The 72,089-nt window shown below is 43.3% G+C and overlaps 1 protein-coding gene across 4 annotated transcripts; it reads right to left on the reverse strand.

The window, feature by feature from the left end:
• Positions 1-27,059: 27,059 nt before the first annotated feature.
• Positions 27,060-56,892, reverse strand: INO80C (INO80 complex subunit C). 4 transcript variants are annotated; one of them, XM_003830233.5, is made up of 7 exons: positions 56,432-56,892; positions 48,066-48,119; positions 46,118-46,171; positions 39,184-39,294; positions 38,034-38,145; positions 37,011-37,078; positions 27,060-27,470 (listed from the first exon to the last, which is right to left on the reverse strand). In XM_003830233.5, the coding sequence occupies exons 1-7, from the start codon at positions 56,585-56,587 to the stop codon at positions 27,339-27,341; spliced, it is 687 nt and encodes a 228-aa protein (XP_003830281.1). In that variant the 5' UTR covers positions 56,588-56,892; the 3' UTR covers positions 27,060-27,338. The 4 variants fall into 4 exon arrangements, with proteins under 4 accessions (XP_003830281.1, XP_034799431.1, XP_034799432.1 ...); XM_034943540.3 differs by lacking the exon at positions 48,066-48,119; XM_034943541.3 differs by lacking the exon at positions 46,118-46,171.
• Between the last annotated feature and the right edge of the window lie 15,197 nt (positions 56,893-72,089).

The raw sequence follows: 72,089 nt of genomic DNA on the forward strand, positions 1-72,089 counted from the left end.
GATTGTTTCTAGTTTGGGGCCATTATAGATAAAGCTGCTATGAAAATTCATGTGTATGCTTTAATCTGAATACAAGTTTCCATTAATCTGGGATAAATGCCTAAGACAACAATTGCTGGATCACCTATTAGTTGCATAGTTACTTAAAAAAAATTTGTTTTTTAGAGACAGGGTCTCACTGTCACCCAGGCTGGAGTGCAGTGATGCCATCATAGCTCACTGGAGACCCAAACTCCTGAGCTCAAGTGATCCTTCCAACTGAGCCTCCTAAGTAGCTGGGACTACAGGCACATGCCACTGTACCTGGCTAATTTTAAAATTTTTTATGGAGACTGAGTCTTGCTTTATTGCCCAGGTTGTTTGAACTCCTGGCTTCAAACAATCCTCCTGCCTCAGACTCTCAAAGCACTGGGATTACAGGTGTGAGCCACTGCACCCAGCCCTACGTATTTACTTTTTAAGGAAGCTGTGGCTATTTTATTTTGAACTGTACTCTCCTCAGCCCCTAGCCCCTTCCCCAAACATCTGATACCTTTCACCTGCTTGCTTTTTAGAAGCACTGATGCAGACACCAGATATGAAGTCAGACGTCTGACCAGTGTTCGTATATCGGGGAAAGCTTGCTGGAATCACCAGCACACACAAAAGCCAGCATGCCCACAAACTGCGTAATGTGGTGATGATGACAAGACAGAACCTGTGCAAGAATTCCCCAGATGAAGCACTTTGCTAGATTTACAAGAAAATCACATTGAGTTCAAAAGTCAAGTTAGTGCTATCTTTCGTGAAAACTTATCACCTCAGGAAAGTTCTAACTCCAGAAACACTCCTGAGTTGTGGGATGACCAAGCAGAGCTGTGGTCCAAGCAGACCCTCACCTCACCAGCAGTTCCAGGCACCCACCAGTCCCAGGGGAGCAAGACTTTTTGCAAATGAGCAGAAACATTCTAGTTAGAAACATTCAGAGACCCCTAGAGGCGGGAGAATCAAAACAGAACTGTATTTCATGCTGAAAAGTGAAGACCAAATCAACAAAGCTCCCTGTCACAGCAACTGGTCAGCTCAGCTGTATAAGTGAATGGCAAAAACATTCCTGGGCTCTGTGGAAGCCCCTGGAAGAAATCCAGAACCTTAGGTACTTAGCCTGACTGGGGGTGGTTGTTATTACCATAAATTTATTTATTTCTTAACATATCAGTTCCTTTCATTTCAAACATTTGCTTGACATTTGTAGTAATTAGGTGAATGCTGGAAGAAATGATTAAATGATATTGTAAAATAATGTTTTGGCCTGACTCAAAATAGAAATATTTATAGTGTTCCCACTAATGCCAGATGATGTTAGCCCGATTATTGTGCTGCTTTTTAAAAAACATGCTAGGCTGAAAAAAAATTCACAAACAATCTAAAGTGAGCCGAGGCGCTAAGAGGCTTTGTGTCTATAAGCCCTCTTCCTGTCTGCTATTTGGCCCCAGCAGTAAAGCCCATGTGCTTCGATCAGTGTGGTGGATGTCTGGAGCACGGTGGCTCTGGGTGTTGGGAACTCACATGTCTCATTATCTGAAGGCAAAACCAAAGACTGGAGAGATGGCTTGAGTATCACTGAGTGCAGAGGTCTGTGTCCCCTCCTAGCCTTGTGCTGTGGGATTTGGAGGTCACTGTGCTTTCACTCCTGCAACTCCTGTTCCCCACTTTTCTCCCCTGCCTTTTTCTCTCCCCCGTGTTATCCCTCCTTTTCTTTTCCCTTCTCCTCCCACGCTAAGCTGAATCCATTAAACTAACTGAACCAATGAGGTCTCAGCCCAGAAGCATCAGCCTCCTTTATAGTGGAGACAGAGGTACAGACTCAGTGCAGTATATCGCCATGCTCTGCAGAGAGCCGCGACTCATTCCTGGGCAACTGGAGGAAGGGGAGTGTGTCTGGGACCAGGGATTGGCCTATGCCAGGGTGCAGACCTCAGTGTTACTCTCCAACCCGAGCCCAAGCCTGCCCCTGCCCCAACCCACACGATACCAAGTGCCACCCGGACCTGTCCTGGCAGCCCTGGGCTTCCTTCCAGAGCATCATGGGAACTACAGGGAGCAATCACTGTGGTCTCTTTACAGTGTCTTAGGGCAGAAGGTGAGGGTCTGAGGAAGTTTCATTGCAGGCTTCAGTACAATCTCTGGGGAAGATTATCAATTTGTGGAAGAAAAGCAGAAGTCATTTCCAGGAAGTCTTCAAAGACTAAACTATAAATGCTTAGTGAGCAGTGCAGGACGTGGATGGGAGGAAACGCAGGTGCCTGCCCAGGCCTGCAGCCCTGGGTCAAGAACCACAGGGAAGACCATTGTCTTCAGAGTCCATCAGAGGCCCCAGAGCCTGGATTTATGGGCCAGGCCATACTGGGCCAGGCTCATAGCGGCTCCTATGTTAGTCTACTTGGGCTGCCTTACCAAAATACCATAGACTGGTAGGTTAATCAATAGAAATTTATTTTTTTCACATCTCTGAAGGCTGGAAAGTCCAAGATGAAGGTTCTGGCTGATTTGGTTTCTAGTGAAGGCTCTTTCTGGCTTACAGACAGCTGCCCTTCTCCTTATGCCCTTGCATGGCCTTTCCTCGGTGCCTGCACACATAAGCAAAGACAGAGAGTGACAGAGAGAGAGGGGATAGAGAGGGGATAGAGAGGGGAGAGAGAGGGGAGAGAGAGAGGGGAGAGAGAGGGGAGAGAGAGAGACAGAGAGAACAAGCTCTCTTATAATGACACAAATCCTATCAGCACCCCGTCTTCACTTAACCTTAATCACCTCCTTATAGGCCCTATCTCCAAATACAGTCACATTTGGGGTTAGGGCTTCAACATATGAATTTTGGGGTAACACAAGTCAGTCCACAGCAGCTCCCCAGGAAACGGTGTTCGACTTTCCTAAGTAAAGGCCAAGGATTCCTTGGGCATCAATTTGGTTAAGGTCTGCTCATGCACCACGTCAGTCACTGCTCTGGGTGGGGACTGGGCCATAAAGAAGTCAGGGTACTTTGAGTACCCCTGCCCTGGCAAAGACTCAGCTAAGAATGTGGGATGTTATGCTATGCAGATTCCTTCCAAATCAAGCTACAGCTCCCACCAAGGTTGATGTGCAGACACAGGAGCTGTGTGCTGGCCCTTAGGCTTGAGAGCTGGACAGAAGGAGAGGTGGGCCATCGGTGTATCGTGGATGGTATATGAAAAGACCAGGCATCCTCTGTTTCCTTCCCTCCCTGGTGCAATGGGGATGATACAGCAAATGCTATGCAGGGCTGCTGTGGCACCTGCATGAGATGCCGTACGTGGAGTCTGAGAAGAAGTGGAGGGAGAAGGGAAGGGAGGCAGAGGCATAAGGAGATTTGTCTCCTCGCTTTTTCATGGCACCATGGGAAGCCCGCCCCTGGGTTGGCAATCCCAGCTGCCATCTCTGTCTCTGGCACTGTGCCTCCCTGGTGTCTGTCTCTAAACCCAGACTCTGAAAGATCCACAACGTGTCTAGCAACCAAAATTAGAGGCCTGCTGCTCTTGCTGCTGCTGAATGGAGAGCAAGCCAGCATGTGGGTTGGAAGTGCAGGGCAGCTCGGCAAACTTAGAAGCTGTTGCAGACCAGAGGGAGAGCCACCTGCTTCAGGAAAGAGGCCATGGTGTGTGTGTGTGTGTGTGTGTGTGTGTGTGTGTGTGTGTGTGTGTGTGTGTGTGAGAGAGAGAGTTGTAGCCATGAGTTCTTCCAGCAATTGGGCATGACCTTGGGAGGCTGCAAACAGATCCTAAATTGACAGCGAGATTCAGCATCTTGGGTCTCACTGTGTCCAAAGTCCTCTGGTCCTGGCCTCTGGCAATGCCCCTAAGTATGGATGGGACAGGAGTTGCAGTGCCTGTCCTTTTACACTGGGGGAGCCCAGTGAGGGGGTGACACATATTGTGGCAGATGTCTGAGCAGTATGTCCCCAGAGGCTCTCTGTAGGGGTGTGTGTATTGTGGGGAGGAAGGGAGGTGGGGGGCAGTTGGCGGGAGTGGATGCTGTAACACTGAGCTCCTTGCTCTCCTGTCCCTCTGGGAGGGATAACCCAAGAAGAAGCTTAAACAGAAATGTGTGACCCCTGCCCTGACTCCTGTGGGGGTAGGGATGACAACCTAGATCCTCTGCAGCCCACTCACCCAGCCATGGAGGGGATGTCTGCTTCCACACCTAGCAGGAGGGAGCAAAGAAGACTCAAGCCTTTGGTCAAGTCACGATATTCTTAAAAAAATAAAAAATGATTTAGGTCAGGTGCGGTGGCTCACGCCTATAATCCCAGCACTCTGGGAGGCCGAGGCAGGTGGATCACTTGAGGTCAGGAGTTTGAAACCATCCTGGTCAACATGGCGAAATTCTGTTAGACACAAAAATTAGCTGGGTGTGGTGGTGCTTGCCTGTAGTCAGTCCCAGCTTCTTGGGAGGCTGATGCATGAGAATTGCTTGAACCTGGGGGGCAGAGGTTGCAGTGAGCTGAGATCATGCCACTGTACTCCAGCCTGGGCAACAGAGCAAGACTGTCTCAAAGAAAAAAAAAAAAAAAAGGAAAAGAATGATTTAGTTGGAGGCCACAAATAGGTATCAGGATTCTCCCACATAGCATTGGCAGCCCTAATTTAAGTCACGATAGTATATAAAGTATACTACCTCCTTAGTTACCTGAACTGGATATGGAATAAGCTGTTTTCAACAGGTTAATATTTGAAAATGTCCCTTTTGTCCATTCAGCAGGTTCTTAGGGAGCCCCAAACTGTGCCAGGCAGGTACAGCACTAGAGACCATCAGTGAGCAAACCAGAGGGTCCCCACCCTGTGAGTTTGCACTTTATTGGGAAGAGATAGACAATGAGCCACCAGCAGAGTAAAGAAAATTGCACTGCATGCTGGAAGAAGGGAGAGATGCCCTGGAAAAAGAAAAGGCAGAAAAGGAAAAAGAAGAGAAGAATGGGCAGTGGTGCCAGGCGCAGTGGCTCATGCCTGTAATCTCAGCACTTTAGGAGACTGAGTTGGGGGGATCACTTGAGGTCAGGAGTTCGAGACCAGCCTGGCCAACATGGTGAAATCCTGTCTCTACTAATAACACAAAAATTAGCTGGGTGTGGCGGTGCTCGCCTGTAATCCCAGCTACTGGGTCGGCTGAGGCAAGAGAATCACTTGAACCTGGGAGGCAGAGCTTTCAGTGAGTCAAGATTGCACCACTGCACTCCAGCATGGACAAAAGAGTGAAACTGTGTCCCCCAGTCCCCTCCTCAAAAAAAAAGAATGGGCAGTGGCAAGGTAGATGGGTCAGGTACAGCTGTGGTCAGGGAATCCTCGTGTGGGAGGTGACAATCCAGAAAAGAAGGAGGAGCTATTGTGAGCCAAGGGCGTGTGCAGTAAGAGGTTTACAACCAGAAAGAAGAGCTAGTGCAAAGGCCCCCAAGGCTTGTAAATGGGGGTCCATGGATAGTCTTCACTGGGCCAAGAAGGAAGAGGATGGATGCCCACCTGGGCCTGGATCAGACTCCTCCTCCATGTGATCTTCAAGTAGTCAGTCCCCTCACTTCCTGGTTCTCCAAGTCCAGGCACCTGGAGACAGAACAGGCTTTGTGACAATGGACCCAACCCACGGTCATGCTAAGGACCCCTCTTCTTCTCCCTAGGGCATTCCTCCCTTGTCTCTGCTTAATCTATCTCTTGCCTTGAGGGCCCTGGTTCACACTCTTTCTCACTCGGCTGGCTGTCTTCATCCCCAACCCGGTGCCATGCAGCCCCTGGAATTATTCATCTCAGAACCTAGAAGACAACTCCCACCCCCGGGGTTTTTCTGGACCCTCTGGTCCTCAAAGAGCATTAGATTCCATGATCCATTAGATCTTTTTGAGGATTTGTATCCTATGATTATGAGAGAAATCTCTAAAAAATGTAATGCATTCCTCGCTACCTTAGGATCCAGTGCAATGAATGTTTTATCCTTCTGCAAACTGCCAAGTCCTTATTACAATACTATAGAATCATAAGGTGGTCTTTGAGAACATTTACCACTCTGTTCTACAGATAAGCAAAGGAAATACAGGGTTATATGTACACTGGCCCCAGGACAAACCCTGAAGCATACCTGCTTGTAGAAGCCTATGATTTCAGCCTGGTGTTTTGTTTTTGTCATTTGACTTGTTCTGAAATAAAGTAAAATGGAGACTGTAGCTCTCTGACCCGCTGAACAGCAACATTTGATAAAACTTATTACTGATTAAGAGAGGCTATCTTCTTTCACCAAGTTTTTTTTCCCCATAGTAACTCTTCTTCACTGTTATCAGGGCCCTCTGAAGTGACTTAAATCCATACCACCTATTGCTCCCTGGGCTTCATGCATCCACAGATTCTCCCTCCAGTTAAACTACCCACTCCCTGAGAGAAGAAGCAGAACATCATAAATCTCTGTATTTATCCCCTATGGAACTGAGGAGCCACAACACACAAAGTCCCCAACCAACTTGCTGAGTTAATTTATGAAAGGAAAATAAACCTCAGGATCCCAAACTCACTAAGCCAAAGGGAAAAGTCAAGCTGGAAACTGTGTCATGCAAACCTATCTCCCTCATAATTTGCCCACTAGGAAATTTCTCATGGGCCCCAAGATCTTTACCCTAGAACAGTTCTGTTGAATTTCACCCTGACAAAGTGAATTGATAGCTTATCTTCATGGGTATGGGACGAAGGACAGAACTCAAAGTCATCTCTGCTCACCTGAGACAAATGCATACCTGATTCTTCCTCTGCCCTATGCTTATTTCATCTTATATAAAAATGCAGATTCACTGAGCTGGATGAATGCATAAGTGACTATTCCTCTACCCTTCTCACATGTGGACAGCTGATCAAAGACTCAAAAGAACAATCGTTTGACTCTTATCTACCTACAGCTTTTTAAAATTTCTTCCTCTTTCCCCAATATCTGCCCTTTCTCCTTTAAATATTGAAACTCTCAAAATCACCTTTGAAGAAAGGCACAGACCTGTCTCCTGGGCGTGCATCCTCAATCTTGCAAAATAAACTTCTAAACTGATTGAGACTTGTCTCGAGTACTTTTTGGTTTATAAATTCTCAACCATTTGTAAGATTCCTGCCAGAATAATCCAATACTTCATCACTTCTAGGGCCTGAAAAAAGGTTCAGGGCCCATTGAAAAAAAATTTTCAAGTCCCACAGCAAAGTTAGATAGATTTAAATTCTTTACATGGTATTTGATGGTATTTGTATTGACATGTAGCTATGCTATAAAAGCAAACATCTGCAAAATCTCGGTTGCTTAAAAAAAACAAAGCCTTATTTCCTTTTGTCTTTTCTTTTCTTTTCTTTTTTTGAGACAGAGTCTTGCACTGTTACCTAGGCTGGTGTGCAGTGGTGTGATCTTGGCTCATTGCAACCTCCCCCTCCCAGGTTCAAGTGATTCTCCTGCTTCAGCCTCCCGAGTAGCTGGGATCACAAGCAAGCACAACCTTGCCCAGCTAATTTTTGTATTTTTAGTAGAGACGTGTTTCACTATGTTGGCCAGGCTGGTCTTGAACTTCTGGCCTCAAGTGATCTGCCTGCCTTAGCCTTCCAAAGTGCTGGGATTACAGGCTTGAGTCACTGGGCCCAGACCTCCAAAGCCTCATTTTTTGCTCATACTCCATCCACCATGGTCAGGTGGGGGCTCTGCTTTGCTGAGTGTCACCTGCCTTCAGGAGTGCAGGTGACAGAGCCTTTCCCACCAGGAGCATTGCTGTTCTCATGACAGCATATATTTGTTTCCTATTGCTGCTGTAACAAATTAATATCAAATTTAAGTGGCTTAAAGCAACAGAAATGTATTATATATAGTTGTAGAGGTCAATGTCTGAATTGGGCCTCACTGAACTAAAATCGAGATGCTGGGGCTGTGCATGGTGGCTCATGTATATAATACCAGGACTCTGGGAAGCGGAGGCAGGTGGATCACTTGAGGTCAGGAGTTCGAGACCAGCCTAGCCAACATGGCAAAACCCCATCTCTACCAAAAATACCAAAATTAGCCAGGCATGGTGGCACATGCCTGTAATCCAGCTACTAGGGAGGCTGAGGCAGGAGAATCGCTTAAACCTGGGAGGCAGAGGTTGCAGTGAACAGAGATCATGCCACTGCACTCCAGCCTGGGAGACAGAGCAAGACTCTCTCTCAAACAAAAATAAAATAAAATAAAATAAAATAAAGAGATGTTGGCAGGGCTGTCTGGAGGCCCTAGGAGAGACTCCTTTTTATCGTCTTTTCTATCTTCTAGAGACCACCTGCATTCCTTGTTTCAGTACTCCACCCTCCATATTCAGAACTAGCAATGTAGCGTCTTCTCTTTCTCCAAATTCTCCTTCTCCAACTTCTGCTTCCAAGGTCATATCTTCTCTTATTCTGTTACTCTTATTCTCTTACTCTTCTACTTTCTCTTATAAGGACTCTTGTAATGATGTTGAACCCACTTGGATAATCAAGGATAATCTGCCTATCTCAAGATTCTTAATCACATTTGCAGCATACTTATCGCCATGTAAAGTAACATATTCACAGGTTCTAGGGACTAACACGTGGATTTCTCTGGGGGGCTGTTATTAGCTGATCACACAGAGAGAAGTGATGGTGCCCAATCACACACAAGGCTTAAATATTCTGCCCAGAAAGAGGATACTTCATGCCCTTCACATTTCATTGGTTAATTAAGTCACATGGCCACACCTCACTTTTATAAGGTAGAAAGTACAATCCCTCCATGTATACAGAATAAGGAGGATAAGAAAATGCCAGGAATTCTCCTTCAGAGTTAGGAGGAATAACGCAAAAGGTTTTCACCATCATGGTCACAAGATAAAACTAGAGGAAACAAAAATCATAATTTTCCATTTGGTGAGTAAGTGGCAGATGCAAAGAAGCCCTGATTAACTGACTTTCAGGTGGTGATGAGCCCGTCATGGTTGAGTCAAAAGGCCCAGTGGAGGTCAGCACCTAGTCTGCTGAAGAGCAGCCTGGCCACAGAGGAAGACTATGTGAATGAGAGGCAGCCAAGCTTTTCATGATAGTTCACAAAGACAAACATAAGCCCACAGACCCAAGAAGCTGAGCAAGTCACGGCAGAATAAATACAAGGAAAATCACATCCAGGCACTTTATAATCAAAATGCTGAAAAGCCTAAGTTAAATACAAAAATCTTTCAAGTAGCCAAAGGAAAAAAAGACACTTTATATACACAAAAAAAATTAGGGCTGACATCTCATCAGAAACAACGAATGCCAGAGGGCAATGGAACAAAATCTTTAAAGTGCTGAAAGAAAAACACTTGCAACCCACAATCTATAAACTACCAAAATATCTTTTAAAGATCAAGGCAAAAATAAAGGCATTTTGGATAAACAAAAGGAGTCATCCATAACAGATTTGCACTCCAAGAAATGATAAAGAAAATCCTTAATTAAGGCTGATAGAAAATGACATCAGACTGAGCAAGTTAACAAGATAGAAAATAAATTCCAAACATCAGGAACAAAAGGAGGTTTTTACTGGCAATGCTGCAGATGTGGAAACATTAAATAAAGGATTTTGAACAACTTTATCCTCAAGAATACTGACGACTTAGACAAGATAGGCAAATTCCTTGTGCTGTATTTTTTTTTTTTTTTTTTTTTTGGTAGAGACAGGGTCTTGCTCTATTGCCCAGAATGGTCTTGAACTTCTGACCACAAATGGTCTGCCTGCCTTGGCCTCTCAAAGTGCTGGGATTACAGGTGTAAGCCGCTGCACCTGATCTAATTTGGTTTTGAGGGCTGTCTCTGGAAAGTTGGCCATAAGCCAAGATATCCACTGTCTAGGAGAGCCTTGACTAGGGTAAAGTTAGGTTCAAGTGTGTGTGTCAGGTGAGGCACGATGAAGAAGTGTAACCAAAAATGCATGAGATAGAAGGAATTTATTACTTATAGTTCCCAGGGAAGTTAGGGGTGCTGATGGGAGGCTGATGGGAAGTGGAGAGGTAGTAGGGAGCTCAACCAGCAAGTGATGGGGAAGAGGGAGAGGGAAATGGGGAAGGATAAGAAGAGGGAAAAGGGTAGGAGGGAGGACCTATGAGGCTATGCCTATATTAAGGTCCATAGGTGTTACCCTTTAGGCTTTCTCACAGGGATTGTGGATTACCTAATTTAAAGAAAATATGTGAAAAGAGGGGAACTTACTTTCATGACTCTGGTGTTGATCATTAGGTTTTATCATGGTTAGCAGCTATGAGGTGTGTTGGATTTGGGGTCAGTGGGATGAAGAACAAGTGGGCTATATCAGAAATAACCATCACAGGAAGGGGAAGTTTTAACTAGGCTAAAGGAGGTGGGGAATGGCTGGGTTTCAAACAACTTATGTAAGGCCTAAAGATGGATGCCAAGCAAGTATATTAAACATATTTATAATACCTTTAAAAAACGACATAACAAAACTGACACAGGAAGAAATAGAAAATCTGAAAATCTCCAAGTTGATTTAAAAAATTGAATGTGCAATTACTTGCAAGGAAACTTCAGTCACAGATGGCTCTACTAAATTCTATCAAACTTGCAATGCAGAAATTATACCAATTGCACATAAACTGTTTCAGAAAATAGGGGAGGAGGAAATCATTTCCCAATTTTTAAATGTTTTGGCCAGCACAATCCTAATACCATAACCAGACAAAAAACATTACAAGAAAAGAAAACCACAGACCAATATTCCTCATGAATATAGACACAAAAATCCTTTAACAAAATATTAGCAAATTGAACCCAGCATTTTTTAAAAAGAATAAGACAACATGACCAAGTCAAGTTTTTCCGAAGAATGCAGTGTCATTTTATTACTTCAATATTAATAAATCCATATAATTCATCACATTATCAGAAAAAAGAGAAAACCCATACAGCCACCTCAATAGATACAGGAACAACATTTGACAAAATTCAATACCTTTTCATGATACAAACTCTCAGTACACTAGGAATAGAAGGGACCTTCCTCAACCTGAAAAAGACATTTCGAAAAAAGCCTGCAGTTGGGCCAGGTGCAGTGGCTCATGCCTGTAATCCCAGCACTTTGGGAGGCTGAGGCAGGAGGATGATTTGAGCCCAGGAGTTTCAGACCAGCCTGGTCAAGATAGTAAGACCCCGTGTCTACAAAAAATAAAAAATTAGCAGGGTATGGTGGCATGTGCCTGTGGTCTCAGCTATTTGGGAGGCTGAGGTGGGAGGACTGCTTGAGACTGGGAGGTCAAGGCTACAGTGGATCATGCCACTGTACTCCAGCCTGGGAGACAGAGCAAGACCCTGTCTCTAAATAAATAAATAAATAAAAACCTACAGCTTACATCATATGTAATAATGAAATCTTCAAAATTTCACCTTAACGTGGAGAACAAGGCAAGGATGTACAATTTTACCACTTTGATTCAATGCTGTACTGGACATCACTATCCACTGGGACAATAGGGCAAAAAAAGGAATAATAGGCTGGGTGCGGTGGCTCACGCCTGTAATCCCAGCATGTTGGGAGGCTGAGGCAGGTGGATCATGAGGTCAAGAGATCAAGACCATCCTGGCCAACATGGTGAAACCCCATCTCTACTAAAAATCTAAAAATTAGCTTGGCGTGGTGGCATGCATCTGTAGTCCCAGCTACTTGGGAGGCTGAGGCAGGAGAATCGCTTGAACCCATGAGGCAGAGGTTGCAGTGAGCCGAGATCATGCCACTGCACTCCAGCCTGGCAACAGAGCAAGACTGTCTCAAAAAAAGAAGTAATAGTCAGGCAAGGTGACTCATGCTTGTAATCCTAGCACTTTGGGAGGCCAAGGTGTATGAATTACTTGAGCTCAGGAGTTTGAGACCAGCCTGGGCAACAGAGCAAGACTCTGCTCCCTGCACCCTCCAAAAAAAAAGAAAAAAGAAAAAAGAAAAAAAAATTAGCTGGGTGTGGTGGCTCATGCTTGTAGTCCCAGCTACTTGGAAGGCTGAGGTGGGAGGATGACTTGAGCCCAGTAGGTGGAGGGTGCAGTGAGTTGGGATCAAGCCACTGCACTCCAGCCTGGGTGACAGAGCCAAACCCTGTTTAAAAAACAAAACAAAACAGAAATAATAGGCATAAAGATTGGAAAGAAAGAATTAAAACTGTCTAGAACTAATAAGTGAATTTACAGGGTCTCAGGATACAAGGCCAATATAAAAGTATCAGTCGTATTTCTATACACTAGCAACAAGCAATTGGAAAATTAAATTTTAAAAAGCGCCACTTTACAAAAGGTCAGACTGAGGGAATACTCTGGGATGTTGGAATCATGTTTATGGTGGTGGTTATGCATGATCTGAAAATGAAATTAGGAAAACTATTATACTAGCATCAGAAAGAATAGCATCCTTAGGGATAAATTTAACAAAGGAGGCAAAAGACTTGTACACTGAATACTGCAAAACATTGCTGAAAGAAATTAAAGAAAATCTAAATAAATGGAAAGACAGTCCATGTTTATGGCTCGCAAGACTTAATATTGTTAATATGATAGTACTACCCAAAGCTATCTACAGATTCAGTGCAATTCCTATCAAAATCCCAATGATATTTTTTACAAAAATAGAAAAACCCATCCGAAAATTCAAATGGAATCTTAAGGTAACCCATATAACCAAAATGATCTTGAAAAGAACAAAGTTGGAGGAGTCACACTTCCTGATTTCAAAACTTACTAAAAATCGACATTAATCAAACAGTGTGGTACTGGCATGGGAACAGACGTATAGACCAATGGAATAGAATTGGGAGCCCAGAAATAAACCCTCACATGTATGGACAATTGATTTCTGACAAGGATGCCAAATCATTTAATGGGGAAATGACAGTTCCTACAACAAATGGTGCCAGAAAAATGGAATATTTACATGCAAAGGAATGAAGTTAGACCCTTATCTTACACTACATACAAAAATTAACTCAAAATGGATCAAAGACCTAAACATATGAGCTAAAACTGTATAACTCTTACAAGAAAGCAGCAAAAATATATTTGTGACATTGGATTTGGCAATGACTTATTGGATATGACACCAAAAGCACAGGCAACACAATAAAAAATTGATAAACTGGACTTCGAAAAAATTTTTGAAGTTTGGTGCACCAAAAGACACTATCCAAAAAATGAAAAGACAACATTCAAAATGGGAAAAATATTTTCAAATCATATATTTAATAAGGATCTAGTATTCAGAATATCTAAAGAATTTTACAATTCAACAACAAAAAGACAACCCAATTTTAAAATGGCCAAAGAACTTGAACAGATATTTCTCCAACAAAGATATACAAATAGCCAATAAGCACATGAAAAATGCTCAACATCATTACTCATTAGAGAAATTAAGTCAAGCCACAATGAGATGCTACTTCACACCCACCAGAATGGCTATAATGAAAACAAAACCAAAATAAACAAGTGTTGGTGAGCGTCTGGAAAAATTGGAACCCTCATCCATTGCTAGTGGGAATGTCAATTGATGCAGCCTCTGTGGAAAACAGTTTGGTGGTTCCTGTAAAAGTTAAACACAGAATTATAATATGACTCAGCAATTTCACTCCTAGATATATACTCAAAAGAACTGAAAACAAATATTCAAACAAAAACTTGTACATGAGTGTTTATAGCAGCACTATTTATAATAGCCAAAAGGAGGGAGAAACTCAAGGGTCATTGATGGACAATGGATGAACAAAATATGGTTTACCCACACAATGGAATATTATTCAACCATAAAAAGGAATGAAATTCTGATATATGCTATAATGAAGATAAACTTTGAAAACATTATTCTAAGTGAAAGAAGCCAGACACAAAAGGTGACATATTATATCATTCTATTTATATGATTCTCCTTATACAAAATAAACAGAATAGCTAAGTCCATAGAGACAGAAAACAGATTAGTGGTTGGCAGGTGCTAGAGGGAGGGGGAAATGACTACTAATGGATTGGGGGCTTCTTTGAGGGGATTATAGAAATGTTCTAAAAATCAGATAGTCGTGACAGTTGCACAACCTTGTGAATATATTAAAAACCACTGGGTTGGACACTTTAAAAGGCTTTTTAATATATGTAATTTATATCCCAGTTTTTCAAAAAAAAAGAGAATCTATCATAGAAATATATATCACAAAAGTGAATACTACCGCTTGTAAATAAATTTTTTAAAGACCATTTATAATAGCAACCAAAAACCATAAAATATTTAGGAATAAATTTGATAAAATATGCGCAAGGCTTCTATACTGGAAACTATAAAACATTACTGAGAGAAATTTAAAAAGATCTAAATAAATGGAAGGATGAGTCAAGTTTATGTTTCAGAAAACTCAATATTAAGATACTCATTCTTTTCCAATTGATCTATAGGCTCAATGCAATTCCAATCAAAATTCTAGTAGGCCTTTTTAATATATATATTAACTTTTTTATAGAAACTAAATAGTCTGATTTTACCATATGTTGTGCTGTTTAAGTAGCCAACAGGAAGCCACTTCAGGCTCTGCGAAATCTTTGTTTTATGGAAATGAGCAGCATTAGAACCTTCAGCTAGGAGTGGATGAGTTGGATTTTGCTTAACTTGGGGATCCTTTGATTCACTAGTTACTACTCAAGGGAAAATGAGGAAACAGCCCAGAGAAATGAATCCTATCAGATCATTCTCTAAGTGTGGGCCATACTCAGAAATGAGTTTGGAGATGTTGAAGTCACTCAGTAGCTCTATGGCTTCTTTGATTGGCTGATTGTTTTGTGAGCCTTCTAATCCTTGTTTCCTCTTGAAATGCCAAATCCATTGCTAACTAAATGAGACAACCCGTAAGGAGGACTTGACAAAGTACTGGGCATACAGGACACTCAGTAAAAGCTGAGCTGCACCCTTCCTGGACCTGGCCTTTTCGGGTCAGGTTTTCTGTGTTGACTCATACACAGATGAAGGTCGTGCTCTGGACAAGGAAGAACATAAAACCAGAAAAATAGCTGGCAAAGAGTAGAACACAGGGGATGGGGACCAGGACCGAGATAGGAAGAAGCCCAAGAGACAGATGAGCTGCAGACATGACAGGGAAAACAAAACAATGAGATGCTAAGATTGCAGAGTTGGGCAGGTCTGCATGACAGGGTTCATGGAGTATATTTCAGTTTTTCAAAGACCGTTGCCAGGACTTTTTTTCCATTTATTTCTTTATGGCTGGGTGCAGCGGTGACTCATGCCTGTAGTCCCAGCACTTTGGGAGGCAGAGGCAGGCCGATCACTTGAGCCCAGGAGTTCGAGGCATGCCTGGGCAACATGGCAAAACCCTGTCTCTATGAAAAAATACAAACATTATCCAGGTGTGGTGGTGCGTGCCTGTAGTCCAGCTACAGGGAGGCTGAGGTGAGAGGATTGCTTGAGCCTGGAAGAGGGAGGTTGCAGTGAGCCAAGATGGCACCACTGCACTCCAGCCTGGGTGATGGAGTGAGACCCTGTCTCAAAAAAAAAAAAAATGTATTTTATAACTTGAATGGTATTATAATGTGTTATGTACCACAAATATGCAAATCAAGACACTAATGTTATATTTTGAGATATCTGTACTGAGAATAAGAGAAGCTTCTTCCCAAATTTCCCTTTGAGAGCATCTCTCCCCTTCTCAAGTCGTCCCTCTCCCCATAAAACAACGGCAGCCCAAGAAACATTTGATGGATGAAAATCAGACACATATTGATAACCTCACCAACTACTGCAGGAAAGAATGGGCTAGGCTTTGCATATGCACGATGAGGTATGGAATCTACTTGTTTAGTTTTATTGCACCTAGCTATCACCGGAAAGTACTGCTTCTTTATCACAATTCCTACAGGGTAGAATGTGGTGGAGTAACTGGGCATTCTGAGTCATTTCCAAAAACTCTTTAAAGGGGTGTTCTGCAAATAATACTATTTCTTAAGGTAGGAGCAACTTTCACAATCTGTTCAAGTCCTAACAAGTAATATATTACATTTTGAATCAGAATAAGTCAAACCAGAATTTTTAAAGTACATATTAATAATAGTTCTTGTGGATTGTGTAATAGTTAAAATAGCAGTTAAAAAAAAAAAAGAAAGAAAGAAAGTGGATTTCCCACTTAGTAACTAGTTGATACTTTATCGTAACTAAAGTTTGAAAGGCAGCATTTGGGATTCATGAGTAAGATTTTCTTCCATGACATCTGACCAAGCAATTGCTGCTCCATTCTTTCCTGCAGTAACCTTTATTATGATTTTAAAATAAACTTTCAAATTTAAAACAGTTTCAGATTTACAGAAAAGTTACAAAGATACTACACAGAGTTCTACAGCTCCAACGCCAAGTTTCCCCTATTATTCACATCATAACACTAGTGTGACACATTTGTTAGAATTAACGAACCAATAGTGATATGTTGTTATTAACTGAAGTCTATAGTTTATTCAGATTTCCTTATGTTTTGCTTCGTGTCCTTTTTCTGTTCCGTGGTCCCTTCTAGGACACCAGATTTCACTTAGTTGTCATGTCTGCTTAAGCTTCTCTTGGTCGTGACGGCTTTTCAGACTTTATTTTTGATGGCCTTGTCAGTTTTGAAGACTACTGGTCAGGTACTTTTTAGAATGTCCTTCATTTGGGATTTGTCTGATGTTTTTCTCATAATTCGGCTACTGGGTGTTGGGAAGAAGACCACAGAGGTGAAATGCCATTCTCATCACATCCTATCAAGGGTACACGGTGTCAACATGACATCACTGTGGGCATTAATAGGATGATTTTTTTTTTTTTTTTACCTTACCAGGGAAGCATGGAGCTCCCTGAAGGATGAGCCAGACCTCAGTTTCCAGGCATATGTGGGAGAGGCTGTGGGGAAAGGGGCTTGAACTTCAGATTCAGTCATGGAAAAGGGAGAGAAACCCAACCAGGCAAAGATCATATGCCTGCTGGGAAGCCACAGTGATTTACACTGCTGAGTGGAGAATTGCTGAGTAAATATTGCTTCCAAGGAGGGAGGATGTGCCCTGCTGCCTGCTCCCACCCAGTGCCTGGTAAGTGGATGCCCAAAAAAGCTTTTATCTATGCTGCAAGGAAGCCCAGGAATCCTGTGGGTGGTGGCAGTGGTGGTGGTTCAGGTGGGAGTAATTTATGAATGTAAGTATTTGCTTAGGAGGCAGAGGTTATGTTTAAAATGTGAGCCTGTTTAAGGGAGCAACCTAAGTAAATGAAGGCAAAAGCATTACATAGATATGGCCCAAACCAGGCTGGTAGGAGAAATGTGCCTGAGGCTTGACTCCATGGGTTAGGAGCCAAAGGGGATGGATGTACCCCAGGCTAGCCTGGAAAGGGATTAATTTATGGGCTGCAGGGCCCCAGAAGGCAGGAGCCAGGTGGGGTGGTAATAAAACTGTCTGTGCAGCCCAGTGGATGTTGGCCATGCCTCCTCCCCAAACCCACTGTGGATTGGTGACAGAGGGATGGCATTTCCAGTCTTTTCTCCTTGCTCACCCTCAAGGAGTCTGTGCAGTATGCAGGCCAGGATTCTCTCAGGCTGTGGGTTTCGACATGTGCTTCTGCATGGAAAGTCCCCTGGCTGCTGCAGGATGTCCTCTGCAGAGCCCCATCCTGTCCTCCTTATCGCAGCTGCAGGCAGCCTGAGCCACATTCCTCCTGCCTGAGTCACTGTTCCAGGCCACAGGCCGCCTTGCCTCCAGCTTGGCCTATGGACCAGGCCACTGTCCATTCCGTCATTTGCCAGACACTGTGGAGTGTCCCTGCCCTTAAGGTCTTACCCTGGTGACCATGCAAGGCAACAACTGTGGAGCTGGGGGACTGCCAGGGTTCCATGGAGGAAGGCAGAGGGCAGAGGAGGGGACGGGGGAGCCTCCTGGAGGAGGCGACTGCTGAGCTAAGTGCTGGGGAAAAGGGAGTGCTCCAGGTAAAAGGGGATAGGGGATGAGATTGCCACATTGTGGGAAATGAAATGTGTCGAATGAAACTCATTTAAGGAGACGCTAAGCCAGAAATGTTAATGGGAATTAAAAAGGACTCTTCTATACCTAGGATGGAGTTCTGAGGATGGTGAAGCTAGGATACAAAGTCTTGATCCCTTTGTTAGGCTCTTCTCTTCAAAAAGTGGTGGGGGGCCGGATATAGTGGCTCACGCCTGTAATCCCAACACTTTGGGAGGCCAAGGCGGGAGGATCACCTGAAGTCTGGAGTTTGAGACTAGCCTGGCCAACATGGTGAAACCTTGTCTCTAATAAAAAATACAAAAATTAGCCAGACATGGTGGCACACACCTGTAATCTCAGCTACTTGGGAGGCTGAAACAGGAGAATCACTTGAACCAAGGAGGCGGAGGTTGTAGTGAGCTGAGATCGCACCACTGTACTCCAGCCTAGGCAACAGAATGAGACTTGATCTCAAAAAAAAAAGAAAAATAAAAAAAGAAAAAGCAGTGGGGTTAGGTGGATGGGGATCCCAGGGAAGGAAAGCGAGAGCACATCCTCCTAGACACCTCTCCTCTTCCCAGCAGCTTCAAGACAAGCTTGGACTATGATCCTGTGCTGCTTGGGCTGATGGCCCAAAATTGCTGAGCCTCAGCTTCCCCCAGGGTTAAACTGGAAGCAATAGTGCCTGCCACAGAGGATACTGAGGAAGTCCTGAGGGAACAGTGCAGGGCCCAGCTTATGCAAATGACCAGTAAGTGGTGTTTGTGACTAATGACAAAATGGGATCAGGCCTCTCCCTAAGGAGGGACCTGCACAGCAAGAGGCTCAGGGCAGCTAGGGTAGGGGAAGAGGCCAACATTGCCTGTCCTAGAGCTCTCCCTCTGGTCTTCCCTGTCCCTGCTTACTCTGAGTAAAAAGACAGTCCAGGCATGGTGGCTCATGGCTGTAAGCCTAGCATTTTGAGAGGTCAAGGCAGGAGGATTGCTTGAGGCCAGGGTTCCAGGTTGCAGTGAGCTATGTTTGCGTCACTGCATTCCAGCCTGGACAACAAAGCAAGACCCTGTCCCTACAAAACAATAATAATAACTTTAAAATTAGCCAAGTGTATCTATCTATACCTCCTTGGGAGGCTGAGACAGGAGGATCCCTTGAGTCTAGGAGTTCCAGGTTGCAGTGAGTTACGATTGCACCACTGCAGTCCAGCCTGGGTGAGAGAGCAAGACTCTGTCTACAAAAAAAAAAAAAAAGAAAAAACAAAAAAGAAGAAAGAAAACAAAGAAAAAGACAAAACACAAACTAGAATTTCTGGAATAATGTGGGTCACAGAATCTTTAGAAATGGGGGACACCTCACCACCCATTGCTCCCAGCCCTCTCTACCCCCCTCACAATTTCAAGACAATTTCAGTTCCTTCCCATTCAATGACTCATAAGAGAACAAAACAATAGTTTAAATAAATACTACATCTGGCAAAGCCATTCAGCATTTTAGCCTTATTGTTGGTTTCCACTCAAATATTTATGAAGCATATAAGATGTGCAATGCTCACTGCTAGGTGTGGTAATGCCAGTGAAAGGTAGTTTAAATTAAATGTGTACACTAACCCTTCTGCTTTAAACAAAGTGTCTTGGCCAGGCTTCTTCAGGAAAACAGAGCCAATAGGCTGTGTGTATATATATAGAGAGAGGTTTACTTTAAAGAATTGGCTCATAAGATTGTCGGGGCTGGCAAGTCTGAAAACTGCAGGGCAGATGGGCAGGCTGGAGACCCAGGGAAGATGTGAGTCTGAGGAGGGCCTAGAGGCTTCTTTCCTCTCTTTGGGGACCTCAGTTTTTTTTCCTCAAAGGCCTTCAGCTAGCTGGATAAAGCTCACACATATTATAAAGGGTAATCTGCTTTACTCCAAGTCTATTGGTTTCAATGTTAATCTTATCTAAAAAATACCCTCACAGAAAAATCCAGACAACATATGACCACGTATCAGAGTACTGTGGCCTAGCCCAGTTCACACATGAAATTAACCATCACAGAACGTGACACGGGGTGATGTGCTTCTCATGCGTGTCCCAGGCAGTGTTCCTCTGCTTCTCCTTGCCCTCCGCAGGTAGCTCCAAGCCAACCTTCTCCTGCCAGAGGACAAAGGGGCTGGGAAGGAGTGCTGGGCGTGGATGCAGGGGCCTGGCTCACAGCCTTCCCTACCTCTAGTTTCTCTCTTGAACCTCAGGTTCCTTAGGTGTAGAGCGAGCCCGCCACTACACTTGCCTCAATATTGTTGTGGGCATTAGATGGAAACAACGTGTGTGGGGTGCATGGTGTGCCGTCAAGTGCAGTGGCTGTGCTATCAGGAGGGCTAGAGGCTCTGACACAGAGCAGGGCAGAGTGACCCTGGATCCTGATGGGTGGCGGTGGGCTTGCCTTATGGACGGAGGCAGCAGAGGACAGATGGTCCAACCTCAAGGAATTTTCCTGAGTTCACAGGAAAGTGTTAGCAATCCTCCCAGCCCAGAGCTCCTAAATTGAGTCTCTCTCACTCTTTGTAAATTATATTGTACTCTTTCCAAAAATTCTAAGACATTCAAGTTCTCCTTCTTCATCCTCCCACCCCAAATCCACTCCTTTTTCCAAAGGAGACAATCATTAACTCCTTAACATAAATCATTTCACATCCTCTCTTACTGATTTTTTTAAACTACAAAAAGGTGGTTGTCTATATTTGTGATTTTATTGTTGTTCACTTACCAACGTATTGTATGTATTTTTCAATGTCTAAATCTGACTTCTTGTATAGTAGTAGGCTTTTTTAACTTTCTACTCACTTAAAATAGAGAAGAAAGATAAAGAAGAAAAATAAACAAGACTTCTACAAATAAAATATAAACCTCATTGTAGGCCAATGAAATCAGTTTTCTGGGAAAGCATCCACATTGCTCAGTCCCCTTTTCTCTTGAGAAGGGCCCTGGCCCAGGTGATGCTACCAGGAGGCCTTGCCTGTGCTCTCCAAGACCTTACGTGCACCCAGAAGTCCCCACTTATAGGTTCCATTCCTAGAGTGTCCTCCTTTGTGTTTCTCTTTGGCTCCTGTAGCCATGTTTGCCTCTGAGGCAGAGCCAAATGCTGTTGGCTCTGTGCCACTCCATAAGCAAACAAATGGCAGCACTGAATTTCAAAGAAAATTCCTTAGGTTACTGTTTTCCTTCCTTCCTTCCTTCCTTCCTCCCTTCCTTCTTTCCCTTTCTTTCTTTTCTCTTTTTCTTTCTTTCCTTTCTCTCTCTTTCTCTCTCCTCTTTCTCTTTTTCTTTCCTTTCTCTCTCTCTCTCTTTCTCTCTCTCTCTCCTTTCTCTCTCTCTTTCTCTCTCTCTTTCTCTCTCTCTCTTTCTTTCTTTCTTTCTTTTTCTTTCTTCCTTTTCTTTCTTTCTTCTTTCTTTCGCTCTTGTTGCCCAGGCTGTAGCGCAATGGTGCAGTCTCGGCTCACTGCAACCTCCACCTCCCAGGTTCAAGTGATTCTTCTGCCTCAGCCTCCCGAGTAGCTGGGATTACAGGCATGCACCACCACGCCCAGCTGATTTTTTGTATTTTTAGCAGAGATGGGGTTTCTCCATATTGGCCAGGTTGGTCTTGAGCTCCTGACCTCAGGTGATCCATCCGCCTCGGCTTCCCAAAGTGCTGGGATTACAGGCATGAGCCACTACGCCTGGCCAGGTTACTGTTTTTCTACAAAACCTTCCAAACAGCCAAGCAAGGAGTTCGGGGGGAATTGTACAAATGCGTACTTTGAGGAAGCTCATTTTTGAGGTCTGATGTTGTGTGTAATAATTTTCCGTTGCAAAGAGCAGAAATTCTCTTCTTTATCTCTAGTGAGCAATTTCCTTTCCAGATGTTATTAGGGGAGATATCAGTCACCAAGGCCTTGGCTGGCTCCCTGATAAAAGCCCTTGCAGTATTCCACACTGCAGAACCGCAGGCTATGCCCTCCTGGATTCATACTGGAAATATCCAAGGCTCCAAGCCACCAGGGCTGATGGATGTGACTCATCTTCCTGACCCCAGGGGAGGCGAGTGGTGTGTTTGGTGCACACTGTGCACCTGTCAGTAGTCAGCATCCTGTAGGCCAGGAAAACACTGACTTTTCTCAGGAAAGGCTTTGACGGCAGTTGGAACAGAAGTACAAGTAGACAGAGGCCACTGAGTTATGGAAGAAAACCAGGCTGGATCCAGTTCTGTGGATCCAGGAAGAAGGATCCCTCATTTTCCTGCTCAAGCTGGTCATCAAAACAAGTAAACAACTAGCCCCCCTTTTTTGTTTTTTTAGGGTTTTAAGGTTTGCTATTACATAGGAAACATGGTAGTATACATGGTGAATACCAAAGAAGGCGTAAAACATTAGTGATTTTTAAGAAGTCCAGTGCGTGGTTTCTACTGGCTCTTTCTGTCCCTCATTATTCTAGAGGAATTCCTCCATTAAAGTCCTCTGCTATTCACCCCACAAATCCCTCAACCCCTCTCTCTCCCCCAGCCTCAATCACAGATTGTTGCTTCTTTAGCTATTTATTTACTCCTTCCCTTGTCTCATAAAAAAGTTGAGCAAGCTTATTAGAATAAGAGAATAAAGGACGAAAAGAAATGGTCAAAATAAGCACTGAAGAAGGCAAGGAAAATAGTTGATAGAGCCAGCAATAAGATGAGCACATGGAAACATCTATCATATGATGTTATTCAGTTACTACAAGCGGGCATGAGCCAAGAGTCCTAGGAGCCAAGGAAATGAGAAATATAACCAAGCAGAACGTACAAGTCAGGAAAACTCTGCCTTTCTAATGCACAGACCAGAGGGGAGGTGGGTGATCCCAGTCCTGAGTTAAGTGTTTCTCTGACATTTTCTTATTTGATCCTGACAATCTCGTGGGGTGGACATTATTATAACACTCATTTTACAGATAAGGAAACTAAGAATTCAAGAGTAAGTTAGTAATGTGCCCAAGACTACAGTTAGTGAGATGCAGAAATGAGATTCAAACCCAGGCTATCAGGCTCCATGTCTGGGTCCTGAATGAAAAAGCTCACCCTACAGGACTGGGGTGGGGGAGTGGGGTTCTGTGGGACATTTCTGAGACAAATGTAATAGGCATTTTTGTAGGACCATATCTCCTGACCTCTTTCAATCCAATTCCTTAATATGGGCACAAAAGCATAAACCCTGTTGAAATTCAGCAAAAGCAATTCCTTGAAGCCAAACAATTTGTGCAGGTGCATAGTTCTTTGATAACCTAATTTCCTTCTCTATGTACATAAATGAATACTGCAGATTCTATCAGGAATTATAACAACAGGTATTTATTCAAGCCATAGTCAGTCATTCAATGCATCCGCAGCCCTCTCTATTAAGATTTATACCCCACTAGAACCTCAAAGCTGAAGTCTTTGGTCTCCTCACTCTCTGGCTTCCTAACCTCTACAGAGAAAATACTCTTAAATACACAGCCCTCCGGGACAACCGAACACACAATGAAGACCTCTATTAAGAACATTTACAGGACAACTTTACCTGTCCATGGTTCTTCTCTTCTATCTTCTTTGTTAGATGTTTTAGGAATTGGGTACTTCCTCTATTCAAGACCTCATACCATTTAGGCAGCATTTCTCAAACTTTCAGCATCTGTAAGCCAGTGCAAGCTAATGCAAAGCACTAACTTTGGGTAAGATTTCATCACAATTTTTAGTAATAAAAATATCACATTCTTCTTGAAAGCTTTTTTATTATGAAGAAATGCAAACATATACCAAAGGCAGAATAGTATAAAGAACCCCCATGGACTTATCACTCAGCTTCAACTATAATTGACTCATGGCCAATCTTATTTCAACACGATTCTCATCCACTTCCTCTCTCTCATATCATTCTGAAGCAAATCCCAGATATCATATCATTCCATCCATAAATATTTCAGTAGGTGTCTCTAAAAATATGAATTATTTTAACACTACAATAGCATAATCACAACTATTTGTGAGAATTCCAAAATATTATCAAATATCAAAATATATCAGACTCCCAATTGTCTCAAAATTTTAAAGTTTTTTGTTGTTGTTGTTTGAATGAGGATCCAAATAAGGCCCACACATTCCCATCAGATAGAATATTATTTTAAATGACACTATTGTTTCATGCATTTGTAAGAGGGCATAATTTGTAATCTCTCCCCAGGATATCTGTCCTATTTGATAATGGGGTCAAGTTCCATAGTCCATTGATTTCTTTCGTTACCCTTTATTTTTACTAAGTTAAACTCTCCCAATTTACAGTCACTGGAAAGAGTAACAAATATCTGGTATCTTTTTCCAATGACTATGGATTCAGAAATTAAGAGATTTCTTACTGCAAACATGTTTAGCCCTCCACCAGGTGCCAAATCAATCATGAAACACATTTAAAATTTGGACAGATCCATGCTTTAACTTGGGAGATGGGGGAAAATGGGTCCCCCTTACCTACAGGGACTTCCTTCTGGCTCTGAAGAGCATATTTTCAACGTTACAGGTCGTTTTAAACCATGCCTAATACCAGATTAAGAAAGAGTCAAACTCCAGTCAGAGCAGACTGGACCTGAGTTTGGTCTTAAGAGGATTTCTCAAGTCCAGCTAATTGTTTTTCTCTTAAAGTGTCTGAGTTTTTCTTTTGGATCCTGCAGACCAATACCAGAACTGACCTCTTATCAGAGGCAAATGACCAGTAGATATGCCATGATGAACAAAGTCATTCAAAGTCGTTAGGAGGACACTGAAAGTGTCAGGCAGGGTATGAGGTGATCCTGAAGCAGGATTGGAGCCAAGTAGAAGAGGAAGAGGGTGATGTAGGAATGAAGAGGGAGGAATCTGCAATGGCATTCATAGTTGACTCCAGTGTGGGATGCCATGTAAAAAGGAACTCTAAATTCACACATACATGCACACACACCCCAAAGAAACCCCTTGCAATTTGCTCATGGCCCTGGGATGGAAAAAGCCAGCTGATCTGAGAATAAGAAAATGTACCTTACATGAAATATTCTCTTCATAGTTACAGCAAATGTTCTCAACACTGGCTGCACATGAGAAGCATCTTGGGAGTTCAAAATACTATGTCCAGGCCCCTGAACAGGCCAGTGGAATCAGAATCTCTGGGTATTTTTAAACCTCCCTCACCATCCCCCTCCTGGACACCCCCCACCCACACAGGTGATTCTAACGTGCAGCCCGGCCTGAGAACCACCGGGGTACAGCATGGACAGCAAGGGCTATTTCAGTACAGGATCAATTAATGAGCAAGGGCTCATTATTCAAAATACTCACAACTTGAAGCTTGGTTTGGCTCAGCCTGGACTTCTGGAGCTTGGGGTGAGAAGCAACCTAATCTTCAGTATTCACAGCTCTCCCGCGAAACAATGTCAGCAGGGAGAGCCTGGCAGGGGAATAGGAAAGGAGGTGTGAGGTGTCCTGCACACGAGCTTCCCTTCTGCCCGGGGAGAACACTGGTTCTGTCACTCCTGTGTGCATGATGATCACACGGGGATATCTGTCAAATGCAGCTTCCTGGGCCCCACTCCCTGGGTCGGTCAGAAGGTCTAGGATGTGGCCCAAGAACCTGCATTTTAGCAGGTCTCCAGGTGACCCTCTGAGGGTTTATGGAACAAACACACATCCATAAACCCTGAGAGGCCTCCAGGAGCAGCAGTCTGTGGGTCCTTCCTGATGAACACGTGTGGAGCAGGGCTTCCCTCTTCAATCCTGGGCCCTGCCCCTGGAGGGTCTGAGCAGTAGGTCTGAGGTCGTGCCTAGCATCAGCGTTAGAAGTGATTTCAGGGCACTGCCCAATTGGGGACCTTCATGGAAAAGAAGTGGACCTGCCCCAAGTTTTCTCTGTACAATAGAAGGTGGAAGCGAAGCAGGAAGGACCCTTGGCTCATTCCCTCCTTGCTTCTACCAAAACGGAAGCTGGCGTTTTTCCTAGGCTGACAGCTGGCAGGAAGTGCAAGCGGAAACCAAGCAGCAGCCTCTGCTGTTTCAGAGACCATTGATTTCATCAGCAAAATGGGTCTCAAAGCTTCATCAAAGTGGGTCTCAAAGCATCATCAAAGCAAACATGCAAATTCTTGGGCCCCACCCCAGACCACCTACTGATCAGGTACTTCAGGGAGACAGGCTCCCTAATCTGTGTCACAGGAGGCTCCCAGGTGACTCTGATGCTTGCTCGGTGATTATGGGCTTAGGAAAGGACCCCACCTCTTCTGGCCATCCTTTCAGGTCCCTTGTAATGGAGGCAGGGGGAGGCCCCACAGCACCTCTCCCGCTCTCGGTTTGTTATTGGGAAGGTGCTGAAGGATGCTGGGGCTGCCAACCTGGAGGAAAAGGAGCCTGGTTCCAGGCAGCTGCCACTTGCACAGGCTGCTCTCCCAGCTGACTTGCTTTGTTTTATTTTCTCTAAGCCTGAAGAAGGGCTTTCCCCAGAGAGAAAGGACACCTGGTGCCTAATTCCCCAAAGCAGAGGCAGCTGTGGTCCAGAAGCCCCAGGGCCTGTTTCCACTGTCCTCCCTGGGGAAATGCCAGTATAGGGCCCAGAGAGGCCCAGGACTTGTCTCGACACTCTCCTTTCCCCGGCCAAGAAAATGCTTCCTCTTCTTGGAGGATGGAGATGCAAACACTCCCTTTCTGGAGCAGGCTGCAGCCAGAGGGGTGGCATCCTGTACCAAGACTAAAGCCCTTTTGGGACAGAGTGTCAATGCTGGTACTCCACACCTCCAAAGATGAGGGGAGGCCGATCTGAGGCAGAGGCACACGTGAGAACCAGCCCAGTGGGACAGAACAAGCTACTTGCCTCTTTCTTCTCTGGACCCAATTTTGGAATTCTTCTAAGCATTCTGATCAGAGACAAAGACTAACATGCTCTAAAAGGGGGGTCACCAGGATTAGAAGTAATCCAGACCTGTTGTGGATTCACTGCAGAGTCTTTAAATGTGTTATACGGGGTTCACCACTTTAAAACAAAAATTCAGGGACTTGGGATAAATGAAAAGTATGGTTTTATTGTATCTTCTTGTCAAACACCTTTACTTGAGGCAACAACTGAAGTATAATTTAATTCAGCAGGAAATATCACACTTGGAGGGAAAACACACACTAAAAAAAAAAAAAAACCCTTAAATTAAAGCCAAACATTCTTTCCAAGGCACAGCACTGGCAATTTCAGATTGACAGCAGAACGAGTTTGTTTCCGTGAAACAAAATCATGAGTCCAGAGTCTGTTTTTGAAACAGCTTTCCACTTCATCTCCCTTTCTGGGGCTCAGGGAACGATGCTCGTGGCCTTCCTCAGGGCCAGGTAGCCGGTGACGACGTCAGAGGGCAGCCTCCGAATGTAGGAAAACTCTTCAATGGTGCTGAACCGCAGTTTGCTCTGGGGGTCTGTGTAGTTGGCCTGGGTGGAAAGAGGCACAGGGAAGGGCAGAAAGTTTTCGCTGGTAGGGATATTTTAAGTTCAAGTTTAAAAATTTTTTCTATTTCACTGAAAGTGATATATATTTTCATTATGTCTTATTCTGCCACCAAGAACACTAAATCACTCACTGTGGCACAGGCTCATTAACCTTCCCAGACTCTAGAAACACTTCAGGGTATGGACGAGAGGAAGGGGAATGACCACATCAGACTCTGGGACCCTTCTTGTTGGTGCCTCAAGGGCTGCAACAGGTCCAAGACTGAATTCATGATGGTCACCCCTCCCTGCCTTCAGACTCCTGCCTCTTTCCAACAAATGTCCCAGGTCTGTGCTCCTCAAGGCAGGAGCCGATGCCCAGCATGCTGGGCATATGCCCCTCCCTGCTGTGCTCCACTTACCTCCAGCATGCTCCTTTCCAGCTCTTCCAACACCCCCTGCGCCACTTCCATGCCTCCCTGAGCAACTCTGTAGTGCATCACCGGCCATTCACACCCACCCTTCCCCTAGAACTGCAGCCAGGATCTTCTTTGCAACGTGCAATTCTGATCATGTCATTCCTCGGCATAAAATCTCTCAAAATGGCTCCTCTGCTCTTGGGACAAAGGCCCAAGTCCTCAGTGCAGCTCCTCAGCTATGGGCCTTCCTTTGTCCTCAGCCTCCTCCTCAGCCACATGTCCCCACTCTCTGATTCCAACTGTCCCCGGCCTCTAAGTTCCTCCCTCTTACCATGCCCCATCTGTCCTTTCCTTGGCAGGGGACCCCAACTGCAGCCCATTTTGCTCAGTAATCACCAGTTCATTCTTCAGGACTCGGCCCCAAAGCTACACCTCTGGGGAAGCCTATTTGTACCCCCACAGGAGGTCAGAACCTCACCCTCCACTTTCACAGCAGCAAAAATATTCCAGTGGAATGCACATCTCTGTTGCTTTAAAGTTTATTATCTACATGACTCTTTGATGATGGTCTAGGCTATGAGGGTCCGTGAGACAGGAACCACAGTTTGCTTATCATTGTAGACTGGCTCCTAGTGCAACGCAGAGTACACAGAGGGCCTCCAGTCAGGGTTTGTATAACAAAATGAATGACTAATGAATGAATAAACAAACAGACAATTGGGACCATCACAGAAAAGAGAACTTGTTTCCCAGACATATCAAAATTCTCTCTTGGTCTCTGTTCCCCATGTGCCAAGCGGAGAAAATAATTCACTAACTATATACCTCAAAGCACATGGGCTTCTACGGATTTTGAAACAAAAGACATGAGGGTGAGTCATTTTGAGCTCCTTTAAAAAAATTATAAAAGATGCCATTAAAGTCTAGACAGATAACATCCAATTATTCAAGTGTAGATGTCTACTTTAATGTGGATCATCTTTGTGTGGACCTAGACTCACAGTAATCCTGTGATTTAGGAAGGGAGGGAACACTCAATAAAAAAGCAACAAGCTGTCGGGAACTTATTTATAGGCTTCTCATGCCCTAAAAAGTCTTCCATTTTGCCACTGGGAACCCCCCACCTAAGTATTTAACTGCTGTGTGTTAGGAAATGGGATTATTCCTAAAAGGCTAAGATTAACTAATGGCTCTATATAAAATAAAACTTCGATCCCTTGGCTTGATCTAGATGTTACCTTTCTGTACTACATTTCCTTTAATGACAGTAATATAAGGAAAGGCTTAATTAGAAAAACAGTGACAAGTCTTTTCTGAGGGATCCTGGCAGTGAGGGAAGTTAGGTTAACTAGCAGGAGAGGCTGCCCTGCAGTTCCGAGCAGAGTGTAGGCATGTGTGTCTGGCGTGGACCATCTGGCCTCCATAGACGAACCAGCCTCGGCTGAGCTCCATGTCTGTGGCTGCCTCACTCCTACCAGCAAACTGTGCTGAGCCGGCCCGCCCAAGTTCAGACCTCACTGCCAAGAGGGCTGCTGAATAAACAGTACAGAATACAGAGATCCTGTGGCACCAACAAAAAGGTTACCAACAAAAACCTGAACAGACTGCCCTGGACCCAGGGGCCAACATCTAGGATTCTGAATAGAAGGAAGGATGCCAAGTGACACCCAGGAGTTGAACAAGTAAAGAGCTTCACACCTACAGTCCACCCTCCTCTGGATGCCATCCTTTGAGCCTGAGTGAAATAAGCAAACGCCAACTTCCCACAGGGAAGCCAGCAAACAGCTTCAGGCCCCCCTTGCTGTAGGGTGACAGGCAGTATTCACAGCTTGCCCGTCTCACCCAGAATACACTTTTCATAGCTCTGTAACGAGTGCTGAACACAGGTATGACCCTGCATGTCTTGCTGCCATGCCTAGGCACAGGGGAAATAGTCACATGGCTGGCTAGGAACAGGTGTGTGTCAATGTAAATGTGAACTAGGCTTTACTTTTTAATTATGTAACTTTAAATTATATAAGCAACAGACGAACACGTTCTCCTCTAAAAAAAATTAAAAGAAAACATTACAGATAAGACTAAAGTCCTCATTTATCACCATCTACCATCCAAAAGTCCTCTGTCTTCCCCAGGAGAAACCACTGCTAAGTGGGCACCTTTCCAGACTTTTTATGTCTACCCCTATACACATATGTAAACACACAAGAGAAATAACCCAATTTGTGTGTGTGTGTTGATTTTTATATATGTGGCACCATGCTGTTTATATTGCTTTGCATCTTTCAATCAACATTACATCCTGGAAATTTAGCCATGTTGTTACTATGCATTGAGCTCAAGAACAGTATGAAAATATCCACTGTGATAGACCTTGATGTTGCTTCCAGCATTTTGCGAATGCGGTCTCTCATAAGCATTTCTGCATGAAGTTCCTTGTGTACACTATTTCTTTTTTTTTTAATTTTATTATTATTAAAGTTTTAGGGTACATGTGCACAATGTGCAGGTTTGTTACATATGTATACATGTGCCATGTTGGTGTGCTGCACCCATTAACTCGTCATTTAGCATTAGGCATATCTCCTAATGCTATCCCTCCCCCCTCCCCCCCACCCCACAACAGTCCCCGAAGTGTGATGTTCCCCTTCCTGTGTCCATGTGTTCTCATTGTTCAATTCCCACCTATGAGTGACAACATGTGGTGTTTGGTTTTTTGTCCTTGTGATAGTTTGCTGAGAATGATGGTTTCCAGTTTCATCCATGTCCCTACAAAGGACATGAACTCATCATTTTTTATGGCTGCATAGTATTCCATGGTGTATATGTGCTACATTTTCTTAATCCAGTCTATCATTGTTGGACATTTGGGTTGGTTCCAAGTCTTTGCTATTGTGAATAGTGCTACAATAAACATATGTGTGCATGTGTCTTTATAGCAGCATGATTTATAATCCTTTGGGTATATACCCAGTAATGGGATGGCTGGGTCAAATGGTATTTCTAGTTCTACATCCCTGAGGAATTGCCACACTGACTTCCACAATGGTTGAACTAGTTTACAGTCCCACCAACAGTGTAAAAGTGTTCCTATTTCTCCACATCCTCTCCAGCACCTGTTGTTTCCTGACTTTTGAATGATCGCCATTCTAACTGGTGTGAGATGGTATCTCATTGTGGTTTTGATTTGCATTTCTCTGATGGCCAGTGATGATGAGCATTTTTTCATGTGTTTTTTGGCTGCATAAATGTCTTCTTTTGAGAAGTGTCTGTTCATATCCTTTGCCCGCTTTTTGATGGGGTTGTTTTTTTCTTGTAAATTTGTTTGAGTTCATTGTAGATTCTGGATATTAGCCCTTTGTCAGATGAGTAGGTTGCGAAAATTTTCTCCCGTTTTGTAGGTTGCCTGTTCACTCTGATGGTAGTTTCTTTTGCTGTGTGCACACTATTTCTCTAGGGAGCTGCCTATAAGGCATATTGCAAGGTCAGAGGCTTTTTTTTTTTTTAATCTCAATGGACTGCTCCAATTGTCCTCCAAAGAAGCAGTACCAGTGTATGTTCCCACCTCAAAACAGCAATGTATGAAGATACCCATTTCTGTTTGTTGGTGCCAAAATGTATGATCAAATGTCTTAATTTCTTCCCTGTTTGATGAGTCTTTCTCCTAATTACTAGTGAAGCTGAATATCTACTTATTGGTCATCTATATTTCTTCTCTGGCAATTGCCTATTTATATCCTTTTTGCTGATTCTTCTGTGGGATTGTCCTTTAATGAACTGGTAGAGTTATCTGTCTATTCAGAACTTCTTATTTCCTACATACAGTGGGGCAAGAGGTTTTAGGTAATGTGTAATGTGACAAGTCCATTGCCAATGTCATAAAGGGGCCTGGAATAATGATTCTCCTTCCTCCTAATGTGTGAAAACCATTGTACTAGCAGATGAGCTGCCTGAAACAATAAGGATAAAGCTGACATTCTGAGGAACCACCCTCCAAGTCTGGCCATAAACTGTGGCCTCCAGAAACTCAAAATGACACAGGGAGAGATTTCCACTTTGGGTCATAACAGAATAACTGGTGCCAGATGAGCTCTCTTGCCATAAATGACTATTACCACAGGCCAAATACATGAAGTAGCCATTTTCAGGCAACAGACAAGAGGTAGCACAAGACTGCAATGCCTGAGAAAAGAGAAGCTCACAAGGTAAGTTCCAGGATCATCCAAACTCTCTCTGCCTGTGATAATTTCCTGACCATGGGGCAGAGGTGGAGCTCACGCAGAGCTCAGATTCAGGGGCTACTGAAACACCTGTTATTGGCAAAGCTGAGTAACAGAAGAGGGAGCTGCCCTGGAAGGGAGGCAAAAGTCAGTTTGGGATTCCACGTGAGTCCATAACCATGGGCTGGGCTATGCATGTTCAAGGCAAGACTATATATGTCTTACTGGAGAGTGGTTAAGAGGGAAAGAGAAAATCCAGAGGTTGAGCAGTGCTAGGAGTTGCTGAAGTGCCAGCCTAGCCAGAATAGAGAGATCTCTATAACACTCCTGGCACCTAGCTCAGGCAACAGAAAGGTCATAGCTTGGGAAAAAAAATCATGCCCTTGAGTACCATCTATTCTAGTCTCACCACAACAAAGCCTAACACCAAACTTCAATACGACTGGCAGAGGATAAAGAACTTAGAAGTTAAGTGCAACTAAGTTAAAGGAGCTTGGGAAACATCATGGGCTTTCTGCAGACCTGTCCTAACAAAGGTGATCAGTCAGTAACTGAGCTACCACAGGAAAAAAATACTCTTCAAGGAAAGATAACAGAATCTAGAGTTTTTACAATATATCATCCATAATGTCCAGTACACAATCAAAAACTTGTAGATGCAAAGAAACAGGTAAATGTGATGCACAGTTAAGAAAAAAGGCAGTCAATAGAAACTGGCCAAGATGAACCAAATGTTGGAGACAGCAGATAAATACTTTAAAGCAGCTATTATGTGTTCAAGGACTTAAAATATACATATATACATATATATGTATATATGTATATATATATGTATGTGTGTGTGTGTGTGTATATATATATATATACTTAATAACTAAGTAGTCTTAAAAGACAAGGAAATCACCAGAAGCAGACCCGAATATGATGTAGGTTTTGAAACTATCAGACAGGAAATTCAAAATAACTATAATTAATATGTTGAAGGAGTCAAAGGAGAGACAACACGCAAGATAGAAAGTTATTTCAGGTCAGGCACGGTGGCTCACGTTGGTAATCCCAACACTTTGGGAGGCCAAGGCAGGAGGATGACTTGAGGCCGGGAGTTCAGGACCAGCCTGGGCAACACAGTAAGACCCCTTCTCTATAAAAAAAAATTTTAAAGTTAGCCAGGTGTGGTGGCACACACCTGTAGACCTAGCTTCCGGGGAGGCTGAAGCAGGTGGATCGCTTGAGCCCAGGAGTTTGAGGCTGTAGTGAGCTGTGATCACATCACTGCACTCTAGCCTGGATTAGAGAGCAAGACTCTATCTCTAAATAAATAAATAATTTAAAAGAAAGTTATTTCATCAGAGACATGAAAACTATAGTAATCAAATAGAAAAGCCAGAAATTAAAAACACAATTAGAGAGATAAACAATGCTTCCAATAGGCTCATTGGTATACTCTATACAGTGAGTAAAGAACTTGAAGACACATCAGTAGATACCATCCAAACTGAACCGCAACGAAATAAGAGTTTTTAAAAGCAAACAAACCAGAACAGAGCATCCAAGAGTTTTGGGACACTATCAAATAGTTTAACATGTGTGTAACTGGAATCCCAGAAGAAGGGAAAAAGACAAGGCAAAATAAATATTTGAAGAAATAATAGCCAAGAATTTTCCAAAATTCTTGACAGATACCAAACCACAAATCCAAAACCTCAGAGAACATCAAGAATACATACCAGAAAAATAATACCCTGAGTCATATTCAATAATACCCAGTCATATTCAAACTGCTGAAAACAAAAGACGAAGAGAAGATCTTGAAGGCAGTCAAACAAGAAACATTACATAGAGATGAACAAAGGTAAGAATTATATCAAACTTCTCATCAGAAACCATGGAAGCAAAAAGACAACATTTAACCACTGACATCTTAAAAGTGATGAAAGAAAAAACTGTCAGCCCAGACTTGAAAATGTCATTCAAAAATACTCATTGAAAATATCATTCAAAAAGGAAGAACAAGGCTGGGTGCAGTGGCTCACGCCTGTAATCCCAGCACTTACTTTGGGAGACCAAGACAGGATGATCACTTGAGCCCAGGAATTTGAGACCAGGCCCGGGCAACAGGGTGAAATCCCATCTCTACAAAAAATACAAAAAATTAGCCAGGCATGGTGGCACACACCTGTAGCCCCAGTTACTTGGGAGGCTGAGGTAGATGCATCACCTGAGCCTGGGAGGTCGAGACGGCTGCAGTGAGCCAAGATGGCATCACTGCACTCCAGCCTGGGCAACAGAGTAAGACCCTGTCTTTAAAAAAAAAAAATGAAGAAGAAATAAAGGCTCTTTGACAAAACAAAAAAAGAAAGGACTTCGTTAGTAGCAAATCTACTTTATAAGAAAAGCACAGTAAATTGTTCCAGTAGAAAGAATATGACATCAGATTGCAACTTGGAAATAGACAAAATGAAAAAAGGTGGAAACAGAATGAAATGAAGATAAAAGAAAGTTCTTTTTTTTCTTATTTTTATTTCTCTAAAAGGTAACTGTCTAAAGCACAAATTAACAGCCATACATTTTGTTTGTAGCATATGTAAAAGTAATCTATATGACAACAAAGAATGAGAGAGTGGAATTAGAAATTCACTACTAGAAGTCCCTCACATTACGCACAAAGTGGCAAAATATTTGAAAATAGATTCAGGTTATTTAAAATGTATATTGTAAACATGAAAGTAACCATTCATAATTTGTAAAAGAGGTGTAAATAATAAGAAAACAAACAGAATTTTAAAATGTTCAATTAACCCCAGTTTTATCATGAGAAAACACCAGAGGAATTCCAGTAGTGGAGGATTCTACTAAATACCTGACTAGTGCTCCTTAAAACTGTTAAGGTCATTAAATACAAGGACAACCTGAGAAACTGGCAGAGCCAAGAGGAGTCTAACGAGACAGGATGACTAAATTTGATATAGTTTTAGGTAAAAACTAAGGAAATGTGAATAAATTATAGACTTTAGTTAATAATAATATATAACTATTGGTTCATTAATTGTAACAAATATACCATAGATGTTAATAACAGCAGAAACTGAGTTTGGGTTATATGGGCACTTTCTATACTATTGTCTCCGTTTTTCATAAATCTAGAACTGTTCTGAAAAATATAGTCTATTAAAAAATGCTCAATAAATCCAGAGAAGGCAGAAAAAGGGGAATAAGCAACACAAATGGAACAAATAACAACTAGTGAGATGGTAGATTTAAATACAACCATATCAACAATCACTTTAAAGATGAATAGCCTAAGGACAACAGTTCTTAGATTGATAGACTGGATAAAAAGCAAGATCCACTGGGTGCAGAGGCTCACGTCTTTAATCCCAGCACTTTGAGAGGCTGATGTTGGGAGATCACTTGAGCCAAGGAGTTCAAGGCTTCAGTGAGTTATGATCACACCACTCCATTCTAGCCTGGGTAAAAGAGCAAGACTCTACCTCCAAAAGAAAAAGAAAAAGAAAGACCCAACAACTCAACAATATGCTTTCAACAAGAATCCACTTTAAATATATAGATAGTTTAAAAGTGAAAAGATAGGCCAGGTGTGGTGGCTCATACCTGTAATCCCAGCACTTTGGGAGGCCAAGGCAGGAGGATCATTTGAGGTCAGGAGTTCAAGACCAGCCTGGCCAACATGGCAAAACCTCATCTCTACTAAAAATACAAAAATTAGCCAGGCATGGTGGCATGTGCCTGTAGTCCCAGCTACTCAGGAGGCTGAGGCAGGATAATCGCTTGAACCCAGGAGGTAGAGGCTGGAGTGAGCCAAGAGCGTGCCACTGCACTCCAGCCTGGGCAACACAGCGAGACTCTGTCTCAAAAAAAAAAGTGAAAAGATCAAGAAAGATATACCATCCACACATGAACGAAAGAAAGCTGGGGTAATGATATTAATTTCAGACAAAGTAGACTTCAGAACAATGAATATTATCAGGGACAAACAGGGATATTACATAATAATAACAAAGGAGGCAATTCTCCTCCGTACATAATTAATTTGGTCAATTTGTTAGATAAGTTGGAGTCATATTTTCATTAAAATGTAAAGTATTTAAATTATTTTTCCAAATTTATGAGATGAAAAAGGATTAAGACCCTGACATGCAAGAGCTAATTAAAAGAATCTCTAAGTTCATCCATTTGTTTAAGAAAACAAAACAAAACAAAACAAAACAAAAAAAGATGAATCTTAGGTTCCACCTTCTGCAAATAAGGAAATGGGGGTGTTCTGAGGTTCCTGAGCTTTAGCAACTTGCCCACTTTCCACTATTTCAGCTCTGCTGGCAGTTTCTGAATTGTGTTCCCCAGAAGCACTTGAGCAGTCACTGTGGTGGGGAGTGGGGAGGAAGACAGGCGGCCAGATCCACATGGGACCACAGCAGAAAGGTGGGCTCCAGGCTGTTATATATTGGATTCTGTAAAAGATTTCATTTGGAAAAGGGGTTCTGATGCTTAAAAATAAGTTTGAATGTCACAACCTTTGCCAAAGCACCTGTTTAGAGAAGTTTAAACATGGTTTTGTAAATACAATCATCATCTAAAATGCAGGTTTTTAAAACTTCAGCAGTAAAAAAAGAAATACATAGTTGTTTCTTTCATGTTATCTCATATAGTTAACTAGCAGAGGTAAAGAAGAGAAGCTGGAGTCTCCTGCTTTCTGGTTCAATCGTCCCTGCAGGCTGCCCCCACAGATGCCTGTTTGCAGCAATGAACACACTGCACAAACCTATCACCTATCACTGTAGACAGGCTCCAGGCAGAACCAGCCATGGTCAATATTCAACACTTGTCTAATTAGACATTACTGTGAAATCTTTTCCATTTAATGTTTTAAGAGATATAATCATACTCACAAGCAGACCTGAAACATCAGAATACTTCTTAGCTGGCTTAAAGGATGGAGGAGCATCAATACTGAAGTCTGGGGGAAAAAAAAAAAAAAAAAAAGTTAACTAAACTGAACTGAAAACATTCAAATCCCTTCTCTTTTTTTTTCTAAAATAGTATTTGATAATATTCCTGAAAATTTCCTTTGTGATTAAGTAGTCACAGAAGTCTCTGGAGATTAACTAGAGAAGTAGGGGAGGATTCTCAGAAACAAGACAGTATGTCACAGGCCAAGTGCAGGCTCCAGATCTAGCCCTGCCCTGTCACCAGGGACCCTCTATTCCCGCAGAACCACCGGAAAGCTCATCTGCCCACCAGCTATTTTCACGATCTCACACTACATGGGCTGATGGTGATGAAATGCCAAACGAGCCAATAACTGGATCTGAGCACACTGACACCCTCATGTCCACACCCAGACGAATGAATGACTAGCTCACTTGTCACCCATGTGAGTCACCCCCATGAAAGAAGTACAGTGGAGTAGGAGATGGTGAGAACTTTGAACTTGTACTTTCCAGTGAAGCTGAACAGAACATATAACAGTGTTTTACATAAATCTGGACACACTGCAGCATGAAGTATTTACTAAACACTGGCTCACAAAGTATAAAAGAGCTGGCCTTTAAGCTGGTTGTCAGGAACCCTCCTAAATCTGGTATTATACTTGGGCTACCTTGTTTTTGGAAACACATTTTAAGAGTAGACTTTTGAATAAGAAGTTTGTCTAGTAGAAACACCAATATTATCATATTGGGACCTATGACCCTAAAAACCACACATCCATGACAACACAAACAAATAGGCTCAATACAGATACAGTTATGAGAAAATACACACATAATCTGCCCAGACTGATGCCACTATAAAATTCTCAAGCTAAAAATTATTTCCTACAATGATGCAAACACAATACAATAATGTAGGTTGTTATAAGACAGTTCCTACTCTGAACATTACAAACACATGGAAGGCTCTAGACAGCTCACAGTTAGGATCGTTCAGTTGCCACGGCAATGCCCTTTCAGAAGCGAGGATTTGTTTCAGGTTCTTCCAGGTTCTGTTCTTCTTGCCAGCTACTGCGCCACCGTGGCCAGAGTGCTCGAATTGAAGGCATGGATTAGAAGAAACAAAAACCAATGGAGACTACCATTTCGACATCTGACATTTATGCCTAATCATAACTGCAATATACCTCTCATCTGTCAACAATCATTAAGACCCCTGAGACTTTTTTTAAAAGGTATTTCACTGTACACATTAACATGTTAATCTTAGTTTAAAAAAGAAGTTTTCAGATTGTCAAAACCCTTGAGTTAGTTTGTGTTGGAGTAGAAATAAAAGGCTACTTCTTTATATGCACGTAAAAAAAAAGCCTTTATTGGGTCTAACTTTGTAGAATTCATTCATGAATTTCTTCATACTTTAAGATAAATTTACTACAAAGTCAGATTTAAATCCAGGACTGCATTTCTCAACTCCCTTCTCGGGGCAAGTCTCTGCCATGTAAACTGGGGGTCCTGGAAAAGCTGAGAAAGCCCCAGTTGCAGTATGGGTACTCTTCTAGGTACCTCTTTTTTTTTTTTTTATCCTACAAAGATGACACAATAAAATGGAAAAGAATACCAAAATCTGTTGCAAACACTGGTAATATTGTATTTCCAAAACTAATTCATTAAAAAAAAATTAACAGTATAATCTGAACTGCTGCAGTTTATTACCAGTCTCAAGAATGAAAGGAAGAATACCCTGTGTTCTACTCCACAGCACAACAGCTTGGATTTACCTTATGAAACTAATGAGGAAGTACTTCTCATTTAGCTAAATATTTCAAGCTTTGTCTAAGATTGTAAGACCAATGAAAAGGTTAGGGGAACAATCATCATGGAAATGTCCCACCCTCCAAACAGTATCCTTTAATGAATCCACAAAGGACACCCAAATCCTTGGGATATGGCACATTAAGAGATCAACAGAAAGAACCCTTCTCTTGTCCCCATCTTGCCCATAGGGGAGAAGGAGGTAACTGAGACTGAGGGAGGAGAGAATGCCAGTGCCACCTTGGCTACAGGCCCAGCAAGATCAGAGGCTGAGGTGTGGCATTTGGATGTTTATTCAGCTAATACCTTCGATGCTTACCACAAAGTTGGGATCCTTAAATGGCAAAGGTTTGGCAGCTTTTTCCACAGGTCCTGTGCTAAACTCAGAGGGCACCATTTTATTCTCACTCATGGCTTCCATGCTGATACCCTTAAAACATAATAAAAATAGTTTGAAGAAGTCAGTTTCTTTCAGCTGAGTTCCCCACCTCTGCTCTCAACAGGGCATACGATGATGCCACAGGGCATGCAAGGGAAGACAGTATGCCCAGAGCTCCAGCAGGCAGCCTGCCCTAGGGGAGGGCACACCACACGGGGAGTAGCACCTGCTGTGCAGAAGCCACAGGAGAAACAGGCCAGGACCTCCAGCTGCTATGTTTCCCGGGTACCCTAAGTACACAGGGATGGCTGTCCTACACAAGTTAGCTCATTTAATTCTGACAACCACTCCATAGTAGGTGCTATTATCCCCAGCATACAGAAAAGAAAACTGAGGCCCAGGGGAACAGGTTCAAGGTCACATAGTGATTGAGTTTTGGATTCAAACCTAGGCTGGGCCAGTTCTAAAGCCCTCATAATCTCCATGACACCACACAGTTCTGACTTCCACTGATCTTATGAACTCTGTCTTAAAATATTAAGACAACAAAGGTCCAGCCCCTTTAAGGGTCTAGTTGGCCAGAGAACCCAGACTGGAGCTGGTATGCTTAAGTGGCACAACAGGACATGGGCATTCCAAGGAAGGAAAACGGAAAAAAAGCTGGAGGGCCACAGGTCAGCTGGCAGCAGCCAGAGAGTGCCCTGACAAGAAGGCTAATATGGTTTAAAGCAAAAAACCTTTAAGCTAACAATCACAAAGAAAAAACAAGCCAAAGTAAGAAACCACTTCTGATCTGTAATACAATTTCCCATCTTGCCAGGCTTCAATTAACTTTTAAAAAATTGAGATGTGATTTACATACAGTGAAATACACAGATCTTAAATGTAGTTGTCATGAGTTTTGCCAAAAGTTTACACTAGTACAATTCCTATCCTTGTCAATACCTTCCAGTCCCAACGGCAACCGCTGTTCTAATTTCTACCACATTACTTTTGCCTGTTGGAGAACTTCGTATAAATAGCATTTAACAGCATGTACTCTAGTGTCTGGATTCTTTTGCTCAGCATAAAGTTTCTGAGATGTGGCCAGGCATGGTGGCTCACACCTGTAATCCTAGCACTTTGGGAGGCTGAGGTGGTTGGATCACTTGAGGTCAGGAGTTCAAGACCAGCCTGGCCAACATGGTGAAACTCCACCTCTACTAAAAATACAAAAATTAGCCACGCATGGTGATGCGTGCCTGTAGACCCAGCTACTCGGGAGGCTGAGGCAGGAAAATCACTTGAACCTGGGAGGCGGAGGCTGCAGTGAGCCGAGATCATGCCACTGCACTCCAGCCTGGGCAACAGCGAGACTCTACTCCATCTCAAAAACAAAGAAAAGTTTCTGAGATGTATCCATGTTGTTGCGTGGATCAGTCTGTTTCAGTGTATTTGCACACTACTCAACACAATAGTATTCCACTGTAAGGAGGCACCCCAATTTGTTTATTCATTTTCGTGTTCGTGGACGTTCGGTTCATTATCAGTCTTCAGCTATTACAAATAAAGCCTCTGTGATGTTTTCATTTCTCTTGGGCAAATACCTAGGAGTGGAATGGTTGGGTTACAGGGTAAGTGTATGTTTAACTTTACAAGTCATGCCAAATCATGTTCCAAAGGTTGCATGCACCCTTCAAAAAAAGAGTTAAGGCTAAAAGTCATCATGTTGTCATGTGGAATGTGGAAGACACTACATGATTAACTAAATCACAGCTTATCTACTCTCAGCTGGAATTTTAGCAACTTATTCTGGTTCCCTCATGCTGATAAGGAGCTCAACTTACTTAGTAAGTGAAAATCTTACTTATCTTAGTAAGAGAGTATGGTGGAATATGAATATATCTACATTCATTCATGTTGGGGGAAGAGGAGTGGAGAAGACAAGAACCACTCACATTGCTGCAATAGTTCTTTGGGTGCTCTCTCCTCAAACACCTTCTCTGACCCCTCTCCAGGTCTCTCCACCTGAGCCGGGGTTCCAGCCAAGGCCCTGTGCTCCCTCTCCTCTGTGGCCGCCACCTTCTGTCTGGATTCCCCTTCACCTCATCCTCTCCACTTCTAAGGTCTTTCTTAGCTTTTCTTCCCTCCAAGCTCAGTGCAAATGTCAACTCTAAGAACTGAGAGGCTGCCCATTCCTCATCCTTTTCCTACCATCTGTACCCACAGTGATCTATCTCTTCCTTCCTCCCACCCTCCCTTCCGCACCCCCCTCTCCCTTCCTCCCACAGTCCTTTGCGTTTATCTGGTAACTTCCTGAGCTATATAATTCAGAGGTGGGACTGTGCAGTACACATCTTGCCTACTCCAGCCGATTCTCTACAGCTCAGCCAGTGACATACTTTTCAATGCAAGCATGATGATGCTCCGCTACTTAAATCTGGCCAGTGGTTTCTACTTCCCTTGGGATTAGGAACAAATTCAGGCCTCCTCTCCAGCCTCGCCTCTTGCTCCCCATCCTTCCTACATTTTGTCTTTTCTGGTGTGATATCCATTTAGCCATTTTCTATACAGCAAAAATAGTCTCCAATTTTTCCATTTTCATTTATGCTGTACTAAGATTATTTTCATTGGGATTCGTCCATGTCAGTTTTAATTTTACAACAAAGGTTAGATTTAGTATTTTTTTACATAACTAACTTTTATTGCTTGTATGATTTTTTTTCCTTTATAGTAATCATATTTCTACCAGGTACCTGTACTCTGGGAGACCCAGTCTGATAAGGAAGATTTGATTCTCCCATCACATTTCATCAGTAACGAACATTACCTTGTGCAGTTTTAGCCAGCTGTCAATGTTATTTTGCATTGACTATTTGTAAGAGTAACATCTAGTATATATTGTATATATGATTGATAGTTTAGACAAAACAACAGCAGCTTTATGATACAGGCAGGGAACAACAGATCAGAAGAAAGGGGGACAAGGAGAGAGGGGTAGATTCAGAGAGTGAGGATACACAGAGGGCTCAAAACATGCTGCTTTACTTCATAATTCAGCCTCTGTCCCTGCTTCTAACCCAGTGCCTAGCACAGAGTAGGTACCAAATAATGAGTGATTCATTGATTAACTGATCAATGTTAAGGAACAAGACAGGGTGGTATGACTGAATGCCAGCATCAGCACTGGAGATGTATATGCTCAGAAGCTCCTTACAAGGAAGCATCTCTGGCTGGGATGCAGTGGCCAAACACACAGGAAGGATAACTTGGAAAGAAACAACTGAGTGTGGTTACCTGCAGGGGCAGAGGGGAACACAGTGGAATGGAGAGGGAGATGGGAAGGAAATAGAAGAGAGTAAATCTTCTCTGAGTATAGCTTTTTGTAGAGTTTTGACTTTTTGAACCATGTTAAGGTTTCATATACTTGAAAAAATAAATAATAAAATCAACAAGGATGCGGCAGGGGATAAAAAATAGAATTTTAAAAACCCTATAAACACAAATTCACTTGTGTTTCAAATAACATAACCACACTGAAGGGGAGGCAAGGGAGAAATAACCTGAGTAACTATGAATATGGTATTTTGACTATGTAATCCAAGGTTAAAGGCCAAAAAGAACCATACATAGTTGGTAAGTTTGTTTCTCACAGGGGCACATGTTAATAATTCTGAAACTACTTTACGTGTATTCTAAGATACATAGCAAATGTAGAAAAGCAAATAAGAAAAGGGGGAAGGCCAGAATGAGTGCTGTGGAATTGGATTGAAACTAGAGGTTATCAATACGAGCTCACAGTTTTCAGTATACAGGCAGATAATTACAGAAATACATATAGAGGTGTGGGTAGTGCAGGTATACACACACATATATTTCCTAGCTCTGTGCACTGAGAAGACTGGAAACAATGAACAATAGGCAAAGCAACATTCAGATCATCCTTTCTAAATACAATCAGCCCTCCATATAGAGGAGTTCTGCATCCATGGATTCAAGCAACCACAGACAGAAGACATTTGGTGGGGGAAAAATGCATCTTGACTAAACATGTACAAACTTTTTTCCTTGTCATTATTCCCTAAACTGTACAATATAACAACTATTTACATGGCATTTACATTGCATTACCTATTATAAGTAATCTAGACATGGTTGAAGTATACAGGAGGATGTGCACAAATTATATGCAACACTATGCTACTTTATTTATATCAGGGACTTGAGGTTCCATGGATTTTGGTACCCATAGGAGGTCCTGGAACCAATCCAGCACATATACTGAGAGACAAGTGTATTATTCTCTAAGAACCAGTGATCCATGAAGAAATGGCTGACTCTAGGGCTGGAGCAGGAAAGTATAAGACTAGAACATCTTGTGGTGTCAGAAAGAAAGCACTTGTGTCAGTTTATTCAGAGTGCTGTAACAGAATACCATAGATTGGGTGGCTTATATGATAGAAATTTATTTTCTCCAGTTCTGGAGGCTAGAAGTCCAAGAACAACGTGTTGACAAGTTTGGTTTCTCCTGAGGCTGTGTGCACCCCTGGAGTCTCTCCCTCTTCTTATAACGGCACCAGTCATCCGGGATTAGGGCCCACCCAGACGACCTCATTTAATCTTAATTACCTCCCTGAAGTCCCTATCTCCAGAATGTAACTGAGGTATACTAGGGGTCAGGACAAAATAATAAATATTGGGGGCATGGGGGTACCAAAACTTAGTCCATAACAGCACCCAAAAAATGATAGGGGCAAACTAAAGGACACGGGAGCCAGTTTGAAGAGGCTCCTACTGGACCAATTTCAAAAACTTAAGCAACAAACCAGTATATATATAAATCCAGAATATATGAAGAACTCCACAACTCAACAACAAAAAGACAATTCAATTTTTAAAAGGGCAAAGAATTTCTTCAAAGAAGATATACAAACAGCCAGTAAGCACGTGAAAAGATGCTCAATATCACTAGTCATTAGGGAAATGCAAATCAAAATCACAATGAAATTCCAGTGCACACTCACTAGGATGGTTACAATCAAAGACAATAACACATATTGGCAAAGATGTGAAGAAACTGGAACCCTCATACATTGCTGGTAAGAACGTAAAATGGTGCAAAAACACCATTAAAAAAAAAACACAATTGGGAAGTTCCTCAAAATGTTAACCACAGAATTATCATATGACCCAATAATTTAACTTCTAGGTATACACTCAAAGAGAATGAAAAACATATGTCCATGCAAAAGCTTGCACACAAATATTCATAGCAGCATTATTCATAATTGCCAAAAGGCATGAACAACCTAAATGTCCATCAGCTGATGAAGATAAAATGTGGCAGGGCCAAGCACAGGAACTCATTCATGCCTGTAATCCCAACACTTTGGGAGGCTGAGGCAGGAGGACTGCTTGAGGCCAAGAGTTCAAAAGTGGCCTAGGCAACATGGCAAGACCCTTTCTCTACAAAAAATAAAATAAAAAATTAACCAGTTGTGGTGGCACGTGCCTGTAGTCCCAGCTACTCCAGAGGCTGAGGCAAGTTCAGGAGTTCAAGGTTACAGTATGCTATGATTGTGCCACTGCCTTCCAGCATGGGCAGCAGAGTGAGCCCCTGTCTCTAAAAGAAATAAAAAATAAAACACAAAATGTAGTATGTCCATAAAATGTAATATTATTCAATCACAAAAAGAAATGGCATTCTGATTCATGCTCTGTCACAGATAAATCTTGAAAAAAATTACACTAACAAAAAGAAGCCAGACACAAAAGGCCACATATTGTATAATTCCATTTATATGAGATACGTAGTCACATTCAGAGACAGAAAGTAGATCAGTGGTTGCCAGGGGCTGGCAGAACAGGGGAATGGAAAGTGACTGCTTATGGGTAATGAGTTTCTCTTTGGGGTAACAGGAATATTCTAAAATTAGATAGGATATTGTGAGGGTTGCACAACTCAGTGAATATACTATAAACCACTAAATTATACACTTTAAAAGGGTGAATTTTATAGTATGTGAATTATATGTCAGTAAAGCTACTACAGATAAACTTATAAAAGAAGGAATGAATAAAGCTAGTAGTGGATTATAACCCATATAATAAAATAAAAATCCATGACATAAATACTGATTTTAAAAAATGAATAAATGGCCTGTTGTAGTTCTGGTTACTCAGGAGGCTAAGAAGGGAGGATCACTTGAACCCAGGAGGCTGCACTGCGCTATGATTGTGTCTGGCAATAGCCACTGCATTCCAGCCGAGGCAACACAGCAATACCCAATTTCTTAAAAAAAAAAAAAAAAAAAAAAAAAATTTTAATAGGAAAAAAAGAATGAATGGAAGAGAAGAGAAAGCTGTTGCTCACAATAGGATTCTAATTAATAAATCTAAAAGGAATGAAGATTCAAATTAGGAAATCACTACTTGTCAACCACCACAATAATAACTATTTCAAGCAAAAGCTATCAATGGATATTAAAAGTCACTGGCAAAGTATGAAATAAAATAGGCTATTTATAGTCTCAAAGTATCTTCCCACAAGATACTTCAATACAAACATGAAAAGAATAACTTTACATTGGAGAAACCTGGCAGATATCACCTTACTAAGTGCTCAAATCTAACATCATTAGTAATTTGACATCAAGTGCCACAACAGGATGCACTGAGAAGATAGCATTACTTCTCTATTTTTGCCAAAAATATATAACTCAAATCTAACCATGAGGAAATATCAGACAGGCCCAAATTGAGGAATATTCTAGAAAATAAGTGGCCAGTACTCTTCAAGTGTCAAGGTCATTGTGTTAGTCCATTTTCATGCTGCTGATACAGACATACCTAAGACTGGGTAAATTATAAAGAAAAAGAGGTTTAATGGACTCACATTTCCACGCGGCTGGGGAGGCCTCACAATCATGGCGGAAGGCAAAAGGCACGTCTTACGTGGCAGCAGGCAAGAGAGAGAATGAAAGCCAAGTGAAAGGGGTTTCCCCTTATAAAACCATCAGATTTCCTGAGAGTTATTCACTACCATGAGAACAGCATGGGGGAAACCGCCCCCATGATTCAATTATATCCCACCGGGTTCCTCCCACAACATGTGGGAATTTTGGGAGCTACAATTCAAGATGAGATTTGGGTGAGGGCACAGCCAAACTATCATTCCGCCCCCGGCCCCTCCCAAATCTCATGTCCTCACATGTTAAAACCAATCATGCCTTCCCAGCAGTCCCTCAAAGTCTTAACTCATTTCAGCATTAACTCAAAAGTCCACAGTCCAAAGTCTCATCCGAGACAAGGCAAGTCCCTTCCACCAATGAGCCTGTAAAATCAAAAGCAAGTTAGTTACTTCCTAGATACAATGAGGGTACAGGCATTGGATAAATACACCCATTCCAAATAGGAGAAATAGGCCAAAACAAAGGGGCTACAGGACCCACACCAAGTCTGAAATCCAGCAGGGCAGTCAAATCTTAAAGCTCCAAAATGATCTCCTTTGACTCCATGTCTCACATCCAAGTCACACTGATGCAAGAAATGGGTTCCCATGGTCTTGGGCAGCTCTGCCCCTGTGGCTTTGCAGGGTATAGCCTCCCTCCTGGCTACTTTCACAGGCTGGCGTTGAGTGTCTGCGTCTTTTCCAGTCACACAGTGCAAGCTGTCGGTGGATCTACCATTCCGGGCTCTGAAGGACAGTGGCTCTCTTCTCACAGCTCCGCTAGGCAGTTTCCCAGTGGGGACTCTGTTTGGGGTATTCAACTCCACATTTCCCTTCCTCAATGTCCTAGCAGAGGTTCTCTGTAAGGGCCCTGCCCCTGCAGCAAACTTTGGCCTGGACATCCAGGCATTTCCATACATCCTCTGAAATGTAGGTGGAGGTTCCCAAACCTCAATTCTTGACTTCTGTGCACCCACAGGCTCAACACTATGTGGAAACTGGCCAGGCTTGGAGCTTGCACTCTCTGCAGCCGTGGCCCAAGCTCTACCTTGGCCCCTTTTAGCCATGGCTGGAGTGGCTGGAACACAGGGCACCAAGTCCCTAGGCTGCACACAGCAGAGGGGTCCCTGGGTCAGGCACCTGAAACCTTTTTTTCCCACTAGGCACCGGGGCCTGTGATGGGAGGGGCTGCCACAAAGGTCTCTGACTTGCCCTAGAGACATTTTCCCCATTGTCTTGGTGATTAACATTTGGCTCCTCATTGCTTATGCAAATTTCTGCAGCCAGCTTGAATTTCTCCTCAGAAAATGGGTTTTTATTCTCTATCACATTGTCAGGCTGCAAATTTTCTGGACTTTTATGCTCTGTTTCCCTTTTAAAACGGAATGCTTTTAACAGCACCCAAGTCACCTCTTGAATGCTTTGCTGCTTAGAAATTTCTTCTGCCAGATACCCTAAATCATCTCCCTCAAGTTCAAAGTTCCACATACCTCTAGGGCAGGGGCAAAATGCTGTCAGTCTCTTTGCTAAAACGTCGCAACAGCCACCTTTACTCCAGTTCCCAACAAATTCCTCATCTCTATCTGAGATCACCCCAACCTGGATTTCATTGTCCATATCATTATCAGCATTTTGGTCAAAGCCATTCAACAAGTCTCTAGGAGGTTCCAAACTTTCTCACATTTTCCTGTCTTCTTCTGAGCCCTCCAAACCGTTCCAACCTCTGCCTGTCACCCAGTTCCAAAGTTGCTTCCACATTTTCGGGTATCTTTACATACAGCAGCAACCCACTCTACCGGTACCAATTTATTGTATTAGTCCATTTTCATGCTGCTGATAAAGACATACCTAAGACTGGGTAAATTATAAAGAAAAAGAGATTTAATGGACTCACAGTTCCACGTGGCTGGGGAGGCCTCACAATCATGGTGGAAGGCGAAAGGCACGTCTTACATGGCAGCAGGCAAGAGAGAGAATGAGAACCAAGTGAAAGGGGTTTCCCATTACAAAACCATCAGATGTTGTGAGGATTATTCACTACCATGAGAACAGTATGGGAGAAACTGCCCCCATGATTTAGTTATATCACACTGGGTTCCTCCCACAACACATGGGAATTACGGGAGCTACAATTCAAGATGAGATTTGGGCAGGGGCACAGCCAAACCATATCAGTCATAAAAGATAAAAAGACTAAGGAAGTGTTCCGATTACAGGAGACTAAAAAGATATGACAACTAAATACAACGTGTGATTCTGGATTGGATTCTGAACCAGATAAGGGACAAGAATAAAGTCTGTGTATTAAATATCAGTGTTGCATCAGAGTTAACTTCCTGAATTTGATAAAATTTGGAATGATCTCTCCTCACTACCTTCCCACACTCCTCTCCAGGGCCTCTGCATGTGGGCATCTGGGCCCTCCTCTGTTAACACCCCTCTTCTGTCTAGACTGCCCCTCACTTCATCTTTCCCCCATGCACGGTCTTTCCTAACTGTCCTTATGTAAGAGAATGACTTTGGTTTTAAGAAATTCACACTGAAATATTTAGAGAATTAAAAAAAAAAAATACAGTGACCAAGTGAAGCCTCCCCAAGAGGCATACCCAGCTGCAAATGAGCCAGAGGTCATGACTCCTGGTTCCTGAGAAGGAAGGTGGAGCTGGCATGCAGGGCAGGAAGGGTGACAAGTGATCGCTCTTTCAGGAGGTGGTGGTACAAAGGCAAAGGAGAAAGCCCAGGCCCACTGGAAGGAACATGGGGTGAGCCGGTCCAAGGAGACCCGCCAGCATTAGCAGAAGGAAAGCAACCATTCTCCCAATCATCTAACCATTCATAGAGTGTGCCACAGGACTACTCAATGCCCTGGACTGTCAGGAGACTGGGCCTACGAGTGGCCTAAATTAAATTAGCAAGAGAGATAACCCTGAGAGCTATCCAGTAAGCACCACGTCAAAAGAAAAAAAAAAAACACCCCCACTAGGGACAACTTCAGGTCTAATTCAGGGTAAACAGGCTATGAAAGAGATTTCCTGGGGCCAGATATGCTTTAAGTTTCAACTTTATCGTTTGAGTTTCTCATAAAGAATATAACTACTGATATAATACTGTTGCCATCAGGGAGGAAAAAACCAATCTGAACTGTTAAAGAGCAAAAAGGACACACTAAAGGGAAAGGGAAAATGCAGTCCCCAAAGCTTCCAACAGCGATTACGGAACCATCCACATACCTGCCAGCTCCCAGGGTCCTATCCTCAGGCAGTGGAGTTAGCTTTTTCTTCCACTCCAGAGATGTTCAAAAACTGCATTTCTTTTTTTATTATTTTGTTGTTGTTGTTGAGATAGGGTCTCGCTCTGTCACCCAGGCTGCAGTGCAGTGGCACAATCACAGATCACTGCAGCCTCAACCTCCTGGGCTCAAGCCATCTTCTCACCTCAGCCCCCACTCATGAGTAGCTAGGACTACGGATGCACACTACTATGCCCAGCTAACTTTTGTATTTTTGTAGAGACAGGGTTTCACCATGTTGCCCACAGTGGTCTCGAACTCCTGGACTCAAGTGGTCTGCCCACCTGGGCCTCCCAAAGTGCTGGGATTCCAGGTATGAGCCACTGCGCCTGGCCAAATACTGTATTTCTCCTTTTCAGTTTATTCCACTTCCCCAATCCCAGTGAGGAAGCTCAAAGGTGCTGTGTGCCCAATGAAAGGAAAGCAATACAGGGGGATTCTTCTGACATAGGCGTTTAGTTCCAAGGCCCCAGGGAGACAGGGGAGAAAAATGCCAGACAGGGGCCCTCGTTAGATTCAGGCAGACAAGCACATCTGCTGAGAGTAAGGAGAGGGTGGTAATGAAGAGAGGACCAGAGGTCTAAGTCAGCCATTCCAGGCAGCAAGCTAGAGAAGAGTCAAGAAGAGGATGAAAATGACACACGGAAGCACTGGTTTTTGAAAGGGACCCCTCCTGCCGGCTTGCTCACTCCATCCTCTGCCAGACCCCCACTGGGAAGTCAGGCTGAAGAGAGGACAGAGAAAGGAAGCCACCCTGGAGTGAACTGAGCCACATCATACCAGTGCTGCCTCCTGCTTCTGAGATTGTGGCAGGCTCCCTTCCTTCTCTAACCAGAGACACCCCTGCCCCAGGCCAGAGCTGGTTTTATGCTTCACTGTCCTCTCCCCCGACCCCCACATTACTACACCCTTAGCCAAGCTGAGACTTCTGTGTCTACTAACAGGATGAGAGGGAGACAGACCTTTAGTCAAAGGGAAGATCAAGTCTGTGAGGCTTGGATGCAATAAGATAAAATTAAAATGATGCATCATTTCCATATTACTGAAGCACTATTATCACTAAGGACTTTACAAGATGAACTGTCCCGCCCCAAGATATGAACACCCTAAGAGGAGAGGAAGGAACGCCTAGCACTAAGGGGTGCCCCCTCTTTGCAGCACTAACAGAGCTGATGTAAGTCTCAGGGAAGAGAAATCCAGCCTGCTACTCAGGAAACACACGCCTATGCTAATAGACTGGAGTTCACAAGGCCTGGGTCTCGCCCTGCTCTGCTCTGCGCAACTGAAGAACCCAAATCAATGGCTTCATCTCTCCAGACAGTAGTGTGCTTGACTCTGAATCAGACTAAAGGATAATTTGGACATTCTGTCTGTGGTTATAAAGAAAGGAGAAAAATATCCTTTGTCTTATTACTGAAAAGTCAAATGTCAAGTTATATCTATGTCATAGAATTATAGATGCAAATAGCTGACCCTGGTCTAAAACTGCAAGGTTACTATAGGGTTACTTAAAACAGCAAAAATTCAAAATGCAACCTCAATATCCAATAATAAAGTCAATTAAATATGGGTAGTTAATTCCTTGGAATATAATGCAGTCAATAGTCATAAAAGACTATTTGACTTTTAAAAGTATAATTGAGAAGACTATCAACATATAGAAATGTTCACAAAATAATGCTAAGTGAAAAACGGGGCACGTAATGCTATATATATATAATGATGAAAAACTGTATCTACATGTAGAAAACACAAATTATAATAGTTGTTGGGGAAGGAGATTGGGTGACTTTTTATGTCAATTTTAAAAATGAAAAAAAGGTAATTTTGAAAATAGAAAAGAATAACTTTTAAGACTTAAAATTATCAGGATTTGTTGAATTTTTGCTTTTGTGTTTTACAAAAGTTGAATAGTAGGATGACTATTTTTTCAATGAATAAACCAAATCAGTCCAGCATTATCTGGCTGCCCCTCCAATTACAGAAGATTCTCTCATCATCTGCCCTATCCTCCTAAAGATGCAACTACTGCCTCTCCACTTTAGATGTTTTATTAGCTGCTTCACAAATGAAGAGGCTATTAAGTAACTCTCAGTCTATAGGTTAATTAGATTTCTCAGTACATTTTATCAACTTTAATACACATTTGAAAAGCCTAAATTACCCTATATTGATTCAGTAAAACTGTTGCCAAAAGCATTTCTCTGTACCATGAATTTGGTTATACCAGAGATCTAATTAATAACCTTCTAATATACAAAGTAACAGAGTGATATCAAGAGAGGCAGTTAAGAAAAAAGAATGTAGACTCTGGACGGCACGCCTGGGTTCGAATCCCGACACTAACACTGTGTGACCTTGGGCAAGTTACACAGTCTCTCTATGCTCTTGGCGTTTTTATCTGTAAAATGAAGTGATCAATTCACAGAGGGTCGTTTGGAGGATTAAATGACATAGTACTTAGAAAGTACATAGAACTGCCTGGCATGTAGTAAATGCTTGATAAATATTAATTACTATTATTTATCCTTATTCCTTTCACTTTAACAGTTATCTGTTCCCCAACCCACCAAAATTAATCCCTTCAAAGTAACAACCAGAGTGAATGGAAGACTGCACTTTCATAACATTATTAATCAACAACTGTTATAGTGAAAATATAAATCCACAGAATTGTGATTCTAAGATGATTTGTACCACCCCTTAGCAAGCATGAACATTAGTAGTAATTTCTGCTGAACTAGAGAGAGCCATCTTGATGAAATGATAAAACAAAGTTGTTTTTGTACTACTAAATTATTTAATAGTATTTCCTAACACTGATGTAAAGAAGCCTTCTATAAATGCTTTTCTCAGAATACTTTTAGCTGAAAAATATTCCCTTCAACTCCTCAGGACTTCTAAGCATCTAAATTTCTAAACTTCTTTAAATTTCAACTAAGCACTCAATTTTACTTTAGAAACAGCAAGCATATTTCAGGAAAGTTAAACCCACCTTAAGAATCCATGATAATTCAAGTTATCTTTAACAATCTCAAAAGGCACTCTAATGTCCTACACGTAAATGTGCTTTGTAAATTTTAAAATTCCATGAAAGTTTTACATACTTTGCCTTTACTTAAGAATCAAAATAGCTAAAATTACTGACGTAGGGAAATTTAGGTGATGAAAGACCTATAAAATCTCTTCTAACTCAAGAAATACAATCATTTATAGAAAAACACTCACTTCCCCACTAAGGAAACCTTGGGCAACCTGGGTTAATCTCACAATGAGCACAGCTCTGAACCTGGAATGCCTTCTCCAGCAAACCTCTCCAAGCCAACTTCAAGTCCCTCTGCCTCCCTACCTCTCCTTTGAGTACCATCACCAGCACTGAGGAATCATCCTCCTGTGTCTCACCACAATAGGGCACCAACACCTATAATTACCTATAATTAGCTTTGGCTCAAGGTTAGACATTACTATATCTTCCTAATGGTTTCATTTGTGTGATAGGTAGAATTCCAGTACACCCCTGCCACCTTGCAAGTACTCTGCCCCTGGTGTGCACACAATTTCTCCAAATTATTCAAGCAAACACTAATCTAGGTGCAGCTACAAAGGGGTTTTGCAGATGTAATTAAGGTCTCAAATCAGCTGACTTTTTAAAAAGGTGATTATCCAAGTAGGCCTGCCTAATCACATAAATCTTTTAAATCTGAGTCCAGGGGTCAGCAATAAAAGAAGTCTGAAATATCTGAAGCATGAGAAGAATTGGACACAAGGGAGATTCTCCATAGCTGGCTCTGAAAATGGAAAAGGCCATGTGGCAAGGAACACGGGCAGCAGCTGACAGCCAGCAAGAAGACAGGGGCCCCGCAGTCCTGCCGCCCCAAAAGAACAGAATTCTGCCAACAACCTGAATTCACCTGCATGCAAATTTCTCCCCAGAGCCTTCAGACAAGAACTCGGCTAACACTTTGATTTCAGCTTTGTGATACCTAGAGCAGAGAGTCAACCCAGTTGCATTGTGTCAGGACTTCTGACCTACAGAACCATGCGCTACTAAATGAGTGTTATTTAAGCCACTAAATTTGTGATAATTTGTAATGGCAGCAGTAGAAAACTAAACACAATGGATATACGTCATTCTCTCCTGGGATGTTTTTGGTAGTGTGGGGACAAGCTATAATCCTTTGAAATGTCTTAAGCATACTGCTGGGGATGGAACAGAAACAGTACAATAAATTACTGCTACATGAACTGAACTGAAACAGAACAGAAAGGTTTAGCAAGTGACACAGATGAGGGTGACCTCAAGAAGATTCCTGGCAGCCCTCAGGGGTACTGTGCTTATGCCTGCTTATTTCCTATACGCTGTGAAAAGGGAACTAGAATGAAAGGATCACAGCAAGGCAAAAATCTAAGACAACCGGGCACGGTGGCTCATGCCTGTAATCCCTAAACTTTGGGAGGCCAATGTGGGCAGATTGCTTGACCCCAGGAGTTTGAGACCAGCTTGGGTTATGTGGTGAAATTCCACCTCTACCAAAAATACAATGGTGGCATGCACCTGTCGTCCCAGCTACTTGGGAGGCTGAGGTGGGAGGATCCACTGAGCCAGGAGGTCGAGGCTGCAGTGAGCCATGATTGTGCCACTGTCCTCCAGCCTGGGTGACAGAAGAAGACCCTGTCTTCTTTAGTAAATATCAGTTGGGAAAAGGAGAGTCAGGACAAAAGAAGGCACTATTTCATGAAATGCTCTGCCCTTTCCAGCTTCTCCTGAGGCTGCTGCTTGGATACAAAAAAGGCCCAGAGGGAATAGAGAGTTAAGATTTCCACCATATTGGATTACTGGGAATTTCCAGTCTCCTGAAGGCATTTGACCACTTTCAGAAGCTTGTGGTAGTGGAAGTTGATCAACAATCCCTTTGGGGTCAAAACAATTATTCCTACCCATATGTCCTAGTGACACTCCTTGGTCCTGGCACAACTGGTTATCAAAACGCACCAGTCGCAGGCTGGGAGCAATTACTCACAATGCATACATCTGGCAAAGGAGTCTAATCAAGAAAGATAATGTAATGAACTTCTACACATCAATATAATTTTTTTTTAAAAAGCCAATTAGAAAAAATAATTAGGCACTCCACAAAAGATCTGGAATGTCCAACAAGCTCATGAAAAGTGATTGATATCATTAGCCATCAGAGAAACAAATTAAAACAAGGAGATACTACTACACACTCAACAAAATGGCTAAAAGTTAAAGACTGACAATGAAAGACTGACAATACTCTGTATTGTTGAGGATTTCGAGCAACTGGCACTCTCATACTTTGCCGGTAAGAATGCAAAAACAGTGCAACTACTTTGAGAAATATTGTTTAACAGTTTCTGAGTTAAATGTATGCCTACCTTCTGACTCAGCAATTCCACTACTTCTCAAGAGAAATGAAAGCATCTATCTACACAAAGACTTGTACAAGAATGTTCAGAGCAGCTTCTGCACAAAGCCAAAAACTGTAAACGTTCAAATATTCATCGGGTGTATGTTTATACAATGCAACAGATGTACTAAACGACTCTCAAAAACATTGTCTCAAAAAGGAACCTAGACAGATGCAAAAGAATATGTTCCCTATTGTCCTGTATTATTCCATTTATATTATGCTCCAACCCAAAGTCAGTCTATTGTGAAGGGTGGCTGAACAGTGGGTAACTGTTAGGAAGGAAAGACAGTACTGACAGGAAAATGTCACCTGCTCTTAGAAATGCTATCTTGATTCAGGCAGTGGCCATAGGTGTATACAAATGTAAAAGGGCACTGGATCTGTAGTTTTGTTTTGTTTTGTTTGCGACAGGGTCACTCTGTTGCCCAAGCTGGACTGCAATGGCACGATCATAGCTCGCTGTAACCTTGAAATCTTGGGCTTAAGTGATGCTCTTGTAGTTGGGACTAAAGGCGTGCACCATCACGCCCAGCTATTTGTAAATTTGGATGGGGGTTGGGGAGCAGGTCTCGAACTCCTGTCCTCAAGCAGTCCTCTCACCTTGGCCTCTCAAAGTGCTGGGATACAGGCGTGAGACAGGATTCTTGAAGATCTGTGGTTCAGCCAGTATTCTTGAAAATTTGTGCATTGTACTGTGTGTAAATCTTACTATAGCAAAGTATTTAATATTAAAAGGTTAAAATAAAAAGCACTACCAATCACCTACAGAAGAAGGAACAAGATTTCTAGAACAGCCACTGACTGGGTGAACGGTGTCACACCATATGCTGAGGAGCACAAAGTAACACACTCTATCTCTGCTTTTTTGCTTTGAATAAAATGCAGGAGCCAGAGAAAACACTAATCAAGCCACTCCCTGCTGAAAATTCATTGCTGGAATTACGGAGCCTAGATTGTTCAGAGGCCCTGACGTCTGAGCCAGGCGCTGAGCTCAGTGCTTTACACTCATTACTTCATAACCTTAACAAGCCCATGAGTTAAGACCAAACCTGCCTTTGGATTGGGAAACCCAGGGTCAAAAAAGCACTTTTCTCAGGATGAGAGAAAGCATACTTATCAATACATCTTGTATTCATCCATGCAGGACATTACAGCGCTATGCGCCTCAAAGACACTGGGTAGATGTCTGCAGAATGGACGAGGGGAAGACACGCAAATTTCTGAATGACTGACACTCATCAGTCCTGAACCTCATGCTAAAGGCGACCTCGAGGGGAAGAGGCAGTCCTTCTATTAATACTAAGTCAGTAATAACCTCCCTACTTCTTCTTCTCTCCTTACAACACAAGGCGTTCTAAGCCCATGTGTCCAAACGAAGGGAAAGAGTAGTCATTCACTCCGCGGGGCAGCGTCTTTCAACCCCAACGGAGACCGCACGCGCAGCGCCCCACATTGCGCACGCGCCCTGGCTCGGCTCCGCCCCGCCAAGTCCCGTTTCGCGACGCGCACGCGCAGGCTGGGAGCGCGACTGCGTACCTGCGCAAAGCTGGAAGCGGACGCTTTTTTCTTCTTACTGGCGCCATAGCCCCCGCCGCTGCTGCCATTGTGGGAAGGGCTGGCCGGCCTCTTCTTGCTGTTCCGGACTATTCCGGGAGTGGAAGTGGTGGCCACAATTGGAATTTGCGCCGCCATCGCACTCCGAGTCTTCCCCTGGTCCCCCCACCTTTTTCCCAGCGCGGGCCTTGGAACTTCCTTTCCGCTGTTACTTCCGTCTTGATGCTTGAAAACCCGGCCTGGACTCAAAGCTGTAGCTGGCTTCTCTCGGTGCAATCTAAAAGGTGGAGCTCGGAGTATCCTGTGCCGTCGGGACGGGAAGATGTCAGCGGGCGTTGTCCTGCCACTCGGGCGCTCTGGGCGTGGGCCTTGGGTGGGGCACGTGCCTGGAAATCCCCATTGATAGAGGAATAGAAAATCTCCCAATCTTTTTAAGTAACTACGTTTTAAAAAATTAATGAGCGTGTTGTCTTTTCTCATATAGAAGAGTGATTACTTTTGATGTCTGTAAGCCTAAAGCTGGGGTCGTTCTCAGTAGACCGCCAAGCTACTGGCTTCTCCCTCTATCCCTCCCTGCCTTCCCACGCGGAAAAGGTTTGTATATAAATAGCGCCCAAATGGACATGAAGGGTAGAGTGGTTCTTAATCTCTCCCCCCTTTTTTTTTCTTTTATTTGAGACGGAGTTTCGCACTCCGTCTGGAGTGCACTCCGGCTGGAGTGCAATGGCGCGATCTCGGCTCACTGCAACCTCCGCCTCCCGGGTTCAAGCGATTCTCCTGCCTCAGCCTCCCGAGTAGCTGGGATCACAGGCATGTGCCACCATGCCCGGCTAATTTTGTATTTTTTAGTAGAGACGGGGTTTCTCCATGTTGGTCAGGCTGGTCTCGAGCTCCCGACCTCAGGTGATCTGCCCGCCTCGGCCTCCCTAAGTGCTGGGATTACAGGCGTAAGCCACCACGCCCGGCCGGTTCTTAATCTCTTAGGATTCACAGACTCTTGAGCATGGAATCTGTGCTTCCTATCCCTGCCGCACACCCCCACCTCCCCACCACCCCATTAAATGTATACAGACACAGACAAAATTTTACAGATTTCAGGGAGGTCACAGATCTACTAAAACCTATTTAGGAACCTCAGTCCTCCTACCCGCCTTGTTCTTTGCCTCATTCTACCCTATATTTTTACAGAACCTTTGCGACATCATATAACTAAATGATTTATAATCGGATGGTTAATGTCTTTTTTGGCTCCTGCTAGAATGTAATCTGTATGAGGGAAGGGTCAGTTATGTCTTGTTCACTTATCAGTCCCCCCAATCACAGTACCTTGCAAGTCATTGGTGCATTATAAGTATTTTTAATGATGTATTTAACAAATGAACTAACTCCCTGCAGTGATTGGTGGAAGCTACTATGTTTGAATATAGGAAGCTGATGTATATGAGTCTTGATATTTGAAATAAACAGGCTGCACAATGACTTAGAGGTGAGAGAGAAGGAGCAGTTAGGGAAACTAGCAATACTGTTACTGACATATTTTCTCCTTTGGAGAAAGGAATAAGCCTACCAGTGTAGAAATGTTCTTTCCCACACCCCATCTCCATCCCTATCCTCATCTAAAGCTAGTCTTTTCCTCATTCCTTAACTCAAGGACTCACCTCCAACAAGCCAGTCACCTAAGCAAACTCTACTGTCCCCACCTCCTCCCATTCCTCACCTCCTCAGCTCGCTTCTCTCCTTCAGGGCTCCTGCCCTGGTGAATCTGTATCCCATGTGTACATCTCAGCAACAGCCTCCAGATGGACGTTTCGGCCGCCATCTTTCCCTAATCCATTCCTGACCCCAGACCATCCTTCACACTGGCTGCCAGAATGGGATTTCTAAATTACAAATATAATCATACCACTTACTTTCTTACATTCTTCAGGGCCCTTTTGCCTTCAGGGTAAAATTTTTTTTTTTTACCTTCAGGGTAAGAACGTTTTGGCTTGTCATACAAGGTCCTTAATAACTGGGCTCTGGGCCGGGCGCGGTGGCTCACGCCTGTAATCCCAACACTTTGAGAGGCTGAGGCGGGCAGATCACAAGGTCAGGAGATAAAGGCCATCCTGTCCAACATGGTGAAACCTCGTCTCTACTAAAAATACAAAAATTAGCTGAGTGTGGTGGCACGCGCCTGTAATCCCAGCTACTCAGTAGGCTGAGGCAGGAGAATCGCTTGAACCCGGGAGATTGCAGTGAGCAGAGATCGTGCCACTGCACTCCAGCCTGGCAACAGAGCAAGACTCCGCCTCAAAACGACAACAACAACAACAACAACAACAACAACAAAAACTGGGCTGTGCCCCATTCTGTTGCTTGGTTCCCAACACTTAATTCCTTGTGTTCCAGCCAAGGACTAACTCTATTTCCTAGAATGTACATGTTTTCTTAGCTTGTCATATTTTTGTTTCTATTATTTCCTCTCCTAGGAATGCTTAGCTCCTTGCCTGATTACCATCCATTTTGCCTCAGTTCGGATGCTACTTCCAATGAAAAGCTTTCTGCCATCTGACACACCTTCCTTCCCCTTCCCTTTCCCTGTCCTCACGCTGTGCACGTGAGCCCAGGGGGACCTGCTGGGCTGCTTCCTGTCATCCCTTATTGAGTTCAAACACCAACTCCCTACTTTTAAGGAGTCAGACAAGTGGATGCACCGCCATCTGGTTTCCTGTTACTAAATTCAGGCCTGATCTTGTCTGATTCCTTTCTTTCTGAAATTCTTCCCTTGGTATCTGAAACATCACCATCTTTTTGTTTTCCTCTTTCCTGGCCAGTCTTCTGTTACCAAATGGTCTCTAATGCTACTACAGGTTTTTCAAAATATATAGTCACATGCTCCTGTAGATTCACATTTTAAAAGTTTCCCAAGTGATTCTAATGATCAGCCAGGTTTGAAACCAGGCTCTTGCACAGAATCCTTACATATTGAGAGTTCCTTGGTGCTTGGTCCAAGGCCCTCTGCTCTTCTCAGTTGATACTCTCCCCAGCCATTGCACCATTTCTTGGGGATTCAGTTACCACCTAAATGCAGACCACTTTCAGATTTGCATCCTTTATCTGGCTCTTTCTCCAAAGATGCATACCCAAGGCCAGGTATGGTGGCTCATGTCTGTAATCCCAACACTTTGGGAAGCCGAGGCGAGTGGATCACTTGAGGTCAGGAGTTCGAGTCCAGCCTGGCCAACATGGGTGAAACCTCGTCTCTACTAAAAAAATACAAAAATTAGCCAAGCATGGTGGGGCCTGCCTGTAGCCCCAGCTACTTGGGAGACTGAGGCACAAGAATCACTTGAACTCGGAGGGTGGAGGTTTCAGTGAGCCTGGGCGACAGAGGAAGACTCCGTCTCAAAAAAAAAAAAAAAAAAAAAAAAAAAAAGCATACCTGGACGTAAAATTCCTTTCCCTAGTATAAACTCAGATGCTTACACGCATCTTTCACTCCGCATGGCAAAAACAGAATTCATCATCCTCTCTGCTCCTCTAAAACAGATTCCTCCTTCAGTGTTTCCTGTCTCAGCAAATGCCACGATTAGCCACCAGTTCTTCAGACCAAAACTTGGGAGTCATCCTTGACTCCTCCCCTTCCTCCACTCCACACCATAACCGTATTCCAGCCACCATCTCTCTCTGGACTTGCAAAGTGGCCTTATGCGTTCTCTTTCTGCCTTCACCTTTGGTCCGTGCAACCCAGTTCCAACATGCGATTCCAGATGATTTCTTTAAAGATACAAATGTGCATTTTTCAGATCACACCGCCTGCTTGAAACCATTCAGTGGCTTCCCGTGGTCCCTAGAATGAAGCCCATTGTCCACGAGGTGGTTCCAAAGGTCCTTAGAGACCTGCCATCTCTCCAGCTTGCCTCTGTCCCAGGTCCCTGCACTCCTGCTCAGTTTTCACTTTTGTTAGTTCCAACAACCAGCTGTGCCCCTCCTCCCTCAGTCCTTGACACACTGCTCCTCCTGCCTGGAAGCTGCTTTTCTCCTGACCCCACCCTCCTCTGATCTCACTAAATTCCACGCACCCTTCCTATCTTGGCTGACATGCTATATTTTCAGTGTTCCCTCTCCTCTGGTCTGGTTCCACATTCCCATCAGTCTCTGTCAGTTATTTAATCCCTGTTGATTGCCTTTTTCTTTTCTTTTTTATTTTTTTGGAGGATCTTTCTATGTAGCCCAGTACATACATTTCTAGTAGGGAAGGAAAGATATCATATTTGTCTTCTCAGCTGGACTTAAGCTTCCTATAGGCAGTTGCCAGAGTCATCAGGGATTGAGTGGCAGAGCATCAACAGATGACAGCAACAAGGAGAGTGGGAGAAATGCTGGAGGACATTGGCTTGAGAAACCTGCCCCATGATCACCGTGGTAGTGCCAGTTACTACCAGTGTTGGCACATACCAGGATCCCATATACTTGCTGCATATGTAACTCATGGGTTTCCTTGTCCATTGGTAAAGATAAATTAATACTGATGACTCAACATTCTGCTAGCTTATGTGTTGAGACAGGGCCTAAGGCTGCCCTAAGTTCCCTCCTCAGTTGTTCCTGAAAACTTGCAGGGTGTGTCTCACCCCTGCCGTAGTGTGAGCCCTCTCTTGCACTTACTCTTCAGCTTCCTTCCTGGTACTTGCAGCTCCTGTTTCCCTCACCAATGCCACACTTCCTTTGGCAAAGGCTGCCGGGGCTTTCTCTGGGATATTGATGCCCTGACTGCGGTGTACCAGTTAAGCAGCCTCAGCCAGAGTCTTGATCCCAGTTAAGACAATGATTAAGAATGAATAATGTGCCTGCTAAGCTACTATGTATGACTTGAGACACAGAGTGCCGAATTTACTGTCTCTCAAAGATCTCAGCAAACACAGTAGATATTTGGGATCATGCTGCTACTGCATGGAAGACACACTGCTCTTCTCTTGACACCTTGTGTGAAGTGTGCTAGTCATGCTCACTGTATGAAAAATGGCTGTTCCAGTTGATATGGGACTCCTTGATGAAGGGAAGAAACCTTGAAGCTGTTGCAGTCAAGATGCTCAAAATCCCCCAACTCCCAGATACTGAAAGAGGCAGCTTAGTGTGCACTGTCTACTCTGAGCTCTGGGGACATGCAGTTGAAAACAAACCCATTGCAGTGAGAAGCTGATGGAATCCTCAGAGACCAGTGGCAGTCCTCTCAGGAGTGTGAGAGCAGCACTCATTCCTGGAACACCATCTCTGAGGAACCTTCCTAAAGTAGCCTGTGTTTTCTCCATCACAGACCAAAGTATATCGTTTGGTAAGTGTTTGTGGGTCACAGGCTCACTTGAGCAGACACAGTTTCTTCTTTGTCGCTGTTTTCAGAGTATTGCAGTCCCTCGGTGGCAATCTGCTATGTGCCTCATTATAAACAATCAGTATTAATAGAGAGAGCAGAAGAGAGCTCGGGCCCAGTGGATGCTGGGGACAGGCCTTTGCTCACTTCATTGCCTGCTATTTCTTGCCTGACAGCCACATGGAAATATTTAAAAGCTGGAAAGAGTAATTGAAAATAGGCCTGACTGTGACATTTCCAGGGTTCAGGGCAAGAGTACAAATGGAGGCCTACCTACCATATGCCTTGATATTTAAGTGTACAAAGCAAGCTAATAACATGTAAAATAAAATATGTTCTACCCTTCTATCTTGGCAAATGTATCTTTATAACCCAGAAGGCCAGAGTTGAATTTAGAATGCTCAGATTTCTTGGAGTTCTGCTCAGAATGTGGTAGGGTGGGAAGAGCTGTTCCAGCCCTGAGCCCCCCTTTTCCCCCCTACTCCTCAGGGCATCTGGAGGAAACATGTGTGTACACCTGTGGAAACCTCTTGACCACCCCCTCAAGCCTTTGGGGAGATACATCAAGTGCAAGGACAAGGTCCACAGGGGCCCTCCCAGGGGGCACAGGGCCGTTTGAGCATGAGGTTCTGGGGTCCCAAGCACCAGAGCGTGTTCTAAAAGGAGGGAGCCATGGACTTGGGTTGACACATTTCCCTGTGTCCCTATTCACTCTGCTCAGTGTGGAAAGGCAGAGCCAGAAAGAGGGGCTTCTTGCCCAGGCTGTGCGTCACAGGCCTGTGCTCAGAGTGTTAAGTAGGAAGACACCAGATGAGGAGCAGAAGCCAGGTGCATGGAGCTCCAGCCTCCTTTAAACTGGAGTGGGAGAGGGGAAGGCAGGTCCAGGAGGAGATCCAGTTGAGATGGCAGAAAGTTGATGTGATTTCCATCTCTAAGCCTGGGTTTTCTCAGTAACAGGAGAGGTAACAGGTAGCAACCCCTGCAAGGTGGAGGGAGAGTGGTAGAGGCTTAGGAAGGGTCGTAGGAAGATTTGGAAAAGCCACACTTTAAAGGTACCATTAGAGAGAGAGCTGAGAAGGGACCTGTGAGAAACCTCCTGGCAGTGTCGAGTGGCACATCTGCTTGGGCAGGTTGGGCACAGCTGAAGTCCAGAAGCACCCTTTATTGTGGTTACTGTGTGTATGTATGGCAACCCTCGAGTTGGGCACTGCACATCTTACACAGTAGGAAGACATACTTGGTGCATCCAAACTCATGCAATCTACTCTCTGAATTTTGACCTCAACAGATAATACTGCTTTGCAAAGTCTGAAGGAGAGAAAATAGTTTTAAGGGCCATTTTGCTTACTGGAATTACTTCTTAAATCCATGCCTGTTAAGTAAACACCAATTTAACATTACAAATATGGCCCAGAAAGGCTGACACAGGACTTTCCAAATAGTGGGGTGCTTGCCTTCCATTGTGAAAGGCAGGATTCTGCTCCCAGGATGGTATTTTTATGTCTTTTGTTGCCCACCTCTGTGAATCCCCTTCTGGGCACTGGTCGTCCCCTTCTCTCTTACCAGAGGTCCCACCCATTATTTAAAATGAATTATTGTTTTAACACTTACTGTTTGTGCATACCATAGAGAAAGAAAACAATTATAATTACTATAATTCTCCCATCTCTGATATTTTTTTCCCTGTTTTCTCTCTCCTAACCTCAAATTTGCTAATCCCCAGGCTGTGACAACACCTGCCTTCTTAAATTGTCAGCCTGCTTTGATTATTTTCCCCAGCATCATGGTTCCTAACCCCCACTGCTGTGTTGCTTGTTTTGGTTGTTTTTATTCACACGTGACACCTTGTTTCTGTCAGCTGTACATTAAGATAGTATCAGAGAAGATCAATCCACAAGCTTTGGGCACATTCACTAATGGAATAAAACAGAGACAATATGGAAGCTTAGAGATGTTCATTGTCTAAGTTCACCAAGAAATCCCCAAAGACTGAGAAATTGAGGCCTCCTCCAGGTATCCCATATGCACCCCTCTCTAGACATTGCTGCTGCTGCTGCCCCAAAGTAGGTGAGCTAACCAGTCCAGCTCCCAGGTGTGACCCAGCCCTGGGAACAGGGGCAGGGCGAGAAGAGGGTATGGCCACGGGAGGGAGACCCATTCTGGGCAAAGGACCTGTGACAGGCAGGGCTGTCAGCGGTCTTCTTCCTTGGCATGGCACTGGACAGAACCCAAAGGATAGTGGGACAGTCCCCATCCCTCACTTTGTCGAAAGACGATGGCCATTGTTTGGAAGAACAAGAGATGAAATGTGCTTACAGTTTTTTAGAGAATCTTCATTCTATAGAGAAAGACTCAAACTACTTAGGATGCCCTATGACCTATCTGTTTATCTCTCCTTTCATCTCTCACATTTGGGCTCCCAAATGTTGACTGGGTTCTGACCCAGTCCAGCCACCCTGCCCTCCATCCCAGTTCTCTCAGGGATCTTGGGGTCCCAGCCTGGCTCAGCGTCTGCCCTGCCTCTTTCGATCTCAATCCCTGGACTTGTGTGTAAAGTGGCTTCTAGCCCCTTGCCTTATCCCATGTTCACTTTTGCAATTCCCTGATGCTGTTGTGAAGCACTTTCTGAAGAGTTCTAGTTCATTCTCCATCTACTTGCACTGAGGATTTGAACTTTTTGTAAGGATTGGGGATTGTCAGTGTGAACTGAACATCAGTTTTTGTGCTCTGCTATAATGCAAGGAACCTCTCATGAGCAGGTCGATAAGGCATTTCTCCCTATGCTAAATGGCCCTGCACTAGTATGCAGTTTGAGTTTTTGCCTTCTGATTTCATTTCTGCCATTAAAGGGCTGGCTTCAGACATCTCCCGTAGCACACCCATACACGTAATAGATTTTCTGTTTTTAATATGTTGTGGACTGAAGTGATCAACCACCACAGGTGTTAGAAATATGTCAATATGTCTAAAATAATCACAGAAACCCACGAGTGAGGCCTTGGTGGGGACAGGGTGGGTGTCCCAAGACCAGAGGCATGTGCTTCAGTGTGTGGACTTTTGAGAATTTAGTTTAGCTGATCTGATTAATGGCCTTTTTGGGTAATTTTTAACCTCTTTTTGGCTTCAGTTTCCTTATCTCTAAAATGAGCTAACCAATTTTGTTTATCTGAGTTGTCAGACATTTTTAAGTAAACATTTTTTTAAGGCATAACACATAAAAAATGTGCACAAATCATATGTGGACAGCCACGTGAATTTTTACAAAGTAAACATACTTGGTAATCCAGCTTACGAAACAGAACGTTATCAGCACCTAAAAGCCCCTGCTTCATGCCCATTGCCAATCCCCAAGGTTACCACTTTCCTGGCTTCAACCACCAGAGATTAGTTCTGAGCTTTATAGAAATGTAATCAGTCATGTACTGTATGTATTCTTGTGTGTCTGCCTTGGATGAGATTCCTTTTGCAGCATGTAGCAGTACTTCATTGTCATGGCTGTATGGTTTTCCATTGTGAGAACAAGCCACAGTGTAACTATTCATCTGCTGGACATTTAGGTTGTTTCCAGGGTCTTCTGGCTCTTTTGAATGAAGCTGCTTTGAACATTGTGCATACATATCTTTCAGCCTACATAAGTAAACTTCTGTTGGATTATATCAAGAATGAAATTGTTGGGTCACAGAGTATACTTTAATAGATACTTCCATTTGACAAGTGGTTGTACCAATTTACCTTCCCACCAGCAGCAAACGAGAGTTCCACTCATCTACACCAAGGATTTTTTCATTGCACTTGATACTACATAACTATATTTGCCAAACAAATGCCCCGAGCAAGCGGAGAGGCAGTGAGATATAGCAGAAATCACACTCAGGTAAAACCTCAAGTGAAGGATGCAATAGTTCTGGACGAGGAAGTTATTACTTGTAAAGCAGTGATGATCTATAAGACCACTTTCATCTATGAAAGTCTTGGCTTTTTTTGTGATTTTCATGAGAAGTGCTACCTTTGTCACATACTTTCTGGTGTCTCCCTGTGACAGGCCCAGGACAGCTCTGGGTGTACACTAAACAACAGACATATACACATTTGCCATAGATGTACTGCTTCAAGTGCAGAGATTTAATTGGTGCAGGGACACTGACGACCTGAAGGGCTTTGGAAACAAGTGTGGGAAAGAACAAGAGAAATTTGCAAGAAGAGTTCTTGGTCCCAGAGTGGAGTCATTTTGTTCTGGAGAGTAAGGCTGAGCTGGCAGGATGGTCAGAGTGTGAAAGAGCTAGTGGCAGAGGCAGTGCTACAACCACCGTGGATGACACGCACCTACTCTTTCATGCCTGGGCAAGGCAGGTGGGATGCTGCTGCCTGTGCCTGCCTCCTCTCACAAAGCTCTCCTGCATGAAATTTGAGGTGGGCCACTGGGTGGGTGGGTGGAGCCTGTAGCCTGTGCTCAGGCCCTCACAGCAAGAGAGACTTGGAAAATTTCTATCTTACATTTTTGGCTTTTTAGAACGATGAAGTCTTCAAACCTAAAAATGGGTGCAGATATTGGACCGCTAGGGCCATGGCTACTGATGATACTAAGAGCTAAAGTGATTGCCAGTTGTTTACCCTTCCTGGAGTTTTAAAAAAATCACAACTAAAGAGCATCAGAACACTATTTTGTTCCTTATTGTTTTCTATAGTTAAAGCTCCCAGGATCCAAACCTTCAACCCACCCCGCCCCCAAAGTACACAATTGTCACATGTCCAGAAGTGACACAACTTCTCAAAACCATGCAAAATATGCGGGAGGACTTGTCAAACCAAGAGGTGGCCAGAGCAAGCCACTATAGTTTCCCATTATCTGAAGTAGCCATCTGCAAGGCAAGGGCTTGTTCCTAGTCCCAGAACATAATGGTTCATGATTCCTCAATTAAAGATTCGAATGCTTTCACTCTATCCTTCAAGCAAAGATCTCACCAGGTACTTATTCTGAGAGCAAAGGAAATCTGCTTCCTCCCACCCGTCCAGATGCCCAGCCACACACTAACAAATGCACACACATCACAAACACCGGTGTTGTCCTCCTTAGCCCTTGGTCCTCCTGGCCATTCCCTGTGGGGCTGGCCCGATGAGCTGGCTTTTGTGTCACTGGGTGCTCTTCCTGAGGCCAGCTATGGGCAGATTATGAAACTGCCACATCTGCCCTTTCTCTCCCCAGCCTCACCTCATGCCTATACGGTCCTTCCTCCTGTACCTCCTTCTGTCATGAGGGCTTTTCTTCCACTTCCCCTACCCCCTGCTATAGGGCAGGCAATGAATTAACTCAGTATGGGAGGAGGGGACTCCTTACAGAAGAATAAGACCAAAAATATCTTATATATAGGAGCCCCAGCACCTCTCCAAACTCCTGGAGAGCCACCGTAGGCACGGCTTTGACCCTGAGGCCTCTTAAAAGGCAGATGCTCCCCCAGAAAGGTTGAGTGTTTAATCACCAATCCCTGGTGTCTCACTTTGAGTTATTTTGTCAGATCACTTTCCTCTGAGCCAGGTGAAGTCTTTAGGATGGAAAGAGCTTGTAAAAGTCAACAGAGAGAGAACAGAATAATAAGGAGGGTACACCTGCTAAGAGAGCTGATCCAGGATTCTCTTGTCCCGTGCCCCTTCCTCTTGCTAACCAGCATGCCTTTGCCCCACCCGAGAGAAGAAGAGATGCAACCCAAGCTGGCTGCCTGCACAGCATGCTCCAGGGTCCTGCTACAATTTAGCAGGTATCAGTCCCCATCTTCAGCCTGACCCCCAGCCCCTCTTCGAGTACCTAGTCTAGACCTTGGTCTTCAAATCCCAAATCCTCAAACCTCCCTGTTACATTCCTAATGGATCCCATTGCTTCCCTGGTCACTCAATATGAATGTAGCAAATCCAAACGCTGGAATAGCCCTTTCCAGTTTGAAAGCACTTTGACACAATCTTACTCCATTTAAGCGTCACAACAAATCTGCCAGTGGGCTACTATTATGCTCACTCCATCACTTAGGAAACAGATTCCAAGAGATTAAAGGATGTTTTAAGGTCACACAGCTACATAGTGGTCCTGCTGGTTTGCATCAGCAATGTATCTGATGTCCCGTTGTGTGCTGGAGAACATCAGAGGCATTCCTGGCAGACCTCTCTCCCCTCTTCTCAGTGCCAGGCCTGAGCCAATCAAAGCCCTGCTGCTTCTTTCTTGCTCACTGCACTGGCCAGACTGTTCAGTACAATGCTGAATAGAAGCCATGAGCACAGACATCCCTATCTCCCTCCCAGTCTTAGAGGGAAAGCATTCATCTTTGACCCTTAAGTATGATGTTAGCTGCAGGTGTTCTGTAGATGTTCTTTATCAAGTGAGGAAGTTCCCTTTTATTTTTGAAAGTCTTAAATATGGAATGGAGGTTGGATTTCTTCAAATGCTTATTCTGCATCTAGTAAGGATATCATATACTTTTTCCTTTCATTCTGTTAATATGGCAAATTAGATTGGTTTTTGAATGTTAAACCAACCCTGAATTCCTGGGTTAAATCTCACTTTATTATAATGTATTACCCTTGTAGTAACATTGGATTTAATTTGCTACAAATTTGTCATGAGTTTTTGCTTTTGGTATTAGGGTAATGCTGTCCTCATAGACTGAGTTGAAAAGTATTCCCTCCTCTTTGATTTTCTGGAAGACTTATAATATTATGTATTATTTCTTCCATAAGTGTTTGGTCGAATTTTCCAGTGCAGATATCTATGGCTGTTTTGAGGCTCTCTGGTTGTTATTTAAAAATAACCATAATAATCCAGGAAATGTCAACAACTGACAATTCCAGTTGCTGTTGTCAGCATCAACATCCTTACCAACAGTATTTAGTGTCATTATTTTTAATCATCCCTGCTAGCTCACAAGAAGAATGAAGCTGGCATCTGAATAATGTTCTAGTGGTGGGCTGAGTTCATAAAGAGCCTCTGTCACATTTAACCCGAATCTTTCAGAAACCAGCAGATTCTGAGAATGAGTACTAGTCCAGATGCCTTAGTGATGTTTTCAGCTCCCTCACTCGGGACCCTTGGCCAGGCAGGAGTCCTCAGCACAGCTGGTTCTCACCCCTTCCTCTGCCACTCATGGTCTCCACCCCTCAAACAACATATTCTCTCTTTTGCACTCTTCAGTTTTGCTCCATCCTTCCAGGCCCAGCTGGCATCCATCTAACTTCCCTGAGACTCTGTCAACACCTCACAGACCTTTCTCCAAATTCCTGTCACCCTGACAGCCAGAACTACGCCACTGAGCCTCTTGTTAAGCACTACCTTATGCTATTTTCTCATTGGTTCTTGAATGTTTTTCTAATTAGATTATAAACTGCTTTTCTCATATTGCCTCAGAGCACCTGATATGTGGTTGACTGCTTTAAGAGCAGCATTATAGCACATTGCATAGGAATTCCCGATGCAATTTCCTGATGCCTGCTTATTCTGCAGCAGCTCCACTGGAAAGCAAATACCAGGGAGGATGTCTTTTTATATACGACTTTCTCTTCTAAGTGATTGCCCATGTTATATGTCAGGTCTGTGTATCTCTTAAACATTACTTGGCTTTCTTAATGGCAAAATGACTGACCTGATTTTTCAATGAAAAATCTAAAAGCATATATGACAAAAGTCAGTGTCTCCTAATATCCAAAGCATTTTTACTTACATTTCATTATACTCTGCCATGAGGCAGAGAAAGCAAATATCATGTTCACATTTTATGAGGCTCATCTTTCCAGCCTTGTCACTGCCCATGCTTCCTCTGGGCCCAGGTTTGGACTCACTGCTGTCTTGACTGAGCCCTGACTACCTTCCATGCTCCAGGCCTCATGCTGTTCCCTTGGCCTGGAAATTCCGCAGGGTCCAGTTTGGATATACCTCCAAGTGAATGTTATCTGCCTCCAAGCAGAATTACTCCTACTTGAATATAAATTTCAAAAAAAAAAAAACAAACCCACACTTTGATTTGCTTTATCACATACTATTAAAAACATCTTTAGAACTCATTAATAAAATATGCCTTGATTTCAAGAATAAATATAGAGTTTGAAAGTCATTTTTTTCTTTCTAAAATTTTACTGTAGACATGGGGTATTGCTATGTTGCCCAGACTAGTCTCAAACTCCTGGCCTCAAGCAATCCTCCCACCTCAACCTCCCAAAGAAAACTTATTTTTATTGTTGGTGAGTTGGTCAGTATTGCAAAAGGCAGTGAGCATCTATTCTGATGGCCTAAACCCAAGCTATCAGCAGCTATTAAAATATACGTTTATCATCAAAATCCATGAAGTCTCTTCATCTCATCTCTCTGTTTTCCAGTTCCTTATGTTTCTGATTCTTATTATTTCATGTACATATCCTTGAACGTCTATTTGTGTGTGCTTGTGGGCCTGCCTTGGCTGAGGTCTCTGAGGTATTTGGTTTCTCTTCTCTTTCTCTCCTTTTCCTATTGCCTTCTTGATCTTTTTTTAGTGTTGTTGTGACCTGGACTGGCTCAGCATTGGGTCACACCAGGTCTTGGCAATCAGGAGTCAAAAAGGACGGTGAGTATTTTGGGCACAGAGAATGGGCAAGATGGAAACTCTCTCAGCCACAGAGCCCAGCCCTAATGAGGGTGTTGGGGAAGACATCACAGTTTCACTTCTTGCCCCAGAGAAAGCCAGCTCAACCATGTGCCTGCATGGTTATCCCCTTCTTACTGAGTCCCTGGAGGCCAACTGTTAGCCTAGGTCTGATTAGGCTCGTTGTGCTTAGATCTGCCTAGCATGAAACACAGGTTATTTTTTTGGTTTTCCTTTAGGAGTTATCCCTTATATTTTTCATATCCTAGAGAGCTCATTCAATTCTCTATCCCAGATGTGCATATCTGAAATTGGTAAACACTCCTTCCCCCATCAAATGACGTTCTCCCCTGTTTTCTGCCCAAGAACTGTCCAGATGAAGAGACCAAGGGCTCTGTTGCCCTCTGGTGCCCAGGTAGGTTCAGCCAATGGGGAAACTCAGCAGGAAATAGGTGAGGGCGAGTGGGTTCAAGATATTTAGTCCGCTACCTCCCTTGTGATCTCCTGACACCCAGCCCAAACCTTGCTAAACTGTTACTTCATTGAACTCTCCACAGATTTTCATAATTTGAGTGTGCCATTGATTTCCTGCTGATGGACTTTGAGGCGTTTAAATCATCCAGAAGCAATGCAGGTTGAAATGTTATACCACCTTAGGGTATAGACACTTGAAGTAATCTCACAACAAAGGAGAACAACCAACTCAAATGGGAGCCTTGGGGAGAAATCCTGTGATTTCACTCAAGGCAGCTGTATCTTATTAATAAATGTATCACTTATTTAATGTAAAACTCCCATAACGACCAAGCTCAATGTCCTATAACTACAACTCCCATATTGGAATTGCTTAAAGTCTTAAGATTGTAAGATTATTAGGAAAGGAGTAAATAATGTCAAAATTATTCTAAAACACACCTGAAATTTAGGATCATGAGCATTCTTAAATTCATTTCCTCCTCCTTCACAAAGAGTAGGGGAAGTCATGTTTTTGTGCCACTGGTATAAGCAACTCTACTATTATGATGGCTCAGCAGGCTGATTAAGTTTAGGTGAGGCCAAGGTTCAGCTGGAGAAACAAGTCTGCAAAATTGCCCAGGCATTCTATGTCCCGAGTATGTCCTATGTGCCAAGCCGTTTGCCCAAGATGTCACATGCACTGCCACATTCATCCTCAGGTCAGTTTTGTAGAGGGGCCCATAGTCCCCATGTTATGGAGGGGTCTTTTCTTCTCACTAGCTCCCACACCCCAGCTGTGCTATGGGCTCCCCAGTTCCATAACAGGCTACAAAGGCAAATAGACAGGCCTTTACTTCGAAGGAGATGCACAGGGGACACCACAAATAACTCACATAGGCCTTCCCACCATCACCTTGCCTGACCTGGGTCACCAAGTGTGAACCCAGGACTGCCCCATGACACTGGGGTGCTCATATCATGAGGTACCCCCCAGAGACCAGAATGTCCCATCTGGACAGTCTCACAGAGGGAAACTGGTCTCTGTCAAAATATGTATTCCTTTTACTCACCTCTCACAGGGTGACATCTGAGCAAATAGGAAGTTGGTTGTTATTGTCTGTCATTCACAAAGGCTTTGGGGTGGCTCTGGGACTCCTATGTCATAGATAATCATGGTAGTCTTATGGCAGCCTCTTGACAAGCTAAGCTTCCTGCCCCTCCCAGACCAGACATCCCACGC

The sequence above is a fragment of the Pan paniscus genome, chromosome 17 (assembly GCF_029289425.2).
Source record: "Pan paniscus chromosome 17, NHGRI_mPanPan1-v2.0_pri, whole genome shotgun sequence".
NCBI classification, from domain to species: domain Eukaryota; kingdom Metazoa; phylum Chordata; class Mammalia; order Primates; family Hominidae; genus Pan; species Pan paniscus.

Coding starts and splice junctions, on each gene's coding strand:
- INO80C (XM_003830233.5), bottom strand. CDS start 56,587: ATGGCGGCGCAAATTCCAATTGTGGCCACCACTTCCACTCCCGGAATA. Junction 46,172..48,065: donor CTCCCCAGCCACGTGGAACT/GTGAGTCCATTA, acceptor CTGCCACGTAAG/ACGTGCCTTTTGCCTTCCGC. Junction 37,079..38,033: donor GCAACTGAACGATCCTAACT/GTGAGCTGTCTA, acceptor TTTTTCCCCCAG/ACTTCAGTATTGATGCTCCT.